The sequence below is a fragment of the Trichomycterus rosablanca genome, chromosome 6 (genome assembly GCF_030014385.1).
Source record: "Trichomycterus rosablanca isolate fTriRos1 chromosome 6, fTriRos1.hap1, whole genome shotgun sequence".
NCBI lineage: Eukaryota > Metazoa > Chordata > Actinopteri > Siluriformes > Trichomycteridae > Trichomycterus > Trichomycterus rosablanca.
The window spans coordinates 30728955-30801043 of record NC_085993.1 but is presented as its reverse complement, the minus strand read 5'-3'; the positions used below and the strand labels follow the sequence as shown (position 1 = coordinate 30801043).

The 72089-nt window shown below is 38.8% G+C and overlaps 1 protein-coding gene across 1 annotated transcript; it reads right to left on the bottom strand.

Annotated features, from left to right (window-relative positions):
• Positions 1-16110: 16110 nt before the first annotated feature.
• Positions 16111-70742, bottom strand: cacnb4b (calcium channel, voltage-dependent, beta 4b subunit). The gene is given in 12 exon segments (XM_062997667.1): positions 16111-18058; positions 22927-23112; positions 26082-26177; positions 26342-26493; positions 28363-28472; positions 31094-31152; positions 35920-36000; positions 37075-37094; positions 43148-43283; positions 56768-56890; positions 58425-58556; positions 70675-70742. Coding segments are annotated over 12 exon segments (1413 nt in total). The 5' UTR covers positions 70720-70742; the 3' UTR covers positions 16111-17785.
• Positions 70743-72089: the final 1347 nt, after the last annotated feature.

Here is a 72089-nt window from a genome sequence, read left to right as displayed (position 1 = left end):
CCCTTTACCTTACTTGTTACATTCATGACAGGAACAGTAGTTACTCATTACACAAGGTTCATCGGTTCACAAGGTTATATCAAACACAGCCTTGGACAATTTTGTATCTCCAATTCACCTCACTTGCACGTCTTTGGACTGTGGGAGGAAACTGGAGCACCCGGAGGAAACCCACACAGACACGGGGAGAACATGCAAACTCCACACAGAAAGGACCCGGTCCGCCCCACCTGGGGATCGAACCCAGGGCCATTCTTACTGTGAGGCAACAGTGCTACCCACTTAACCACCGTGCCGCCCTTACCTTAATTGCTTAGCTACAACTGCCTGTATTAATCACAAAGGTGCTGGATGAGGTTGAGGTGTTCTGTCCAGGTCTGCAAACCATTTTTAAGGACCTTGTTTTGTGCACAAGGACATTATTAAGCTAAAACATAATAGGACCCTCCCTAAACTGGTTTAACAAACCTTTTACTAGACTGTAACTGTGTGTTGAACCATGACAAAGCCCAAAACATGTAACATTAGCCCCAGACTCCTAATCTACCTATTGGAATCTTTTTAGCTGGCACTATGCATTCGAGCGGGGAGTGCCAGATGTTAAATAACTTTTTAATGCTCCAAAAACCCAAGTTCCCACTGGATGGCCTTAAATCTGTTTTTGAAAGTCCAAGAAGTCACAGAAATTGAAGAATATATTAATTTAAATTTTAGGTTTGCAAGTTTGTTAAGGAAAACAGTTGACATGCTTCCACCTTTGTAGACAGTGAAGTGATATGGAGAGATTTCTAACAGATTAAAAAAAAAATCAATACTGTGACTGTATTGAATGCTAGGTACAACACACTGGTCGCCCTCGGCTTGCTCAACAGGGGGTTTGATCTGTTGGTCCTGGATTCTGTAAAGACAATGTCTGCTGTAAAAGTGCTATATAAATAAAGTTGACTTCACTTGGTTTGTCACTGGTTGGAAGTGGTTGGGATCTGGAGGGGAAAGTAGCATTTTAGCAAATGCTTGGTGATTTTAGACTTGTTTCCATCAACATGTTAGATCTTAGTTACACATATGTCCATATACTTATGGTATTAACAATGACCATGTAAGCCGCTCAGGTGGCGCAGCAGTAAAGTACGCTAGCTCACCAGAGTTGGGGTTTCAAATACATTGTATCGAACCTCAGCTCTGCCTCTCCGACTAGGCTGGGCGGCAGTATGAACAACGATCGACTGTTGTTCAGGGTTAGGGGTAAGAAAGTCGGATCATAGGTCCTCATAACTGGTGCGACTGCGGCCCCTACTGGCTGACTTATGGCGCCTGCACAGGGCTGAGGAATAATGCTGATGGGGGTGTGGCCCTCCGTACACAGTGTCTGTCAAGTATATGAACTCGACTCGTGCAGGTGAAAAATGCAGTCTGTACTGATTGTGCATACCGGAGGGGGCGCATGTCAGTTGAGAGGCATCCTCAGTCAGCGGTGAAGGGTCAGATCAGTATAGAGGACGCATTCAGGGTAATTGGACACGACTACACTGGGGGATAAAAATTGGGGGAAAAAGAGGGGAAAAAAAACAAAACAAACCAAAAAAACAATGACCATAGTGACATTTATTCCAAATGCATTTTGAAAAGCAGTGATTGTTAGACAAGAAGGCCTGGCTCACAGTCTCCGCTCTAATTCATCCCAAAGGTGTTCTATCGGGTTGAGGTCAGGCCAGTTCTTCCACACCAAACTCGCTCATCCATATCTTTATGGACCTTGCTTTGTGCACTGGTGCGCAGTCATGTTGGAACAGGAAGGAGCCATCCCCAAACTGTTCCCACAAAGTTGGGAGCATGAAATTGTCCAAAATCTCTTGGTATGCTGAAGCATTAAGAGTTCCTTTCACTGGAACTAACGGGCTGAGCCCAACTCCTGAAAAACAACCCCACACCATAATCCCCCCTCCACCAAACTTTACACTTGGCACAATGCAGTCAGTACCGTTCTCCTGGCAACCGCCAAACCCAGACTCGTCCATCGGATTGCCAGACGGAGAAGCATGATTTGTCACTCCAGAGAACACGTCAAGGTCAATAATAACATGCTTATTTTTGTTTATTTTCAAGTAAAATTATTTTATCTGCACATGAATACAGACACAGTGAATTCTACGCATTTTTGCATCCTCAATTTCAAATATATGTATAAAAAATACGTTTATTCCAATTATAATTAAACATTTGTCAATAAATTTAGAATTTTAAACAAAGAAACTTTATTTTGGTGTTATCTCAATGTTTGTTTTTAATATACTTTTTTATTAGTTTTTCTGTATTTACCCAATCTAATCATAATAAATTCTTAATTGTAGTTGTATTTACTTAAATTTTCATTTCCTTTTCGATTGCAGACTCCTCATGCAGGGCTCCTTTATCAGCCTGCAGTGGCCGCTCATACAGAAGCAATGAGAAACCCAGTCAACTATTCCCTCACTCAGGCATAGCTGCTGTGCTCCCCAGAGCACCTTTGTGTATTTTTCCAAAATGATAACATTTCAAGACATGCTCAGGCTGGTGGTTTGTTATATTTACAATTTCATCTCTTATTAACCCAAGAAAACAATAATAAAAAAACAACAACATATCACAATATTATTGACACCCATACATTTAGTACATTGTGTAACCTCTCTTTAGAACAGACTAAACGTTTCTTCTTGGGGGACAGATGGAGTAAAATATATGCAACCCCGCACCACAGACTTTTATAATAAAACAAATAAAAATATAATAGACCTACTTGATTACTAACAATTATACTTCCTTTTTATTTAAGTGACTAATGATCTATCTTTGACAGTGTTGTGAAAACTAAGATTTTGGCAATTTACTCACCAGTTTATAATCATAATAGGAAGATCATTAAACCTCGTAAAATTAATCGTACACACTTCTCTCTGAACTCGGTGAAAAAATATACATTTTCTCAGCGCACCTGAAATCTTCTGCATTTGCTATCTAGTTTTCGCTTTTTTGGAGCCGCCTTGTTTATACAAAAACTCTGCAATATAAATGTAGGTGTAACGTTAATGTTTTGAACTAGGAGAAAGAAGATGGGGAGTGTTTTAGATTTGTTTTATGCGATATCGACACCCAGAGTTCAAACATTTTAAGCAGTTAAAAAAAAAAAAAAAAAAAACCTGCTTAATACCGGGCCAAGTTTCATTTTATTTCTTTGCAAGCTGTTTCAAAAATGGTATGGGCCACAAGTGGCCCATGGGTCGTAGTTTGGACATCCCTGCTTTAGAAACATAACAGCACTAGTCTAGCACAAGACTAAAGAGAATAAAGAGCACTTATTACAGAATCATAGGTTTATAGGGGTTAGGTTAGTGGACTGAGATAACCATAGCAAAGGTTTGGTTTTGAGATGATGGAACCATTTGGATGTGTTTTGATGTTTGTCTTGCATAAAGATAAACACTGACCATCTAGCTTCTTGGCAATGACAGTCAGATTTTCATTTAAAAATCTCCTGGTACTTTATGGAGTTGATAATCCCTTGTATCCTTGAGAATGTTCACAGTGCAGTAAGAAAAAAGTGTTTTAAGGTTTGTTATCTGTATAACTGTTTTCTTTCCTTTTATGCCAAACGCTCTACTGTTTGTCTTCAGAAAACTCTGTTTTTGGGTGCATATGACCATAGAACCTGGTTCTATTTAACATTCCACCTAGCAAGCTTAAGCTTTAAATGCTAAGATTTGTGGCTAGATAAAATAAAAGGTTATATTCCATATGCTTTACAGACTTTTCTGTTGGCATGGAGGTGGAGAAACACAAATAAGGTCATCTGACATGCTGATTTTTTTAACAAACTGCAGTGACACTGACATAGTGGTTGTGTTTTATACATATAGTATATATATATATATATATATATATATATATATACAGTGTATCACAAAAGTGAGTACACCCCTCACATTTCTGCAGATATTTAAGTATATCTTTTCATGGGACAACACTGACAAAATGACACTTTGACACAATGAAAAGAAGTCTGTGTGCAGCTTATATAACAGTGTAAATTTATTCTTCCCTCAAAATAACTCAATATACAGCCATTAATGTCTAAACCACCAGCAACAAAAGTGAGTACACCCCTTAGTGAAAGTTCCTGAAGTGTCAATATTTTGTGTGGCCACCATTATTTCCCAGAACTGCCTTAACTCTCCTGGGCATGGAGTTTACCAGAGCTTCACAGGTTGCCACTGGAATGCTTTTCCACTCCTCCATGACGACATCACGGAGCTGGCGGATATTCGAGACTTTGCGCTCCTCCACCTTCCGCTTGAGGATGCCCCAAAGATGTTCTATTGGGTTTAGGTCTGGAGACATGCTTGGCCAGTCCATCACCTTTACCCTCAGCCTCTTCAATAAAGCAGTGGTCGTCTTAGAGGTGTGTTTGGGGTCATTATCATGCTGGAACACTGCCCTCCGACCCAGTTTCCGGAGGGAGGGGATCATGCTCTGCTTCAGTATTTCACAGTACATATTGGAGTTCATGTGTCCCTCAATGAAATGTAACTCCCCAACACCTGCTGCACTCATGCAGCCCCAGACCATGGCATTCCCACCACCATGCTTGACTGTAGGCATGACACACTTATCTTTGTACTCCTCACCTGATTGCCGCCACACATGCTTGAGACCATCTGAACCAAACAAATTAATCTTGGTCTCATCAGACCATAGGACATGGTTCCAGTAATCCATGTCCTTTGTTGACATGTCTTCAGCAAACTGTTTGCGGGCTTTCTTGTGTAGAGACTTCAGAAGAGACTTCCTTCTGGGGTGACAGCCATGCAGACCAATTTGATGTAGTGTGCGGCGTATGGTCTGAGCACTGACAGGCTGACCCCCCACCTTTTCAATCTCTGCAGCAAAGCTGACAGCACTCCTGCGCCTATCTTTTAAAGACAGCAGTTGGATGTGACGCTGAGCACGTGCACTCAGCTTCTTTGGACGACCAACGCGAGGTCTGTTCTGAGTGGACACTGCTCTTTTAAAACGCTGGATGATCTTGGCCACTGTGCTGCAGCTCAGTTTCAGGGTGTTGGCAATCTTCTTGTAGCCTTGGCCATCTTCATGTAGTGCAACAATTCGTCTTTTAAGATCCTCAGAGAGTTCTTTGCCATGAAGTGCCATGTTGGAACTTTCAGTGACCAGTATGAGAGAGTGTGAGAGCTGTACTACTAAATTGAACACACCTGCTCCCTATGCACACCTGAGACCTAGTAACACTAACAAATCACATGACATTTTGGAGGGAAAATGACAAGCAGTGCTCAATTTGGACATTTAGGGGTGTAGTCTCTTAGGGGTGTACTCACTTTTGTTGCCAGTGGTTTAGACATTAATGGCTGTATATTGAGTTATTTTGAGGGAAGAATAAATTTACACTGTTATATAAGCTGCACACAGACTTCTTTTCATTGTGTCAAAGTGTCATTTTGTCAGTGTTGTCCCATGAAAAGATATACTTAAATATCTGCAGAAATGTGAGGGGTGTACTCACTTTTGTGATACACTGTATATGCCCTTACTCATTGCTAAGATCTGGGTTCAAATCTCAGTGGTACTATAGGCTGACTGGGCATCTACACAGACATGACTGATTGTATCTGAAGGAAAGATGGCCAAAGCCCTGCATAGATTGCTGCCTTATATTCCTACATCGTGCCAAGTTTTTGCCAGTGGCACCCGCTGTGACCCTGATCACAAAAGAAGAATGTCTTTATTTGTCATATACACAGATACACGTGTACAGTACTATGAAATTATTATTTTTTTTGCACATCCCTGCTTGTTTGGAGGCTGTGGTCAGACTGCAGGGTCAGCCATTGTACAGTGCCCCTGGAGCAGACAGGGTTTAGGGCCCAACAGTGGCTGCATAGTAGAGCCTGGATTTGAACCGACAGTCTTTTGACTGATAGCCCAAAGCTCTACTCACTAGGCTACCACTGTTCCAAGACTATCACTGACCCACTCAATAGAATGGTTGATAAAAAATGAAATGAAAATATGCACGTGTTTACATTACTGCTGTGGGAAAATAAGGATGTTCTGTGCAGGGCTGTAAAAACGTTGTTAAAATAGTGACCACTGGGCAAAAAAAGGTAAAGCTCAGTGCCACAATTAAAAGACACTACTACATACATCATTTTTACTAAATGATCAAAGGAAACTAACTGAGAGTGAGATAGAAAAAAAGTGTATTAGAGAAAGAGCAAGGTCACTGAAGAGGAGAAACAGTATGTTTCATTGTGGCAGAGTGTGCCAGGTTGTTGGCTAGGTTGAATAGGCATGGCATTGCTCAGTCTGCTGTTTTTTTTCCTTTCTCCCCCATGATGCAATGGCAGGAGTCACTGAGTGCACCCTGACGTGCAACCATCTGTCTTTTTGCTAGCGTAATTCCAATTCACATTAGTTTATGTACACATACTGCAGCCGGTTTTAATTTATTATTTAACAGCCGTGGTGTTATATTCTTAACTTATTAAAGCAGGTAGAACCTGTCCTCCCCCAACATATTTAGTCACATTTGCATGTGAGATGTGTGACCCAGGATCTCTAATTTGTCTGCCTTTAGCAAGCTTTAGAACATATTAAAATTAAGGTTGTGCTCAAAACAAGCACGTACATGCTGATAATAACGTTAACAATAAGGTTAAGTCTAGACAAACACTCTGACTGTTGGACCAAGATGATTCCATGTTTGCTCTCAAAACGTCCAACTTCTTTTTAAAGACCAAAAGGCTGGGATTTAAATTCATGAAGTTAAATCTCTCTCTCTCTCTGTCTGTCTGTCTCTCTCTTTCTCTCTCTCTTTGTCTCTCTATACATCTACCTATCAATCACACCTAATTTAATTCATTATAAAGCTTTTAGATATTAGGTCAAATTTGACATTTAAGTATTTGTACACTAACAGAGAGACAGTCATTTCTTTTAAAAGCAAATAGGTTGTTTTCTTGGCTAAATAAATTGGATGGATGAATAGATAGACAGACTCATGGATGAATGCTCAGATGGATGGATGCATAAATGAATGAATAAATGGATGGATGAAAAGGACAGGGGGATGGCTAGACATCAAGTAACACCAGTAGTCTGTAAAACCCTGATCATAACCCCACCAAACACTTCTGAGATGAACTGGAATGTGCTTTGCTTTTTTAACTAAATGGAGAAAAAACCAACAACATACTCAGAATTTTGAGGAAATTCCTACCTGTGAGTAAAGGCTGTTGGTGCGACCATGTTAATGCGCATGGTTTTGGAATGGGATGTCGATCAAACTGAAGATCAGGTGTCAACATACTTTTGATCATTTAGACTATATAGATAGACAGACAGACAGACAGGCAGGCAGACAGACAGATAGATAGATTTACCATTTGTAAATATGAACATGGAACAGTGTTTTTTTGCCACGGTCGAGAAAAAAGTCATCTTAAGAGACAAAATTACAGATGAACAGATTCAATGCAAGAACCAAAAAAGAGATCTGTCATGAATTAAAAGCTTCTGGAACAATGATTACAGCCAATTGTCAATTAATTACTAAGGGGTTATAGGCTACCTTGCTGCCTAGCTTGTCTGTACTTTGTTGCAGATCACATGGACAAATAAAGCAGGAAGATCTTACTTTTTTGCATTGCAGCCCCTAAATCCAAAGTGATATAAAGCTTGTAGTGGGTCTGGTGCTTGAAGGAAACACTTAAAGCATAATGGGAATACACACCAGACATGTGGTCAATCCATCACATAGAGCAATTGCAGAGAAACAATGCACACCCATTTATTCACTCGCTCACACTAGAGCTACTAAAAACTTTTGGAAGGTTTTTGGAAACCCAGGCAAGCACAGGGACACCATGGTAAACTCCCCACACACACTGACCAGAGGTGAAGATCTCTGACCAGAGGCAAAGAACTTGCTATTAGTTGCATTTTAGTAATCAAAAAACCATAACAACAATAAAAAAGGATGGCTGGATAGACAAATAAACACGTGTAGTGCTTGTATGTACGTATGAACAAAAAGTATTAGGACAAAAGTATTAGAACACCTGACCATACTTGTTGGACATCCCATATCGTTTAAATTGTTCCCTCTTTCCATTGTAGCTTTAATATCATTTACTCTTCTGGGAAGCCTCTGGAGCCTTACAAGACTTTGGAGTGTGTCTGTAGGAATTTGTGCCCATTCAGCCAATAGAGTCAGATTGGTCAGGTGCTGAAGTTAAAAGATAAGGCCTGGCTTGCAATCCAAGTTGAACTCATTCCACAAGTGTTTAGTTGGGTTAGGACTCCTTTGCACACAACTTTTTCACATTAGGAGGGGTGTACACAGACCTTTGGTTAAATGTTGCTTCATTCATGCACCAAAACTCTCCTTAAATAAGATTTTTGTACATGTTCAAATGAGTTCACAAGGTGCCAATTTGGAAGCAGAACTTTTGCTTTCAGGACAGCTTATAAGCTATGGAGATATTAAGCTCAACTGAATGTGCACATTGACTCCTGTGTTCCAGCAGCTTCTGAATCACTTCTAATGAGGCATTATAAGGCTATACGACATGCCACATTAAATGCCATTATAGACCATTTTACTCAATCAAATGAATCATTCTAAATAGCTGTATGTGTATTATTGACTTCAAATGTAACTATTCTGCATAGCTGAACCTGGATTCAAAACAATAGCTTTGTCTTCTAATTGATAGCCTAAAGCTTTACCCACTTAAAAATAAATCTGTGTTTTTGGGTCATTGTTTTGTGAATTAATTGAACCTTAAATAGAATTTAACCTCAATACTGAAATTATCATATCATAATTTTATACTGTAAAATTATTGATAAAATTTTGCATTGCATTTTCTCTCTTTTTCTCCCGATTTTTAGCGTGTCTAATTTTTACCTGATTGCGTTATGCTTTCTCTCTACTGGTACTGACCGCCGCCTTGATTGAGGAGAGCGAACTGACACACGCACCCTCCGACACGTGAGCAGTAGCCGACTGCATCGCTTCACCTGCACAAGGCGAGTTCATATGCTGATCAGCATTGTGCACGGAGAGCCACACCCTGATCAGCAATATTCATCTACTCATCTACTCATGTAGATGTGCAGATGCAATCAATCAGCCAGCAGAGATCGTAATTGCATCAGTTATGAGGTCCCTATCCGGCTCCCTACCTGGATGTACAACAGCCAATCATTGTTCATGTGGCCGCCCAGCCCAGATGGATGGCAGAGCTGAGATTTGATACGATGTATTCGAAATCCCAGCTCTGGTGTGCTAGCGTATTTTACCGTTGTGCCACCTGAGCGGCTTGATACCATTTTCAATGCAATAAAGAAACATAGCACAAATCATACCTGAACCTTCACTTCTCAGTTAAGTTGAGGTTTTGGATTTAAACTGACAATCTTCTGATTGATAGCTCAAAGCTCTATGCACTAGGTTACCACTGTCCCTCATTTACCATGCTTTACTGGAGGGATGATGGTTTCTTATAGGTGTAGAGTGACATCGTTCCTCAAAAAACAAAGTATTGTGTATTTATGCCAGATTTTCTCTAATCTATTATGTATGATCAATTTCCACAGTCAGTTCCAGAATAATTGAAATATCATTGGTAAAAAATGATGGGGGTGTATGGTCTATTGTTAATTACACAATACAGTACAATCTGACAGTACAAAATCTAATATTTTAGTAATTATTCCAGACATCCACATAACTCCAAAGGGGTTTAAAAAAAACTTTTACCTACAGGGTTGGGTGCTCAGCTTTCCAAAGATCAGGATATTGACTTTGATGAATATTTGATGGCAGCGAAGCTGTGACACCTGTGGGGCCAGATAAGATGTGATATCAGTGATTAAAGGTTAAACACCACAGATGGAAAACAATGACTCATTATTTTCTACATAGTGATTTTATAATCAGATATATGAATTAAAACTTTAAACCACTAATGGTTTGTTAGCTACAAATATAATGAGTACACAGAAGAAGGAATCAACACAAGGTTTGGTGATTCATGTTTTCCATCTCAGATACAGAACACAGGGAACTGAAAAAGCTTCACCTACTATAAAGTTCCTTTAATCTAGGAGTAAGAGTAGAGAGGCAATGTTGAAGAGGGTGAAGCAGAGATGAAGGGGATGGGGAATACACTTTTTTTTTTTTAGAAAAAAACCCAGTTCCTCTTGAGAAGCTATGGATGTAGAAGATTACTGCCCTCTGCTGGATGTAAGGGTAGTCATACTACCTTGAACCTGATGGAGAAACGACAACCAGTTAAATATGAGTGAGTGAGGGAGTGAGCTACAATCAAGGTCAATGGGTCTATTAAAAATAATAATACAATAATAGTGAAAACCGATACATTTTGCGTTCAAACAGCTTCTTGTAAGGTCCTAAATGGCTTGCAGTGGGATGGAAATGCAGAATGTTCCTCACAGGTCCTTTCATCTTCTTTTAAACTGAAAAGTAAGTTTACACTATTGGGTATGCTGCATATTTGTTGGCTGTTACACAACCTTCACAAACACTAGTAAATAAATTGTAGATCATATGCATCATTTTGCTTCATGTAAACATAAATGCATTTAGAAAAACACTAGAAAAACCTGTTTCCATAAAAGTTGGGACATTGTGTAAGAAGCAATAAAGAAAAAAGTGTGATTTTTTTCTCCTGAACCTTTATGAACCTGGTAAAAGTACAAAGAAAATAATTTTAATGTTTTTAATGCCAAACTTGATTGTATTTTTACAACTTGATGCCTGTAGTAGGCAAAAATGAGGCAAAATGAGTGAAAGTTTTATAGAATTTTGAAACACTTCACACTGAGCAGATGAAATGGTAACAGACAATAGGATCATGTCTTTGCAAGCAAAAATCGATAGTGACTTACATCTTTGTGCCAAACTTTTAATTTCTTAATTCACATAGCAAATAATTGGGTTCCTTTACCATCTACTGTACATAATATTGTAGAATAATTCAGGGAATCTGGAAAAATCACATTCCATGTAGACTAAGGGCAGAAAGTGTGCAAATGTGCAAGACCTTTGAACTCTCACTGCATGAGAAACTGTCAAGCAACTGTGATAAATATACCCACATGGGCTTGGGAGTATTTTGGAAAACCGTTGTTACTTAATACAATGCACCGCTGCATAAAGAAATGCAACCAGAAACTTCTATGCAAAGAGAAAGCTAGTCATCAATTCTTTGTAAAACCACTGCCAGATCCTTTCAGTCCAAGCTCATCACCTCAGATTGACCAAAAGATAGTGGAAACGTGTAGTTGTGGTCAGATGAGTCCAAATAAACAGATATTGAGTTCTTGGTGCCAAAGACAAAAGAGTCCTATTAGGAAAAGGTGCAAAAGCTAAACTCTCTCATGGTATAGGGTGCATCAGTGTCTATGGCATGGGTGACTTGCACATGTGTGAATGTACCATTGAGGTAGAAGAACATATTAGGATTTTAGAAAAACACTGCTACCAAGACGGCGTCTTATTCTGGGAAGTTCATGGTTATTTCAGCAGGATAAAGCCAGGCAGGCAATACAACAGTGTGGCTTTGTAGACACAAAGTGCGTGTGCTTAACTGGCCTGTCTGCAGTTCAGATCCATCTCCTTTTGGAAATGTATGGAACATCATGAAAAGAAGAATCTGACAACTGTGACCATGGATGATTGAGCAGGTCAAGTCTTGTATCAAGCAAGAATGGCCAAAGACTCCACTTGCAAAACTGCAACAATTAGTGTTTTTAGTTCCCAAATGATCAAAAAGTGTAAATAATTGGAAATATGATGAAACAGTAGTGAACATGTCCCTATCCTAACTTTTTTGTCTTGCAGGCAACAAATTCTTCATGTGTTTATATCTACAAAATGCACTGAAGTTGGTCCATGAAAACACTGAATTTTTGTCAGTTAAATAAAAGTTCAATGAATTAACAAATCACAGACTTTTAGTATAAAAAGGATTATATTCTGAATATGTGTGTGTGTCATGCCACTCAGGTGGCCCAGTGGTAAATTCTGCTGATTGTGTTTGAATCCCCAGCAGTGTTGACTTGTCTGGTGTCTTCCTATAGACCTGACTGGCTGTGTTTAGGGGTCCCTAACAACAGATTTAAGGTGAATTTTAAAACATAAAATATATATATATATATATATATTTATTTTACTTGTAAAATATCTAGAGATGTCAGTAATTGTGCCACACAGATTAACAATGTTTTTAATTCTTACAATTATTGCACCTTTTATAAAGGGTGGATTATTATTAATGTTTAATTTAAAATACAATACAAATGCTGTGCAATAAGTTATGGGTTTTGTTCTTTACAGACTTTTTTGTGTTTGTAGGGTGACAATATTTATGCAGAGCACTGTACTACATATAGCCAGATGTATGTGGATGCCTGACTATAAGCTTGTTAGACATCATATTTCAAAACTGTTGGCATTAATATGGAGCATTAATATATTAATAAAGGGCAAGCTGTAGCCTAGTGGTTAAGGTACTGGACTAGTAATCAGAAGATTGCTGGTTCAAGCCCCACCACTGCCAGGTTGCTGCTGTTGGGCCCTTGAGCAAGGCTCTTAACCCTCAATTGCTCAGACTGTATACTGTAATGTAAGTCGCTGTGGATAAAGGCGTCTGCTAAATGCCAAAAATGTAAATGTAAATGAGTTGGCCTCTCCTTTGTGGCTATAACAGCCTCTATTCTTCTGGGAACGTTTACTGCAAGATTTTAGACTGTGTCTGTTTAAAATTCCTTGCTCTGTCAACAACTGATGTTGGCTGGAATAAAAAATTTTAAAATTTTCCCAATTTCCCTACACAATTTTCCCAATTACACTTCCTCTATACTGATGTATACTTCTGACTGAGGAAAGCGAGGCGAGACACGCCCCCTCCAACACGTATGCAGTAGCCGACAGCATATTTTTACCTGCACAAGGTGAGTTCATATGCAGATCAGCTTTGTGTACTGAGAGCCACACCCTGATAAATGCATTATTCCTTATGAGGTCCAGCTTCCCACCCTGTATGAAAAGCAGCCAGTTGTTGTTCATGTAGCCACCCAGCCCAACTGGATGGTAGAGTTTCGAACAGACAAGAAAAATGTCAGGTGTGCTAACATGTTTTACCGCTGCGCCACCCGAACGGTGGCTGGAATACATTTATTGAAGTCATGTTCAGTGGTATTGGGGTAAGGGCTCTGTAAAGGCCACTGAGGTTCCTCAACATCTGTTTTTACCTTTCTTTGTGCACAGGGGCACAATCCTGCTGGGACAGAAAAGGGCCTCGCCCAAACTGTTGCCATAAGTTATTTCTTTTTTTTTAATTATATTATTATCAACTTAACCTCTTTTTTACACTCTATATGCTTCCACTAGGTGAAATTATTCATAAACATGGCATAAACTTTCACTGCTATGCAGATGACACACAGCTGTATATATCAGCCAAACCAAATGATACTGACACAATCAGTAAGATAGAAGATTGTGTAAACGACATAAAAAACTGGATGTCATGTAATTTTCTTTTACTTAATTCAGATAAAACTGAGGTTTTACTTGTTGGCTCTAAAGCTGCAAGAGACAAGTTGTCTAACCTGGTGCTAAACTTAAACACGTTCTCTGTTACTCCCAGCCCAGATGTAAAAAACTTAGGTGTCACAATAGATTCAGATCTCTCATTTGATACACATGTTAATAATATTACTAGAGTTGCTTTCTATCATTTGCGTAACATTTCTAAAATAAGAAATATACTATCTGTTAATGACGCCGAAAAACTGATCCATGCGTTTATAACTTCTCGGTTAGATTATTGTAATGCTCTTCTAACTGGATGCTCTGGTAGATCCTTAAACAAACTCCAATTAGTTCAAAATGCAGCAGCTCGAGTGCTAACTAGAACTAAAAAATTTGACCATATTACTCCTGTTCTATCGTCTCTACACTGGCTGCCAGTTAAATTTCGCATTGATTACAAAATACTTTTACTAACTTATAAAGCGCTACATGGTCTGGCTCCACAGTATCTGAGTGAGTTTATTAATTACTACAACCCAGCGCGTCCACTTCGTTCACAAGATGCAGGGTTACTTATAGTTCCTAAAATTAAAAAGATCACGGCTGGTGGAAGAGCGTTTTCTTACAAAGCTCCACAACTCTGGAATAATCTTCCTGCCTCTATTCGGGATTCGGACACAGTCTCAATGTTTAAGTCTAGACTGAAAACATATTTATTTTCTCAGGCTTTTGATTAGTATAGACAAAGGCGCAGAGCTCGGGGGTTCTTGGTCATAGAAACTTGTGGTGATCAGGGATGTTGAGTTGCTGTCGTTCTGCCTCTCTTGTCCGATCACTCAGGTTTGATGACGGTGGGGAGATGGGCGCTGATGTCCTATGAAAGCCTTCATGACCTTGTTACCTGCTCGCTCTCCCTTTTAGTTATGCTGTAATAATTAGGGCTGCCGGAGTCTAAAACTCTCTGTAAAACTGTTTGTCAACTAGCATTGTACATTATTAACTACATTCTCTGTTGTTTTACCCCGAGGGCATTCTGATGGAAACCTGTTTACCCGCCGAGGTTAAGGATTAAAGTCGAGACTGCCGGGACAACGATGCTGCTCCTGTCAGATGTGACGGGTCTGGAGTAATTGCAACGACAAGAAATCACTACAGACTTTATTGAAGACTAGAGCGGATAACAACTCTATTATTATTTAATTGTTTATTTATCTATTTATTACCAGTTATGACTTTTAGATCATTTAATTCTGTGTTTGTATGATTTGTGTAAATCGTGTATTTATTTAAAGTATCCTCCAGGCCACCCAAGAAGGATGGGCCCTGCTGAGTCTGGTTCCTCTCAAGGTTTCTTCCTGTAATTTTCAGGGAGTTTTTCCTTGCCACAGTCGCCCTCGGCTTGCTCAACAGGGGTTTTTGTATCTGTTGGTCCTGGATTTTGTAAAGTTGCTTTGAGACAATGTCTATTGTAAAAAGCGCTATATAAATAAAGTTGACTAGACTTGACTTAACCTGAGCTGAATAATTAGAAGGGGTGTTCACATACACTGATCAGCCATAACATTAAAACCACGTCCTTGTTTCTACACTCACTGTCCATTTTATCAGCTCCACTTACCATATAGAAGCACTTTGTAGTTCTACAATAACTGACTGTAGTCCATCTGTTTCTCTTACTTTTTTAACCTGCTTTTACCCTGTTCTTCAATGGTCAGGACCCCCACAGGACCACCACAGAGCAGGTATTATTTAGGTGGTGGATCATTCTCAGCACTGCAGTGACACTGACATGGTGGTGGTGTGTTAGTGTGTGTTGTGCTGGTATGAGTGGATCAGGCACAACAGCGCCACTCACTGTCCACTCTATTAGACACTCCTATCTAGTTGGTTCACCTTGTAGAAGTAAAGTCAGAAACGATCGCTCATCTATTGCTGCTGGTTAAGTTGGTCATCTTCTAGACCTTCATCAGTGGTCACAGGACGCTGCCTATGGGGCGCTGTTGGCTGGATATTTTTGGTTGGCGGACTGTTCTCAGTCCAGCAGTGACAGTGAGGTGTTTAAAAACTCCATCAGCACTGCTGTGTCTTATCCACTCATACCAGCACAACACACACTAACACACCACCACCATGTCAGTGTTACTGCATTGCTGAGAATGACCCACCACCCAAATAATACCTGCTCTGTAGTGGTCCTGGGAGAGTCCTGACCTGAGTGAAAGGGAAACAGATGGACTACAGCCCATTATGGTAAGTGGAGCTGATAAAATGGACAGTGAATGTAGAAACAAGAAGGTGGTTTTAATGTTATGGCTGATTGTGTACATTCTGACTTATAGAGTACTGATTAACAATATACATTTCCCTGGCTTGCTTACCTTGGAAAGAGCTTCATATTGACAAAAGTAAAGCATGTAAATGAGTGTTATATCTAAAATATGTCTGTGGGAAAAACAATCTATGTATAGACCCCAATAAACAATGACACATTTTCATTTGCAAAAAATTGCCATTTATTTTCATCCCCTCTTCCTTTTTTTTTTTTTGTAAAAGAAAACTTAAATTCTGCTAGAATCGTCTTTTACACATTTTCTTTAAAACATTTTTTAAATCTGTCTTTAAAAATTGAAATCATATATTGTGCATGCAGTTTGCATTTCCCTCCTTATTTTCGACTTTCACAAAAAATCAAAACGAAATCAAAACAAACCGAAAATGGACACTTTTTTTCCCCTTTTTTTGAGTCAGAGCTGGAAGGAAGAAGAGAGAGCAGGATGTCGGGAAGAAACGAGGAAGTTTCCGAATGAACAGAGGAATCCGTGTGATTGTCTCAAGCTTCAAACCCAAAGATGATGCGTCAGTTCGGTTATGGGTAAATGATTCGTTGACTCTCAATCCGTTTGGTTCATTCATCCTCAGTTATAGTAGTAACAGAGAAGCATGCTCATAGACAACTGCATACAGAATGTACATGTTCCATTACGCCTTGACTTTTTTTTTGTTTTATTTTTCTTCTTCTTCTTCTTTTAAAAATGCACAAACTAGCATAAATTAATGAATCATTCAATGGTTATGCAGGAGAAAATCCAGGCTCTTGACTTTAGTTCCATTTTCATGCATGCTTGTATCCGTAATTTGGATCTGCCTTTTCTCTACGGGGAGTTTTCTTGGGTAAGTCTTGGGACATCATGTGATCCTGAAAAGCATGTGACTTAAAGCCTATGAAACCAATATAGCGCTCAATTTATCTTTTTATACATGATTTTTTTAATGTGACATCCAGCACCTATGATGAGAGAATTCCCTGATGAGGTCGGTTCGTGCTGATTATCTAAAAAAATGAAAACTAATTTCATCTAGATGTTCTGTAAACTAGTTTAGAGCAACTCTGCAGCTAATATGATGTGCATCTCTTGGTTAAGCAGTTGTTCTAAGTAAGCAAACTAGCAGAATGGTCTACGACGAAAGGGCCGAGGTCTGCGTCAAGTCCTCAGAAGCTATGAGGCAGCATTTTTTTTCTTTTCTTTTTTTTTACCGATCTACCCTCTTTATTCTGAATTAAAACTCATAAAACATGCAGAACTGCACCAGTTAGTAGTTCGACATGTCTGATTCGCTGAGCAGCAGCACAAACGCTGAACGAATCTTTCAGTTGACTCAGCTGTGTAAAAAAATTCCCTCATATCACTATATCCAGAGGCCTGAGAAGACTATCAGATCTGGTTTCTACAGTTTATCCACACGTCATTAATATAACAAAATACACTGGCAGTGGGTTGGTATTGTCAATATTAGCCTGACTGTACTGTCTGAGGTGCCTGTACGTTACAGTACCATCCAGCATTGAAGGAAGCATGCTTAAGCTACCGTGCCAGTAGCAATGTTGGCACACAGAATGATCTGTTGATCTTTCGATCTGTTCTGCCGGGTGCGTGTTTACTTTCCAGAAAGGAACTTTTGAACACAACAGAAACACAGATACAAACAGAGAAATAAGCAAGAAAGTGAGAATGGTGGAGTCAGGATGGCCCCTGTTTTCCTCACATGATGGTACGTTTATGTGCGATTGAAGACGGAATCCGCAGAAGAATCCAAGACCGGAAAGAAACGAGATGGGAAATGACAACAGACACCATCCTGGGTCAGGCTGAGGATGAAACTGGCTCATAGTCGATGGTGTGAGTCCTGGCTATAGCCTCCTGGTGAGCTGCGGTTGCGGTGTGGTTTGTAGCTGTCTTGATAAGGGTCCTGCTGCTCGTCCATGTACTGGTGGTGCTCTCGGCCCTGCTGCGAGCCTGTCGAGGCGCGGTTGCTTCGCGGCTTGTGAGCACGCTCGTTGTGGTAGTTCTCGTCCGGGGTCATCAGGTTACGCCGCTCGTTGGCTGTGGAGTGGTCGCCTGTGTGGTTGGCGTGCCGCGTTTTTTGGCCTTGCTGATTCTAGAAGAGAGAATTAACACATGACCGATAAACACTACAGTCTTCAAAAATCACTGGGGCTGCACCATGGCAGTAATGCGAGTTGACATTTACAGTGCCTTGAAGGGTAATTTATCCCCTGAACTATTTTCGTTTTTCATTGTCTCAGATGGCATCCAATCTACCAGCTGCTACACTATGCTGCCCTAGCAACAAAGACATTGTTTTCTATTTTAAAACTGTAATCCATTATGTAATTTATATTGTTTTTCCAATTTTCCAATTTTTTTTTTATCATACCCTTGCTATATAACCCCTATCATCGGGCTTTTCTATCAGTGGTTCTTCAGCTTTACAGACCAAGTCAGATTTAAGCTCCGACTAGAATTTACTCACCCATACAGGCCTGTGTGCAGTGTGCAGCGGTGAGCCGGTTTAGAAGTACAGTGGTACCTTGAGTTTCAAGGTATTTTTTCCCATTAGGATGTATGGGAAACCTGTTAATGTGTTTCTTGGTCCCGTGGAACTGCATATATTTTAGGCTAATGTAAAATAATGGGGTTGTTTTTGACACTTAAGGTATCACAAATATAATATAAAACACTGAAACACAATTGAAAAACAGTTAAATACAATAAAACCGGCTCTTTACTTCTTTATTGTTTCCTTATGCTTCTTAATCAGCGAGATGCTTGATCTTGGAATACCGTATTCCATTTAGTAAAGGCGTATTCACATGAGAAGTGACAAAAACGCTTTTGTGCTGGCTGTGATGTTATTTCTTGTGGAGTGTGCCAGTGCACAAAGCTTAGTGTGACTTATTGTACAAAAACAACGAGCAAGGAATTGCATTAGTGGAGAGAACTAATGAGCAGTAATAATTACGAGAGGTTTAGTGTTTCTGTGTCGTTCTTTTAATACAGTAAGTCACATCAGGCTTTTTTTAACGATAAGAGTTTTAGACTCGGAAAAGCTGATTCTCACAATTACTCAGTACCTCAAGCCAAGTTTAAAAGTGAAACAGGAGAAAAATACGGCTAAACACAGATACATGTGGATGCGTTTAGAGTGGATTTGATGATTATTCCACACAAATGCAGGTTCGTCTCATATGCACACTTTGATAATGTTTTATCACACTGCTCCAGCCGAGCACTGAACAAAGTGATTATTTTGAAATGTAATAAATAAATTAAAAAAAAGAAAAAAACAGTTTAGGGGTACAAACTTCTCCATGAAGGGCATCGTGTTTCAAAGATTTAAGTTAACTGGAGGCCATTGCTTATGAGGAATTGGCTAATATTCCTTAAAAACACTGCCAAAAGCTGGTGTCTGGCTGTGTATAATGTTTGCAGCAGGTCATTACAGCAAAAGGGTGCTCTAGTAAGTACTATAGATGCTTGTCATGAATAATTTTGAGAATGCAGTAGTCATTAAAAGAGGCTTTTTTTCAGTTGAAATTAGAGAACCACTAGTTATATTCATTAAGCTATTTAAATTGTCCCTAGTGGTTTATTTTAATAATAAACCTGATTTGCAAAGGGGTTAAATAAAAATTTTGATTGCAACTGTATATATGAGGTGACACAGTTGTCATGCCATCAGAAACACCTAATGAAGCTTCAAGAACACCAGTGGTACTAGTGCGATTAAAAACCATTTAAAACCGCTGTTAAGTCACATCAAGCTTTTTTTAACGATAAGAGACTCAGAAAAGCTGAATCTCACAATTTCTTAGCTTCCTGAGCTATAACACAAGTTTAAAAGTGAAACAGGAGAAAAATCCAGCTAAACACAGATACACGTGGACGCTTTCAGAGTGAATCTGATGGTTATTCCACACAAATGCAGGTTCGTCTCATATGCACACTTTGATGATGTTTTATCGCACCGCTCAAGGCGGGCACTGAACAAAGCAGCTGTTCACTGTTAATTTATTATATATTTTAATATTTAATATTTAATATTAAATATATTTTTAAAAAGCTGAACGTTGAGTTTAAGAGAAATGGCGAGCTTTAGGGTACACATTTCAAAGATTACAAGTTTAGGGGATGTCAAGTGACAAGGTACCACTGTAGGTTCTTGGTTCTTACTCTATGCCCTTTAAAGTGAATCCCAGTCTTAGATAAATTGACTAGAACCATCATGATGCCATTTTTTATAAATTTGCTAAAACTACATTAGATCAACTTTAAATGTTGTGGGGCTTGCCATTTTATAGTATGTTAAGACCTGACTGTTGGGTTCCTGAATGTCTCATTCCAAAATCATGTGCAATAATATACAGGCCTATCTAAATTTTTCACCTTGTACCCATTTAGTTAAAATGTGTGGAGTTAGGCACTGATGCTGTACAGAATATCCCAACAGACTTTCCAATTCATCCTAAAGGTGTTCAGTGTGGTTGAAGCCAGGGCTTCGTGAAGGCCACCGAAGTTCCTCTACACTAAAACCCTTAAACTATGACGTGTTGAACCATGACGTGTTTGTGCACAGTAACACAGACATGCTGAAACAGGATAGGATCCTTTCTAAAACACAGAGTTAAAAGCAAGTAATTGTTTTTATAGAATTGATTTTATTAGCAATGGGTGTGCCTGAGATGCCCCAAAGCCTGGCTTTTACAATGGCTTTAAAGTCAGGGCTCACTGTAGTCTACCTGAATTGGACTTGTCAAAGCATGTCTTTATGGAACTCACTTCGTACGCAGGGGCACAGGCATGACATTACAGGAGTAAGTTAAGTTTATTGCCAAAACAGTTGTCACAAAGTTAAAAGCATATCATTGATTTAATATCAATTATGTACCTACAGCCATTTGCAATTATTAACACCTGTAGTAAAGATTCACTCGAATCACAACATATTCGGTGGGATTTGAAGAAGGCAGGTGCAGCACACAAACTTAAAAATATTAGTTAACTGGAGGCCATTGCTCATGAGAAGTAGGCTAAGATTCCTCAGGAAAACCTCCATAAGCAAGTGTCTGGCTATGCATCACGTTTGCAGCAGGTCATAACAGCAAAAGGATGCTATACGAAGGAGCTGAATAATTCTGAGACTGCAGAAGTCAGTTTTGGAGGAAACCACTAATTATATTACATAATCTATTTAAATTGTTCTTAGTGGTTTATTGCAAACAGCTGAAAGGTGGGTAATTTTGCTAATAAACCTACTTTGCAAAAGATGTTGAATAATTTTGATTGCAGTTATACAACCCCAATCAGAAAAAGTTGGGACAACATGGAAAATGCAAATAATAAAAAAACAACAACACAGAGTTTCTTATATTTACTCTGACTTTTCATTTCATTTATAAATAAACATCCATTTCTGCATTTCAGGCCTGCAACACATTCCAAAAAAAGTTGGGAAGGTAAAGCATTTACCACTTTGTAATGTTACCATTCCTTTTCACCACACTTAAAAGATGTTTTGGCACAGAGGAGACCAAGTGATTTAGTGTTTCAGCTTTCATTTTGTCTCATTCTTCCTGCAAACACGCCTTAAGATGTGCAACAGTATGGGGTCGTCGTTGTTGCATTTTCCTTTCAAAATTCTCTATTAGGGACAGGTCAGGACTGCAGGCAGGCCAGTCCAGTACCCGTACCCTCTTCTTCCACAGCCATGCCTTTGTAATGTGTGCAGCATGTGGTTTTGCATTGTCTTGTTGAAAAATGCATGGACGTACTTGAAAAAGTCTCAATGTACTTTTCTGCATTAATGCTGCCATCACAGAAGTGTAAATGACCTTTGCCAAGGGCACTGACACAGCCCCATACCATGACAGACGCTGGCTTTTGGACTTGTTGCTGATAACAGTCTGGATGATCCTTTTCGTCTTTGGTCCAGAGCACACAGCGTCCATTTTTCCAAAAAAGACCTGGCCAAAGTAATCCCTTGCCCATGTGGTTATATCAGCTATTGTTGAGTGGCAGTTTTTGATGCAGTGCCATCTGAGGGTTCGAAGATCACGGGCATTCAGCTTAAGCTTGCGTCTTTGGCCTTTACACACTGAAATTCCTCCTGAGTTCTTGAATGGTTTAATGATATTATGCAATGTAGAGGGATAAATATGCAAATCCCTTCCAATCTTTCTTTGAGGTTCATTGTTTGTAAAATTATTTTCTCACACATTTGTTGACAAACTGGAGATCCTCTGGTCGTCTTTGCTCATTAAAGTCTCAGCCTTTCCTGGATGCTGCTTTGTACAAAACCATGATTACAATCACCTGTTGACATCACCTGTTTGGAATCGAATCATTAATTAGTTTTTTCACCTCATTACTAGCTCTAAATTGCCCCCATCCTAACTTTTTTGGAATGTGTTGCAGGTCTGAAATGCAGGAATGGATGTTTATTAACAATTGAAATGAAGTTGAGCAGATGAAACATGAAATATCTCAGGTTCATCCTGTCTGCAATCAAATATTGATTTGGTGTTGTATGTATGAGGTGACAAAGAGGTCACATGTCATCACCTTCTGATGAAGCTTCAAGAACACCAGTAGTACTTGTGCGATCAAAATCCATTTAAAACCACTGTTATATTGTATAAAACTTTAGAATTTCCCTCTTTTTCCTTCAATCTAGTCATTTTAATTTCCTATTGCAATTCCACTGCTTGCCCTACCCCAATGTGGCCCTAAAGTGCAGCAGAAAAGCACCAGCCTTCTTTAAACTATGTGCAGTCAACCAGTGTGCTGCTTTTTTGGAGGTCGCATTTGCAGTAACAATCAAAATAAACTATGTTCGACCCTCCCACTCTCAAATACAAGCAACTGTGTCTGCTGGATGCCCGGCCAGGTCGATGGCATTGCTGAAATTTAAACAGTGCTAAATACAATATTCCTGATGTGACGTCGGAATGGAATATTGACACTAACCTGCAGGCCGGAGATGGTGGATGGGTACGGGGCGAGGGCAGATGGGCCGAGGTTTCGGCCTAGCAGCGGGTTAAGCGGAGTGCTGCTGGAGGTGTGCGTGGCTTTCCAGTATGCCTCCAGATATTCAGCCAAGTGCTCACATGCATCCTCCAACTGATTCTCATCTAAGATGATGTCAAACATCTCCTGCAATTAAAACATTTAACAAAAAACAAACACACACACATTGTGATTGAATAAGTGTACAATATCTGCTTAGATTACATGCATTTTCTTGTTAGTCTCTGCTACTTCCAGAACCAGTGACTTAATTTCAAACCTTGTACATTTCCGTAGGTAAGACTAGTGTAACAGAGATCAAGCCTTAACTTGCACACGTACAATAATTGCTATTTACTTCATGTCAGTCACTCATACACCTACCGACCACTTTATGAGGCTAATCTACACCGATCAACCATACCATTAAAACCCCCTCCTTGTTTCTACACTCACTGTCCATTTTATCAGCACCACTTACCATATAGGAGCACTTTGTAGTTCTACAATTACTGACTGTAGTCCATCTGTTTCTCCCAGGACCACTACAGAGATGGCATAATTTAGGTGGTGGATCATTCTCAGCACTGAAGTGACACTGACATGGTGGTGGTGTGTTAGTGTGTGTTGTCCTGACCATTGAAGAACAGCATGAAAGGGGGGTAACAAAGCATGCAGAGAAACATATGGACTACAGTCAGTAATTGTAGGAACTACAAAGTGCTTCTATATGGTAAGTGCAGCTGATAAAAAAGACAGTGATTGTAGAAACAAGGAGGTGGTTTTAATGTTATGGCTGATCGGTGTATATTGTAATTGGCTATTTTATGAGCTACACCAACTTTGCATATTATTTGTATGCAGTCACTGACTGCAGTCCAGCTGTTGCTCAGTACATATTATCACCCTCTCTTACCCTGTTTACCAATAAAAATGAGCCTCAGCTGGAACCCACTAACCAGTTTTATTTGGATGGTGGACCATTTTTAGTACTGCATGGCAATAACGTGACAAAGTGTGTTGTACTGGTACAAGTGTAGTGTTGAGATCCCAGCGCTGGTGTGCTAGTGGAATATCCCGTGGTGTCACCTGGGCATAGTGTTGAGATTTTTTTTTTTTTTATTATCTATTTTTTCCCCACTTTTTCCCCCCAACTTTTATCCCCATTCTAATCGTGTCCAATTACCCTGATTGTGTCCTCTATACTGATTCAACCCTTTTGCTGCTGACTGAGGATGCCACTCAACTGACTTGGGCCCCCTCTGGCACACAGTCAGTACAGCCTGCATTTTTCACCTGCACGAGCCGAGTTCGTACACCGAGAGACACTGCGCACGGAGGGTCACACCCCCCTCAATGTTATTCCTCAGCCCTGTGCAGGCGCCATCAGTCAACCAGCAGGGGCCGCATGAGGACCTATGCTCTGACTCTACCCCTAAGCCCCTGAACAACAGCCAAAGGTTGTTCATACTGCCGCCCAACCCAGTGGGAAAGATAGAGCTGAGTTTCGATACGATGCATCTAGAAACCCAACTTTTACTTTACCACTGCGCCACCTGAGCGGCGGATAGTGTTGAGATTTTTAAACACCTCCAAGCAAAACTATAAGGCCAAAAATGTCCTGTGCTAAAGAGGCCGGTCAGTGTAGACACTATTTAAAACCCTTAGATTTGCGGCTGCACTAGAACAACACACACTACCATGATAGGGTCATTGCCATGCTGGGAATCCACCACCCAAATATGATCTAGTCATTGGGGATAAAGGAGGGGGGTGACTAAACAACAGATGGACTATTTGTTCCCATTCCCAATATCAATACACACATTTCCTAGACATGACACATATGCTGTTTTGGCACCATAGTATGATACCAGTTTAATACAAAAATGAGGCGGCACGGTGGCTCAGTGGGTAGCACTGTCACCTCACAGCAAGAAGGGCCTGGGTTTGATTCCCAGGTGGAGTGGGCCGGGTCCTTTCTGGGTGGAGTTTGCATGTTCTCCCCGTGTCTGTGTGAGTTTCCTCCGGGAGCTCCAGTTTCCTCCCACAGTCCAAAAACATGCAAGTGAGGTGAATTGGTGATACAAAAGTGTCCATGGCTGTGTTTGACATTAACGACTTGAACTGATGAATCTTGTGTAACCAGTAACTACCTGTCCTGTCGTGAATATAACCAAAGTGTGTAAAACATGACGTTAAAATCCTAATAAATAAATACAAAAATCTACCAAAACAATACCAAAAACACTCACTTTCTTAATTGCTTATCCAATCAGGGTCATGGGGGGTGCTGGAGCCTATCCCAGCTTTTCAATGGGTGCAAGGCACACAATAACACCCTGGACGGGGCGCCAGTCCATCGCAGGGCAGACACACAGACACACCATTCACCTATAGGGCAATTCAGTGTCTTCAATTAACCTGACTGCATGTTTTTAGACTGTGGGAGGAAACCGGAGCACCCGGAGGAAACCCACGCAGACACGGGGAGAACATGCAAACTCTGCACAGAAAGGACCCGGACCTTCTTTCTGTGAGGCAACAGTGCTACCCACCGAGCCACTGTGCTGCCCATACCAAAAACACTAGAAATTAGAATGCACAATTTGTTAGAACACAACTGACTCTTACTAATTATATTGATATTATTTCTCAGTTTGTCATTGTGATGTGAAGAGCAGCTTTACACACCATGGTGGTGCCACAATAAATAGAGGCCACATTCTAAAGGTCACCCAGGTTTGGGTTTGGCATCAACTAGGAAAAAAATATTGGTAAGTATTGAAATGCTGTTAAAGCACAAAGGGACACAGGCCTGATTTTTAATGCCTCAAATTCATAATGCTGCCAAATCGCAAGGTTCTAACAGCTTTGTGGTTTGAATCACATCATGTATCACAACCCACTAGCACTTGTTTTGTTGCCAACACCATCAGTGGCACCAGACGTGACACAATGTTGGTAAAAAAAAGTCGTATGTGATATCTGCACCATGCAAAATCATCTTGCTAAATAACCTTTTACATTCTTTGCTTCACTAGATGCTTAGTGAATTTGCTTTTCCTCTGTAGCCCTGTGCACCTGTTTATAAGCATGTCATTAAAATGACATACCGGTGGACACTGTGCCAGTTTATCAGCTGCTACCAGCTGCACGTTCAGATGTTTACTCTGAGATTTTCCTCTGGATTTGATCAGCCTCTGGAGGACCTGCAGGGTGCACAGACGATATAAGACTCATAAGGTGACGAAACTCGACCAATACGACTGCACCTCAAACTGTAGTGATTTAATATTTGACTATACAATAAACATTATTTAAAAATATGTTTATACTAAGCACAAGTGTGTGTGTAGGAGGGAACTGGGAGTACCTTTGGTGAAGACACTTTGACGAGAACAATGATAGGAGCTAGTGAGGTCTTCATCAGCTGAGCCGGGTGGTTGATGGTATCTGCATCCAGCACTACCAGCTGTAAGGATCGGGCTAATTCGAAGATACGCTCGATCTCACTCTGCACTTCAGCTGAAAGTGAAAACCCACACTTAGCTTTTAACATGCAGAGCTGACACACATTAAATTATTCAACAATGAATCATAAATCAGAATAATAGAATAATAAATCAGAATAATAATATTAGCTCTTGTCAGAGAATTACACAGCAACAATTACTAAGGAATTGATGTTTTAAAATATTTTCATAGACGTTTCAACAATGCAACAATGCAACAGAATTCAAAATACATTTTTCACAGCGCTCGGTGGTGCTAGCCTACCACTGCGTTCAAATCTCCAAAATTTGGGTTCAAATCCTAGCAGTGCTATAAGCCAGCAGGGTGTCTGCAAGTTATTAGCTATATCTTGAGGGTGGTCGAGGCCCTGCAATGGATTAGTGCCCTGTCCAAGTATTCCTGCCTTGCGGCTAGTGTACCAATCTAGCTACACACCTACCTGCCTGTCTGTCCATATGTCTGTCTGTCTGTCTGTCTGTCTGTCTGTCTGTCTGTCTGTCTATCTATCTATCTATCTATCTATCTATCTATCTATCTATCTATCTATCTATCTATCTATATACGTATCTACGTATATATCGGCCTTTATATGTCTATCTATCTGTCTATCTGTCTATCTATCTATCTATCTATCTATCTATACATCTGTCTGTCTATCTATCTATCTATCTATCTATCTATCTATCTATCTATCTATCTATCTATCTATCTATCTATCTATCTATCTATCTATCTATCTATCGGCCTTTCTATCGGCCTTTCTATCTGTCTATCTATGTATATATCTGTCTTTCTATCTGTCTATCTATGTATATATCTGTCTTTCTATCTGTCTAACTGTCTGTCTGTCAGTCTATATATCTGTATGTTTATCTGTCTGTCTATCTATCTGTCTATATGTCTATCTGTCTGTCTATATATCTGTATGTTTATCTGTCTGTCTATATATCTGTATGTTTATCTGTCTGTCTATATATCTGTATGTTTATCTATCTATCTATCTGTCTGTCTGTCTGTCTGTCTGTCTATGTATATATCTGTCTGTCTATCTGTCTGTCCATATATCTATGTCTGTCTATGAATATATCTTTTTATATGTCTATCTGTCAGTCTATATATCTGTCTGTCTATCTATCTGTCTATATGTCTATCTGTCAGTCTATATATCTATCTATCTGTCCATATATCTATCTGTCTGTCTATGTATCTATCTATCTGTCTGTCTGTCTGTCTGTCCGTCTGTTGATCTATCTATCTGTCTTGAGAAGTCAACATTGTATTGCAACATTCTATTGTAACAGTAATTAGTATTAATACCTTGCTCTGGTCTCTGCCTGTTTTTTTGTTTTCCACCAGTTTACAGATGGTTCTCTCCACCTGTTCTTTTCAGTTCTCCCCGTTATGTTAATGAGTTTTACCTGTGTCTTCTTTCCGTTCATGTCCTTGCTTGTTAACACAGACCAGTGCAAGGTATCTATGTTATCCACAGCCTGTACTAAGCATTTCTTCGACCCCTGTTTTGTATTTTGAACTCTTCATTTTGTGTTATGTCCACCACAGTCTGTAGATTGACTGACCTTGTTTGTGAGTTTTGAATTGTATTTTTGGACTGTTTTCCTAACGTCTCTAATAAGCCTGTATTTGCATTCAACCCATTTGCAAGCCTTGTTACAATTAGGTGAGAGGGAAAATTGAAAAAATGTATATAAGAATAATATAAATGAATATAAATGAATATAAATGAATAAGAATATAGATGAGTAAATACTGGCACATCTAATAAACATGATTAAATATGACAGCTTTCTGCAAAGATTACTAAATTATGTGCAGAAGTCTGTTCCCTGAAGAGAATGTACTGATTTATTTAACTTTTCTTACCAAGACTGGATCTGGTGTTGGAACGCTCAATGATGGCTCTCTTACTTGGGTTGTTTAGCACAGATCTCTTAGCCAAAGAAATGTCTGCAGTTACTCGGGTAATGGATATCCTAAAAAAAAAAAAGTTAATAAAATAAATATAAATAACAAAAATTGAGAAATTGAGTGTGTTCGAAAACCTAGTGAGCTTTCTACATAGACAGCATTTTATGTCATTCCATACACGCTCCTCAGAAGTAGGCTGTTCGAAATCCTTGATGATTTAAAATGCTCCCTAGTAAGGTACATTAAGTCTTAATGGTATTTTGACTGAATAACAAGGGAGCATCCGATGCTTCCTTAGCGGTGAAAGCAATCCCAGCATTCAGTGTGGCACAACTTTTCTCACAAAAAAATAACAAATATGGTGGACGATGGGGAACATACCATGTTTCCCCAAAAATAAGACAGTGTCTTATATTAATTTTTGCTCCAAAAGATGCGCTAGGTCTTATTTTCAGGGGATGTCTTATTTTTCCATGAAGAAGAATTCACATTTATTGTTGAACAAAAAAAATTAACATTTATTATATACTGTATATATATACGTATATGGGGTGGAGGAAAACGTTTCCTGACTCGCTTCTCCAAAACACCCCAAAGTGGCTCAATAATATTTAGATCTGGTGACTGTGCAGGCCATGAAAGATGTTCAACTTCACTTTCATGTTCATCAAACCAATCTTTCACCAGTCTTGCTGTGTGTATTGGTGCATTGTCATCCTGATACACGGCACCGCCTTCAGGATACAATGTTTGAACCATTGGATGCACATGGTCCTCCAGAATGGTTCGGTAGTCCTTGGCAGTGACGCGCCCATCTAGCACAAGTATTGGGTCAAGGGAATGCCATGATATGGCAGCCCAAACCATCACTGATCCACCCCCATGCTTCACTCTGGGCATGCAACAGTCTGGGTGGTACGCTTCTTTGGGGCTTCTCCACACCGTAACTCTCCCGGATGTGGGGAAAACAGTAAAGGTGGACTCATCAGAGAACAATACATGTTTCACATTGTCCACAGCCCAAGATTTGCGCTCCTTGCACCATTGAAACCGACGTTTGGCATTGGCACGAGTGACCAAAGGTTTGGCTATAGCAGCCCGGCCATGTATATTGACCCTGTGGAGCTCCCGACGGACAGTTCTGGTGGAAACAGGAGAGTTGAGGTGCACATTTAATTCTGCCGTGATTTGGGCAGCCGTGGTTTTATGTTTTTTGGATACAATCCGGGTTAGCACCCGAACATCCCTTTCAGACAGCTTCCTCTTGCGTCCACAGTTAATCCTGTTGGATGTGGTTTGTCCTTCTTGGTGGTATGCTGACATTACCCTGGATACCGTGGCTCTTGATACATCACAAAGACTTGCTGTCTTGGTCACAGATGCGCCAGCAAGACGTGCACCAACAATTTGTCCTCTTTTGAACTCTGGTATGTCACCCATAATGTTGTGTGCATTGCAATATTTTGAGCAAAACTGTGCTCTTACCCTGCTAATTGAACCTTCACACTCTGCTCTTACTGGTGCAATGTGCAATTAATGAAGATTGGCCACCAGACTGGTCCAATTTAGCCATGAAACCTCCCACACTAAAATGACAGGTGTTTCAGTTTCATTGTCCAACCCCTGTATATATATATATACTGAGCCACTTGTACAGCAGGGACGGTATTGCAGCTTCCGGCCACCAGGGGGAGCTCACCACAGCACAGCAGGGACAGCGTACGGTCCAATTAAAAACTTTGCTAGGTCTTACTTTCGGGGGAGGCCTTATATTTAGCAATTCAGCACAACCTCTACTAGGTCTTATTTTCAGGGGATGTCTTATTTTCGGGGAAACACGGTAGAACGGAGTTCTTTTTAAAAGTAAATAAATTATCATTGATTTTTGATTGTATTAACGTGTACGGCTTGTCAGTGACAATTTAACCGTTTTCCATACACGGAGGAAGATGTTAGTCGACATGCTAGCGCATTGTGCCACCTCATCCCATTGGTTTGAATGGCATGATGCTAACTATGTTAGCTTAGTAAGCGAAAACCAGTGTAATAGCTGTCTTAAGTAGTGCATTCGAATAGCGTGACTTGTAAGTCAATGTTTTATTAGAATCCTCTCTACTGAGGCAGCTGCCTATGTAGGCAGTAAGACAGCAAGGCAGCTTACTAGGTTCTAGGTTCGAACAGACCCACTGTCTCACATTAGCTCATAAAGTCTCTAGTCTTATATACTGTATAATTATAAAATGACTAAAAAGTGCACAAACTTTTATTTTCTTACACAGTGCACACACTTTTATTTATTTATTTATTCGATTATTTATTTACTAATTTTATGTCTTGTTGATTCCATATAGCCAAACCTAGCGTAACAGAGGAGGTAACTTCTAGGAATTTTTTACATAGTCATATTAATTAAAACATGTTACACAAGCAGCCCAAGCATAACAGGTAAGTTCTTAATAACAATAAATAACAATAACAATAAGAGTTTTTACCTACCTAAGTAATTCAGACAACTTAGTATGTGCAAACAAATATTTTCTCAAATATACATATTATTTTATCATGCTTGTGCTGCCATTTGCACAATCTCTACAACATCCACAAACTATTACTATTAACATTTATGTCATTAGGGTTCTACATATATCAGTGTTATGAACTGAATATTTATGATGACTTTATTTACCTGCCATCAAATCTGTGCTTCAGGAAGTCAAACAGAGCCTTCTGCATCATATCGGTCACCTAAACAAAACAAATACACTTGAAATACATAAAAGATGTGTAAAGTTTAAAAAAATCCACATGAATGTGAATGATCCTGTCCCGTAGTAAGTTCTATAACGTCATACAAATTTTGGGCCATTTGATCTTAGTGATTTATGATTTACCAAAGCAGGTAACATCTTTGTGCCCACATAAATCGAGCAAGTTTGACTGCTCGTTTGAAAGCTTGACTATACAAACTTTATACAGACCTCAGAAAGGAGATCATAGAGTCAGAATGTAACTTAAAACCATTTCTAAGCCACCAAAGGTGCCAATATTATGTACACACAACTGTGCCAAAGTATTAAGGACATGGAAAGGTGGTATTTTTAACTAGGTCTTTGTCTCTAGAGTTAAATTCAAGAACCACAAAAACAGTTCTACATTTACATTTTCAGCAGATGCTTTTATCCAAAGCGATTTACATTACAGTTACAGTATAGAGTCTGAGCAATTGAGGGTTAAGGGCCTTGCTCAAGGGCCCAACAGCAGCAACCTGGCAGTGGTGGGGCTTGAACCGGCGACCTTCTGGTTACTAGTCCAGTACCTTAACCACAGTGGTGTATAGTAACGAAGTAATAATACTTCATTACAGTACTTAAGTAGTTTTTTAGAGTATCTGTACTTTACTGGAGTATAAAAACTTTCACTTTTACTCCACTACATTTCCTAAAGAAATTGTGTACTTTTACTCTGATACATTTGCTGTATGCGAATTCGTTACTCGTTACTACAAAATAAAACGACAGGAATTTTTTAGCTAAATAATGTGAGATGTGTGACAACCTGCAGCAGGTTTGGCGAATCTGTGCTTGTAAATTACATCAGCGGTTAAACACATTAATGCAAACAAAGATGCAAACATGTTTTGTAAAAGCGCATCGTTCACTCAAAGATACGGAATAATCGGCATTTCAGAATCTCCCCGTCTAACACACTGATGTAAGTTAGGAATGATTAACAAAGTTAAGCCACAGCACCATTGTTTTTATTATTATTATTATTATTAGCATTAACATTGTTCAGACATCTAGATTACATTCGAACCACAAATAAAACGTTTCACTACATTTGTTTGTAATTAATTCAGTGCAGACATGATGTGTCCCATCATTTTTAAAAACTCATTTACAGACAAATATTTCCTCAGATGACTTCTGTATTACACTGACAGAGGAAAGATTCATGGTGCTGAGGAACATGCAGCATGTCTTTAACCCTTTAATGGTCTCAACAAGAACTCAAATTTCAAAATGTTATGGATGATTTTTCAGCTGCTGCTTCAGGTTGACACATAAGTTAGAAATGGTGTTTTCTTAAAGTAAGAATACCAATATTTTTTAAGTTTAACACATGCCAATCAGGGAGTAGATACAGCCCAAAAAGATCATTTAAATACAGCTTATTTTACCCAGCTATTTAGATTAAACTAATGGTTGAGCAGATCATTAAAGGGTTAAAAGTGCCACACGTTTAGTTAAACTTGCTTGAGTTTTGCTTTTAAATTAATTCTGCCAAAATTCAGTTGTTTTAGGTTATTGGGATATATACAGTATCTATAACTTGAATGTACTACCCAAATCAAAAAAATGGAACAGTATAGAAAATGCAAATAAAATAGATGCAGTGTTTTTTACATTTACATCGACTCTTATTCCATCTTTTATGAACCCAAAATATTTCATGTTTTGTCTGGTCAACTTCATTCTTAACATACACATACATGCATTTTAAGCTATAACACATTCTAAAAAAAGTTGGAACAGGACAATTTAATCCTCATAATAAGGTTAAAAAACAACTAAATAATGACAGATTTCAAATAGGTGATGTGAACAGCTGATTATAATCACAAATTGGCACAGATCATGTTCAGATGGAAGGAAGAAAAAAGCTTGTTAAGGTGGTTTACAGGCTTAAAAGAACAATCTTATATTTTTCTTAATGACCGCTTCAGTTTATACTAACAGCACTTACTTTTACTTCTACTTTTAATACTTAAGTACATTTAATATCAAATTACTTTTAATACTTAAGTACATTAAACATCAGATACTTTTAGACTTTTACTCAAGTAATATTTTAAAAGGTGACTTTTACTTCTATCTAAGTAAATTTCTGGTAAGATACTTGTACTTTTACTCAAGTATGGCCTTCAGGTACTTTATACACCACTGCTTAACCACTAGGTTACGTCTCACAATACTCATAATAAACTTATGAAGGGATACGTTTGTAAAAGCTGTTTTGGACAAAAAGTTCCAATTATTTACTCACAGAAAAGGAACCGTTGCATAAATCATGCTAGCTTATTAATTCACATTTTCTTTGTTTCTTTGTTCTTTCATCTAGTTCTAAAAGTTTTATTATTATTATTATTATTATTATTATTATATTTTTACTTTTGTCCTTATTTTTTCCTTCCTTTCTGTCTCTGACTCTACCCCTCGCTTTCTAATTTCAAACCTTGCTCTATTTTTCAACCAGTGACATCTCTTGGACCCTGGAAGGTTGTTGCTATGGCAACTGTGCAGCAAAAGAAAGAGGAGGGTTTTTTGTTTAGTCCACATAGATAGATGGAAAGAAGAAAACTGATTTTGTGTTCTCTGCATTTTACAAAACACAGAAATGCATACTCAGATTTATATAAGCACAAACCTACCAAAGTCCAGGGAGTCGACACAAAAAATACATTTTCAATTCAGGCTGTGCTGCATCTGTATATTCAGATGAAGTTTGTTTTTTTGTGCACTTTTACTGGAAATAAAAGAGAAAGGGCCAGGAAAATGTATGTGTTCTTACTCTAGTAAGCAGCCAAAAGACTGCATAAACTTATTGAATGTTGTGTCACTTTTACTAGTAAAATTTAAACTGGATTTAATTGCAAGCTTACATGTGGTGTCATAGGAGGTCATAGAAAGTCGGGTTTGTACTTTAAAACAGTGGTCCCCAACCACCGGACCGCACAGAAAGATGAATAATTACAGATCACCACAAGAGCAATTAAATTTCCAATACTCTTTGGGTGTTATTGTCTCTTATCACCACTAGGTGGGGGCAGCGTCTCATTGCAGCGAAAAAAGCTCAGGATTCACACTGATTTTCCATTCTATAGTTATTCTATTTTAAATCCTCCTGCCCCTGCCGGTCCATGAAATTATATCTTACATGAAACCGGTTAGAGGAATTATATTTTATATGAAACCAGTCTGCGAGGCAAAAAAGGTTGGGGACCGCTGCTTTAAAAGTTCTAAAAGTGTAAAAAATACTAGAAAAAACCCACCACATCTAAGTAGCCATTGGCAGAATTGTTTTACCTTGCCATAGATTCTACAAGTGCCTGGAACTGTCCTGGTGGGATAAAACACCCTTTTTCTAAAAAAAAAAAAATCCTTAATTTGTGTTTTATGAGTGCAGTAAAACATGCCAAATAAAACTCAGATTGCTGTTAGCATTGCTTTAAGAGTTGTAGTTGCTAAGCCTGAGACGGCAAGACATTGGCTGGAAATGGTTTGCTATTGTGGTTTATGACTGGTGATGACTTTTGGCATTTTCAGTGATTGGTCACTGCTGAGACATATAATTTACATTATTTTTATACTAATTATCAAAGAGACAACTTGCATCAGAATAGAAATGTGTCATCAATATATTGATCCCATGATCAGTCCAAATAAATTACTTTTGTGGTGGATTGAGTAGCTCGCATTGTGGTTTTAAGTTCCAATTCTTTCTTGTTTTAATCCCTTCTTGGTTTTCCTCTTTTATCTATTCCTTCTTGTGTTTCCCTGGGGACTTGTGTTCCCCAGAGCAAGCATGTAGAATGTGATCTCTACTCCATTAAACATGCTCACCTACATATTCTGTTTTCTCTCCACTACAGGCTGTGGATTTTGATTTGGCTCTCTTTTTTATTTACTTATTTTTATTTGACCACTTACTACTTTACTTATTATTATAAACTACTCTTTGGTGGCCATTTCTCCACAGTGTTGTTCAACCTTGTTTAAGTATCCTGCAATTGGGTTCATTCAATCATTCATTGTCTGTTTTGCTTTATCCTATTCCGGGTACATGTCTTTGACTTGTGGGAGGAATCCGGAGAACAGACTCGGACAGCTCCACCTGGTAACCAAACCAAGATCCTTCTTGCTGTGAGGCAACAGTGCTAACCCAATTGGATTAATTTTCATAATATTACAGGGGCGGGCCTTCACCTGGTACCTCCGTGGTAAGAAAAGCTGCCCTGTTACAGTCATTAAATTAGTACCTATTAAAACACTAGTCCAGCAGTCTTTGTGCTTAAAAATTTGAATTTGAAATAATAAATCCTCTTTAGTCCTACTCTTATACTCCAATGAGCCAAAACAATTGGGCCTCCTGTCCAATATGCTGTAAAAACAGCTCTGATTTGTCGACATACAGACTCCACAAGACTGAAGAAGTCCTGTGGTATCTGGTATCAGTGCATTACCTGGTCAATATCTGCTGCATTCAACACATGTACTATGAGTAACTACCATGAGGTTTATTAGATCCTGACCGAGACATGCACAATTGTTCGAAAAAATTGGGTGATCCTAATGTTTTGGCTAATTGGTGTATGTTGTATAATGGGGAAAGTTAGCATTTGGGGAAACAGCAATACATAAACTGGCAGTAAAATCTCTTAAAAACTTAAGCATAACATCAATTATATATATATAATTATATATATAACAATTTAAGATGCACAATTCTTACCTCATATCCTTTTAAAGATGGGCCAACAAGCACCACAGGCCTCATGGAGGGCACGACATCATAAGGAGGCACATGCTCAGTCTGGAAAAGAGTAATTACACACAATCAGTACTCTCAGTTCAGTCGATACATGTGCAGCTACAAAAAAATCAATATATGGCTAATAATTTGCAACTTTCCAATCACCGGCAACTTTTTTTAAATGCATTTTCTCTCTTTTTCTCCCGATTTTTAGCGCATCCAATTCCGTTATGCTTCCCCTCTACTGGTGCTGACCCCCGCCCCTGATTGAGGAGAGTAAACTGACACACGCTCCCTCCGACAGTAGCCGACTGCATTTTTTCAACCGCACGAGTTGAGTTCAAATGCCATCAGCCTTGTGTACGGAAAGCCTCACTTTGATCAGCATCTACTCTGTGCAGACAGCATCAATCAGCCAGCAGAGGTCGTAATTGCATCAGTTATGAGTTCCCTATCCGGTTCCACACCCTGAATGAACAACAGCCAAGTGTTGTTCATATAGCCGCCCAGCCCAGCCGGATGGCAGAGCTGAGATTCGATACGATGCATTGGAAATCCCAGCTCTGGTGTGCTAACGTGTTTTACCGCTGTGCCACCTAAGCGTCAACTCTTAAATACAACTAACATTTTACTAATACACTATATAGCCAAAAGACACGGCCATTTGTGTCTGTAAAGCACCCCCACCAGGTCAGTGGCACCACTGAGTGTGACTCTAATTCTCACACTTATTAGTGGTAGACTAGTGCATTAGACAGCTATGCAACCCAACCACACCCAAATATTTTTTATTTGTGTTTTTTTTTTTTAATTGATACAATTCTGATACTCAAGATGCATAAAATGAATTTTGGTTTAGTCTTGAGTGTTTTATTGAGTCTTTTTGACTATGTTATACCATTACTATATATTTTTTATTAGTAGCTTAAACTAATGATAGGCATAGGTAATAGTATTTTTTTTTACTTTTACTGGTCTAGTGTATCTAAGCAATTTTAAAAAGTTTTTTTAAATTTTTACTAGCTACATAGTCAGCTAAATAAATCTGGACAGGGCAGCTTAATGTCAGCTCCCAGATGTACACCTCAGGATTGTGCATTAGTTAAAATGACCATGTTCACTGCTCACACTTACCACTTTTTGTTTCTGCTTGCCTGTGAAGAAAAAAAGAAACAGAGGAAGTCAGACTAATTGTTGCTTCAGCACATGCAGAAAATGAAAACAAACCATCAAACCATGAAACATCAAAAATCAATATGCACTGCCCTATGCTTACAAGAAGCTGTTTGTTCATGCTTTAGCCTTACGCAGGACAGTGAGGAAGTAACATCCCCCAAGATGAAAAGCCTACGATTCCATTTTTGGTGTTGAATCCAGTGACCCCCGCCACCCCTACCCAGCTCCCCCATCCCTGCCCCCCAGACCATAGGCTCACCTGATGTCATCACATCCCCCAAGCTGGAAGTGGAGCTTCCACTGGACTTACTAAAGAGACGAGCGAACAAACAGAAAAACAAAAAGCACAGTATTAGTGTGCTCCTTCATACACAATAGATTACTACTCTATAATCTATCTTAAGCCTTATATTATAACTTATTCATAGTAATGCTACAATTATTTACTTCTATGACTTAAAGTACCCCTGAACTTGTGCTTTTAAGCCAATACATATAATATAAACTATAAGGCCAAAGGCATGTGGACACCCCTGGTGTTTCTGTAGTTTCACACCATTTGCTAACACTATTTTTTTTTAAATGCATTTTCTTCCTGTTTTAGCGCACTCAATTTGTCTTCCGCCACTGAGGGATACCCAACTGCATCCAAGGAGAGTACGTCGCTGTACACGCCTCTTCTGACATGTGCACAGCCCTCCTGTCTGTCTGTCTGTCTGTCCGTCCGTCCGTCCGTCCGTCCGTCCGTCCGTCCGTCCGTCCGTCCGTCCATCAATAGGAAGAAATATATATTTTTCATTTGTTGACCGATGGGTCTGAAATTTGTCCTCCTGACTAAGTACCAGCTCTTTTTTTTGGCGGCCGCCTTGCTTTCGTGCTACCAGTTTTACAGATCTTACACAGCAATATTTTAATCCTCTGTTGTTGTAGTTTCTACTCTGAAAATTCACCTTAACCTCATACAGTTTATTTATACTGTATATATACAGTAAATGCACACACATTTTGATTGACTGGGCAGAAACTCCAATAGTTTTGAAAAAAAAAATAATTCCCAAAAGGGGGGAAATTCCAAATGAATTCCCATGGTATTGGAATGGGATATATAACTAGCTCAAGGTCAAATCTCCACATACTTCTGGCCATATAGTATATTTAAAATAATACATATTTGTTTAATATTCAATTCCTATAAAGGTATTAAAAATATCATAGGTTTAAAGTAAAAAAAATATTACACACGGCTCTTTTTGACTGAATAATTATAACATACTTCTCTGTCTAAAAACATAAAAATGCCTTATTTATTCATAATTTTGGTGTAGGTTTTCTTTTAATCTGCTGGGTCAAAAGTATATAAATACATTGACTTAGATTATTAATGTTGCGGTGTAAAACGTTTAAACTTGATCACCTTTGGGCACGGCTGTGCAAAAAAAAAGCTGAGTAAATGCTTCAGTCAAGCATTAGTCAAGCCTTTGCACCTCTGGTCACCTTTTAACCTTGATTAACAAAAAACTGTTGCATGTACTTTTTAATGCATCATAGAATTATATGGAACCAATAAATAGGTTGCTGAATGTATATTTCGACGTATAACATAAAAAAACAATACACTTTGGGACACATTGGGAGTTGTTTAACACAAATGTTTAAATTAACTTTAAAACAACCAATTAGAGTCTTTATTGCAATATTATGCATCTAAGATCATGGTGATGCAACAAATGTATTTAGTTATATACTGTATAGTTATACTTTTCCGCCTTTTTCTCTCCTTGGGAAAGAGACAACTATTCCATTCAAAGGTTATAGTCAAACTAGCCCTTTGGTTATGGGCACAGAGAAGTCACCAGCTATAGTCAATCATAAGCACTAACGTGGAATTAGGAAGTCATGCGACAAATTTAAATGACAACATAGAAGTTTCTTTACCACAAAATTAATACTCTAAATTGTTAATTGTTTATTTTGACCCAGCATTGTAGACAATCCAAACAACAACTTAGTTTGACACCATATAAGCACCTTCACCTTCTTTTTTACAAACCAGTCTTGGTTTGGTTTGCTGAAGCAGTTTAACAGCTGACTCATGTTAGGAGTCATATCCTTCTGCTTTGCCACGTTTGGCCAGTAGTGGGGCACAAAGGCACAGATGAATTATGTGTTAATTAGTCTTGATTGACAATCACCTGAAATTTGTAGGTGTTAATTTACTTCAGGTAGAAGTTTTTTTATGTATCACACTTGCCCACTTTGTTGGCACACTTGCATTTCTCCAAAGCAGTGATGCTAGGCTGCTTGGTCTGGTCCTACTTTGGCCACCTTTTTTTGTAAGTGATTGCCCCCCTTTTTTCGTTATTCACCTTGTCATTCAATAGCAAGATTCGTCCTGCTCCATTACAGAATGGAAAAGATAGTACTTGAACAAGTAATATCACTATTTAAACTGAAACGTCACAACCTGAACTATTTAATTAGTTGGGAAATCTGGGTTTTGCCCTGGGGTAGCATATCAGTCTAATCAGACAATTAAGATGATCTAATCAGGTTTTTTTAGTTCAGGGGTACTTTTACTACTACTGAAAGAAAATACTGTCCTACATACACTATAAGGACAAAAGTATGTTGACACCTTGGCTAGATCTGGTGTTTTAGCCACACCTGAATTTTACCTGAATAACAGGTGAATGATCTTTTCTGATGTAGTGTTAATGTGGAGCATTTCACAAAGCATGGTCCACAAAAACAAAGGGATTGATGAAGAGGAACTCCAGTGGTCTGCACAGAGCGCTGGCCTCAGCTTCATGAAACACATTCAGGATTCATTGTATACAAATTGCAAGCCAGGACTTCTCATCCAGCATCAGTGCCTGACCTCACAAATGCTATTTTGACTGAATGAGTACAAATGTTCTTAAACACACTTTTTTCCCTTGAGGAGTGGAGGCTGTTATAGCCACAAAGGAGAGGACCAATGCCTTTTGCCTTGTCCACATACTTTTGGCCATATAAGGTTTACCATATATAGTGTACCTCAGTAAATGAAGAATACAATATAATATATTTATAAAGAGTGAATTTAATTCCAATGTATTCCAAGTTGTAATCTTGTGTAATTGTATTGTGTTTAACAAAGCTATTGTTTTGTTAAACTGTTGGAATAACTGAAGAATAATTAGGTGCTTTGTATCAGGTTTATAATATACGTAAGCTAGAAAAAAGATTCTGAAAAATAAGGATTCTGTAAAGATTAAAACATTATTATGAAATGCAACAACAGTTAATCTGAGACAAAACAAGTCATCTTGATCTAATGTAAATATGGGATTAACAATTTGACACAAAGCACATATGGAATTTTCACAAATCCCCTGCAGTTTAATTTAATGTTGATTAGCTAAATGTGGTTAGAAATGCTCTGTGTCCATACCGTGATGTTAATAATGCAAAATGTAATTGCAATATGTTTAAAATACATAATTACAATAACACTCCAGTTTAACTTATTCTACTGTATATTAACACCCACAAAGGCTGCATTTCACATATATTAATGTTGATGGGCCAGCTGTAATCTCTTAAACAGATTAAGGGATACATGTCTGGAGAACCATGTGAGAAAATATGTCTTAAAGATATGTAAAAAAGAAAATGAACTTTATGAAGCTGGAGCTGAGGGTTAAGGCTGTGATTGAAATGTGCCGCATCCCAAACTCCATACCACAGTAACCCGATGTTACTACATCTTAAGACAGATGTTACTATCTCTGTTTATCTGCACACCCATCACAAGAATCTCTTGATACTAAATCAGGTATCTATAATGCTATTAATTTCATGGCTATCCCCGAGTATTTTCACAAGATATGAAGATTGAACATAATTTTAAGTCCACATCATTGCTGTATTAGATTTAATAAAAACTCTTACATTTAGTTTATTTATTTAGCAATTAAACCGCTATATTATCATTTCTAGTTTAGTTACTGGTCAAGTTTTGGTATTTCATTGCACTTAGTTGTCTGGCCTAATCCACACCCCCAAACATGCATAGACACAGAGCTAATGAACAGAAAGAAAAAAAATATATATACATTTATGAGAAAAGCATCAAAGCAATAATATAAAATGTGTTTATTTATTTATTTAAAATGTATTTGAACACAAAGTAATTTTAATTTTAGATTTTTAAAAATTATTTTACAATGACTTTATTCATTGTAAATACTACTACTAATACTACTACTACAAACGTTTTAATCAATAAAATGTAGAATTTTTTGAAATGAGGTCAAGAAGGCAGGGCCTAAACATGTACATGGTTACTGATGATCAAAAATGTGCTCTAAAATATTAAAAATTATAGTACAGTGGTACCTTGTAACTCAACGTCCCCTAAACTCAAAATCTTTGAAACTGAACACCCTTCATCAAGTAATTTGTACCCTTAAACTCAAAGTTTTCCTTAAACTCAACGTGTGTGCGACTGCTGCTTTGTTCAGCGCGCGGCTTGAGCAGCGTTGTAAAACGTCATCAAAGTGTGAATACAAGAAAAACCAGCATTTGTGTGGAGTAACCATCAAATCCAGTCTGAAAGCTCCACATGTATCTGTGTTTAGCTGGATTTTCCTCCTGTTTCACTTTTAAACTTGTGTTATAGCTCGAGGTTTTCCGAGAGTCTAAAACGCTTATTTTAAAAAAAGCTTAACATTACGCAATGTATTAAAAGAACGGCATAAAAACATCAAAACTCTCTTAATTATTACTGCTCATAAGATCTCTCCACTAATTAAGGAGCATAAAGAAACAATAAAAAAGTTAAGGTAAAGAGCATTGTATTTTATTGTATTTATTTATTATATTTTTTATTGATTTTTAACTGTTTTTAATTGTATTGCAGTGTTTTTATAATATATTTGTGTTATTTTCAGTGTATAAGTGTCAAAAACAACCTCACTATTTTAGCCTAAAATATATGCAGTTCCACGGGACCATGGAATGCATTAACAGGTTTTCATACCTTAAGAAATATGTATATATTTTATATACACTGTATATATAATAGATTTCTGTGTTACATTAATTTAATATTTTGTCATTACTAAACCATTGTCATAATTTTTAACATTTTTGGTTCTAATAATCGGCCTAAATAATAGAAGTTTGGGCAGCCTCTCAAGGTCAACCCATTTGCAAGCCACAGGTTAAGAAACTCTGCTATAGACCTTTGTGTAAAATTATAGACTTTTGATTTTACATGCAATGCTCCATGAATTCTAAGACACACAGGGAAATATTAATAATACACATTTTTGTACACATATTATGTTAGTAATGGCATATAAAATATGATATCCAGGTAGCTTAGAATGTTTAAACTAGATTTTGTTGGGCTTTAAAATTAGAAAAGAGGCCTAGAAATAAATGTAGGAAAATAGCTTAAAATATACTGGACTGGCTAAACTGGTCTGTTAAAGTTTAAGTTGTTTTGGGTGTGATGATTACATTCCTCTAGATGTTTAACGTACACAAATTACAGCAACGGGTTCACAAGAGAAAGCCTATGGACGGAGTATGTACTTGGTTCTTCACTTTTGGAAGATGTTCTCTAGATGTGTACTCTTGTTGTGAGATTATGTCTGGCCCTTCACGATTACATGCACTTACACTATTAACTTTTATATGCAGAAATTCTAAATTACTCATTCTACACATTTCTATATATAGATTATAGATCTATCGGTTCTATATATCTAAGTAGAGCACTTGATTTTCTGGGAACAAATTTAAGAATGAAATTACAGAAATAACAGTAATTAGAAACAAACATGAACGATTCTGTAAAAACCTAAAATCATGGGAATGTTTTGTTATGCTACCTGATGACATTAAATAGAAAACATTGTAGAATAATTCCACAAAATCTGTAACAATGTCATTATTTCACCATGACATTGCTTCTGCAAAAATCTCCCCAGTCCTGTTGAAAACCAAATGCTCTATAGGGTAATACTTTGTCGCCCGACACGTGCTTACCCTTGAACTCGGCTCTTCTTCTGCTCCAGCTGAGCTCGGATGTTTTCCAACTTCAGAGGGCTGGGAATAAAGCCGATCTCACAGCCCTCCTTCACCAGCCGCCCGATCCACCAGTCATTGTTGAACTTCTGCATTAGAATGGGGCATAGAAAACAAAGAAACAACATGTTGAGGCAGACGTCTCCATTCTTCTCACTGTGACTACACTTAATACACCTGTCATTATTCAAGCTCATGGGAAACTCACAAAGACTGGTGGGAAAATACCATGGGTGGGTTCACACTTTTTTGTAGGATTAATCTTAATACACCAGTCATTATTAACCTTCCGCTCATAAATAGCAAATGGGACTAAAGAATGAGCATGCAGGAAAAACAGATTGTTTATTTGTCCATATTTAATATGTAAATTATCATTCACAAAAAGGACAAAAGTCTTTACATGTGGACAACATGTTAACATGTGAGTTCACATGTTTCAGCCACAATTATTGCTAACAGGTGTACAAAATTAATTACATATATTCTGTTTCTGTTTTTGTGTCATCTTATGCACCAAGAAAAACCATAAAGAAAAGAATTCCAGTGGTCTGAACAATGCCTTAATCTAAACCCAGATTGGTGTAAATTGAAACCCAACGTCATTGAGTCCAAATATGAGACGAATCAGCATTTGTGTAAAATAACTGTCAAATTCTTTTTGAAAGTGTCCACATACATCTGTCTTTAGTTTGATTTTTTCTCCTGTTTCACTTTTAAACTTGTGTTTTAGCTCGGGGTGCTGAAAAATTGTAAGAATCAGCTTTTTCAAGAGAGTCTAAACGTTTATCGTTAAAAGAATGACATAGAAACACTAAACCTCAATTAATTATTACTGCTCATAAGTTCTCTTCACTAAGAAAATTTCTCGCTTGTTTTAGTACAATAAGTCACGTTACGCTTTGTGCACAGGCACACTCTATAGGAAATAATGGCACAGTCAGCGCAAAATAAGTTTTGTCGCTTCCCAAGTGAATGCACCTTTACTGAACGGAATACGGTATTCCAAGATCAAGCATAAGGAAACAATAAAGAAGTAAAGCTAAAGTTTCATTTTTTGTTGAATTTTAATTGTTTTCAATTGTATTTCAGTGTTTTATATATTATATTTGTGTTATTTCAGTGTATAAGTGTCAAAAACAACCCCATTATTTTACATTAGCCTAAAATATATGCAGTTCTACGGGACGATGGAACACATTAACAGATTTCCCATATATCCTTATGGAAAAAAATTCAACACCTTTTAAACTCAACGCCACTTCCAGAACCAATTGACGCTGAGTTTCAAGGTACCACTGTACATATTATACACCGATCAGCCATAACATTAAAACCACCTCCTTGTTTTTACACTCACTGTCCATTTTATCAGCTCCACTTACCATATAAAAGCACTTTGAAGTTCTACAATTACTGACTGTAGTCCATCTATTTCTCTACATATGTTTTTAAAGTCCAGCTCTGCTGGAGTTAAATACCGTGTCCACTTACTGTCCACTCTATTAGACACTCCTACCTAGTTGGTCCACCTTGAAGCTGTAAAGTCAGAGACGATTACTCATCTATTGCTGCGGTTTGAGTTGGTCATCTTCTAGACCTTCATCAGTGGTCACAGGATGCTGCCCACAGGGTGCTGTTGGCTGGATATATTTTTGGTAGCAGTGACAGTGAGGTGTTTAAAAACTCCATCAGCATTGATGTGTCTGATCCACTCATACCAGCACAACACACACTAACAAACCACCACCATGTCAGTGTCACTGCAGCAGTGGTGTATAAAGTACCTGAAGGCCATACTTGAGTAAAAGTACAAGTATCTTACCAGAAATTTACTTTGATAGAAGTAAAAGTCACCTTTTAGAATATTACTTGAGTAAAAGTCTAAAAGTATCTGATGTTTAATGTACTTAAGTATCAAAAGTAATTTGATATTAAATGTACTTAAGTATTAAAAGTAGAAGTAAAAGTAAATGCTGTTAGTATAAATGGAAGCGGTCATTTTAAATATAAAGATTGTTCTTTTAAGCCTGTAAACCACCTTAACAATTAACCTGTTTATTTCCTTTCATCTGAACATGATTTGTGCCAATTCATGATCATAATCAACTGTTGACATCACCTGTTTGAAATCATGACATTATTTATTTTTTTTTTTTTTAACTTATTACTAGCCCTAAATGTTCCTGTTCCAACGTTTTTAGAATGTGAGTCGATGTAAATGTAAGAAACACTGCATCTATTTTATTTGCATTTTCTATACTGTCCCTTTTTTTTTTTTATTTGGGTAGTATATTTCAATAACAAAAAAAAATAATTTTGGCATAATTAATTTAAAGCAAACCTCAGGAGAGTTTAACATTATCAACCATTATTTTAAATCAAAATATTTGAGTAAAATAAGCTGTATTTAAATAATCTTTTTTGGGCTGTATCTACTCACTGAATGCCATGTGTTAAACTAAAAAAATATTGGTATTCTTACTTTAAGAAAACACCATTTCTAACTTGAAGCCAACAGCTGAAAAATCATTAATAATAAGTTGGATAAGTTGAGTTCATGTTGAGATGATTAAAGGGTTAAAGATGTGCTGCATGTTCCTCAGCACCATCAATCTCTCCTCTGCCGGTCTAATACAGAAGTTACAGAAGAATATTTGTCCGTAGGTGAGTTTTTAAAAATAATGGACGTGTCTTCATGAGTTTTGCAGTCAATGAATTCCAAACAAATTTAATGATTTATGAAACGTTTTATTTGTGGTTCGAATGTAATCGGTAAAAATGGTAGGTAGATATCTGAACAATGTTAATGCTAATAATATTAAAAAAACGCTGATGCTGCAGCTTTACTTTGTTAATCATTGTTAACTTACATCAGTGTGTTGGACGGGGAGCTTCTGAAATGTCCATATTTGCGTGTCTTTGGGTGAACGACGCACTTTTAGAAAACTCCGATAGCGTTTAGAGAACGTTTGCACATGCGCATTAATGTGTTTAACCACCGTCTAACTCACAAGCGCAGATTCACCAAACCAGCGTGCAGTCCGTCACACATCTCACATAATTTAACTTTCATTCTGTAGTAACGAGTAACGAATTTACATACAGCGAATGTAACGGAGTAAAAGTACACAATTTCTTTAGAAAATGTAGTGGAGTAAAAGTTTAAGTTAACGAAAATTTTTATACTCCAGTAAAGTACAAGTACTTCAAAAAACTACTTAAGTACTGTAACGAAGTATTATTACTTCGTTACTATACACCACTGCACTGCAGTGCTAAGAATGACCCACCACCCAAATAATACCTGCTCTGTAGTGGTCCTGGGACAGTCCTGACCATTGAAGAACAGCATGAAAAGAGGCTAACAAAGCATGCAGAGAAATAGATGGACTAAAGTCAGTAATTGTAGAACTACAAAGTGCTTCTATATGGTAAATGGAGCTGATAATGTTATGGCTGATCTGTGTAAATGTCCAACATTAGTGCTTCTTTTGAATGACTGGACAACTCTCCCAGATACCTGCTAAAATTATGCAGACAGTATTCTAAGCATAAAAACCTGATATTAATGTCCATGGCTTTAGAATATGATGTCCAGTATGCATACTTTTAGCAATATAGTGTATATAGTCACCACTCTATATACTGAATGTGTCAGGTGTCCACAAACTTTGTGCCATATAGTTTATCTTATTTATTTATATCTTGCGTCTATTGCAGTATGTTTTTTCTTAGATTATGCTGGCATTTACAAGTGAATAAAAAAGCTGATCTTTATAAAACTGTGACATTTACTTGCAAGGCAGATCATTTTAATGCATGAATATATTGCAGTCGGTAAGTAATAAGGTTTTTTACTACAACTGACACAATATATGTCTTGAAACCTGGTTTTCTTTGACATATGACTCAATATACAGTATAATGTGGGGTATACAAAGATCTGTAGCATATTAGGTGTTTGGCCTGATGTCTAGTCTTATATTAAGCACATTTTTCATCATTTTGTACTTGTCCAATGTGTTTTTATTTTGTTTGGCATGGTTGTATTATGTTAAAGTTATTATGTTTTTCTAATGGTACAGCACCAACTTTAAAAATTTCACTCAGTGCCGCTCAGGTGGCGCAGCGGTAAAAACACACGCTGGAACCAGAGCTGGGATCTCGAATACATCGTATCGAATCTCAGCTCTGCCTACCGGCTAAGACTGAGAGGCCACATGAACAACAATTGGCCTGTTGTTCAGATTTGGGCGGGACTAAGCCGGATGGTGCAATTACGACCTCTGCTGGCTGATTGTTGGCGCCTGCACAGAGATGAGAAAAGAGTGCTCTCAGGGTGTGTCCTCTCCGCTGAGCTGCACTGCACTTGTCAAAGTGCAGGGGATAAAATGCATACGGCATGCTGCCCACGTGTCGGAGGAGGCGAGGGTTAGCTTCGTTCTCCTCATTCAGAGCAGGGATCGGCATTGGTGGAGAGGAAGCATGACTCAATCGGGCAATTGGACGTGCTAAAAAGGGAGAAAAAGGGGAGAAAATGCATAAATAAAACATATATATATATATATATATATATATATATAGCAAATATTTAGCAAATATTTTATTATATCTTTTCATGGGACAACCCTATAGAAATAAAACTTGGATATAACTTAGAGTAGTCAGTGTACAACTTGTATAGCAGTGTAGATTTACTGTCTTCTGAAAATAACTCAACACACAGCCATTAATGTCTAAATAGCTGGCAACATAAGTGAGTACACCCCACAGTGAACATGTCCAAATTGTGCCCAAAGTGTCAATATTTTGTGTGACCACCATTATTATCCAGCACCGCCTTAACCCTCCTGGGCATGGAATTCACCAGAGCTGCACAGGTTGCTACTGGAATCCTCTTCCACTCCTCCATGATGACATCACGGAGCTGGTGGATGTTAGACACCTTGAACTCCTCCACCTTCCACTTGAGGATGCGCCACAGGTGCTCAATTGGGTTTAGTCCATCACCTTTACCTTCAGCTTCCTCAGCAAGGCAGTTGTCATCTTGGAGGTTGTGTTTGGGGTCGTTATCCTGCTGGAAAACTGCCATGAGGCCCAGTTTTCGAAGGGAGGGGATCATGCTCTGTTTCAGAATGTCACAGTACATGTTGGAATTCATGTTTCCCTCAATGAACTGCAGCTCCCCAGTGCCAGCAACACTCATGCAGCCCAAGACCATGATGCTACCACCACCATGCTTGACTGTAGGCAAGATACAGTTGTCTTGGTACTTCTCACCAGGGCGCCGCCACACATGCTGGACACCATCTGAGCCAAACAAGTTTATCTTGGTCTCGTCAGACCACAGGGCATTCCAGTAATGTTCTTGGACTGCTTGTCTTCAGCAAACTGTTTGCTGGCTTTCTTGTGCGTCAGCTTCCTTCTGGGATGACGACCATGCAGACCGAGTTGATGCAGTGTGCGGCGTATGGTCTGAGCACTGACAGGCTGACCTCCCACGTCTTCAACCTCTGCAGCAATGCTGGCAGCACTCATGTGTCTATTTTTTAAAGCCAACCTCTGGATATGACGCCGAACACGTGGACTCAACTTCTTTGGTCGACCCTGGCGAAGCCTGTTCCGAGTGGAACCTGTCCTGGAAAACCGCTGTATGACCTTGGCCACCATGCTGTAGCTCAGTTTCAGGGTGTTAGCAATCTTCTTATAGCCCAGGCCATCTTTGTGGAGAGCAACAATTCTATTTCTCACATCCTCAGAGAGTTCTTTGCCATGAGGTGCCATGTTGAATATCCAGTGGCCAGTATGAGAGAATTGTACCCAAAACACCAAATTTAACAGCCCTGCTCCCCATTTACACCTGGGACCTTGACACATGACACCAGGGAGGGACAACGACACATTTGGGCACAATTTGGACATGTTCACTGTGGGGTGTACTCACTTATGTTGCCAGCTATTTAGACATTAATGGCTGTGTGTTGAGTTATTTTCAGAAGACAGTAAATCTACACTGCTATACAAGCTGTACACTGACTACTCTAAGTTATATCCAAGTTTCATGTCTATAGTGTTGTCCCATGAAAAGATATAATGAAATATTTGCAGAAATGTGATGGGTGTACTCACTTTTGTGATACACTGTATATATATATATATATATATATTCACTCAGTTATTGATTGTATTATATCTAACCATGGAGGTTAGCCCTCAGAAAACTGTCAGTGGTGTTTTCTAGACATACTGATTTGACCCTTTTAAAAATCACTCAAGTTTAATGTCTGATCGTATCTTCAGCGTTCAACATGTGTTTTATGAGTAATGACCATCAGCCAAAAATTTTATAGATCCCTGATCATCACATGCACAATTGTTATGAAATAGACTTTGCTATGAACATTTGGTGGGGGTGGTGCAGAGCACCGGTGGTGACATTGTATATAAATAAAATGTATGCCTGGTCACAACTTAGTATGACATGGGAACAAGATCCTAATGCATAGCCACAACCTAATAAGGCTTGCATAACGCATACAGTATCATATATTTGCTCTCTCAGGATTCATGTACATGTCTGTCAAGGAAACGTAAGCTCGGCTTTATATAAGCGAATGCTCCAAGATTTAAACCAAATTCAGATATATCATCTTTGGATATCTAATTCCCATACCTCACTAAGTCATGGCCACATTAGGATCTCATTTCCACAGGTTAATACAGCGTGGCCATGACACACTGCTGTGTCTTATCCACTCATACCAGCACAACACACACTAACACACCACCACCATGTCAGTGTCACTGCAGTGCTGAGAAGGACCCACCACCCAAATAATACCTGCTCTGTAGTGGTCCTGGTAGAGTCCTGCCTATTGAACAACAGCATAAAAGAGGGCTAACAAAGCATGCAGAGAAACAGATGGACTACAGTCAGTCATTGTAGAACTACAAAGTGCCTCTACAGTGGGGCCAAAAAGTATTTAGTCAGCCACTGATTGTGCAAGTTCTCCTACTTAGAAAGATGAGAGAGGTCTGTAATTTTCATCATAGGTACACTTCAACTATGAGAGACAAAATGAGAAAAAAAAATCCAGGAAATCACATTGTAGTATTTTTTAAGAATGTATTTGTAAATTATGGTGGAAAATAAGTATTTGGTCAATAACAAAAGTTCAACTCAATACTTTGTAACATAACCCTTGTTGGCAATGACAGAGGTGAAACGTTTCCTGTAAGTCTTCACCAGGTTTGCACACACTGTAGCTGGTATTTTGGCCCATTCCTCCATGCAAATCTCCTCTAGAGCAGTGATGTTTTGGGGCTGTCGCTGGGCAACACGGACTTTCAACTCCCTCCACAAATTTTCTATGGGGTTGAGGTCTGGAGACTGGCTGGGCCACTCCAGGACCTTGAAATGCTTTTTACGGAGCCACTCCTTCGTTGCCCGAGCGGTGTGTTTGGGATCATTGTCATGCTGGAAGACCCAGCCACGTTCCATCTTCAATGCTCTCACTGATGGAAGGAGGTTTTGGCTTAAAATCTCACGATACATGGCCCCGTTCATTCTTCCCTTAACACGGATCAGTCGTCCTGTCCCCTTTGCAGAAAAACAGCCCCAAAGCATGATGTTTCCACCCCCATGCTTCACAGTAGGTATGGTGTACTTGGGATGCAACTCAGCATTCTTCTTCCTCCAAACACGACGAGTTGAGTTTTTACCAAAAAGTTCCATTTTGGTTTCATCTGACCACATGATATTCTCCCAATCCTCTTCTGGATCATCCATATGCTCTCTGGCAAACTTCAGACGGGCCTGGACATGTACTGGCTGAAGCAGGGGGACACGCCTGGCACTGCAGGATTTGAGTCCCTCTCGGCGTAGTGTGTTACTGATGGTAGCCTTTGTTACTTTGGTCCCAGCTCTCTCCAGGTCATTCATCAGGTCCCTCCGTGTAGTTCTGGGATTTTTGCTCACCGTTCTCATGATCATTTTGACCCCACGGGATGAGATCTTGCGTGGGGCCCCAGATCGAGGGAGATTATCAATGGTCTTGTATGTCTTCCATTTTCTTACAATTGCTCCCACAGTTGATTTATTCACACCAACCTGCTTGCCTATTGTAGATTCACTCTTCCCAGCCTGGTGCAGGTCTACAATTTTCTTCCTGGTGTCCGTCGACAGCTCTTTGGTCTTGGCCATGGTTGAGTTTGGAGTCTGACTGTTTGAGGCTGTGGACAGGTGTCTTTTATACAGATAACGAGGTCAAACAGGTGCCATTAATACAGGTAACGAGTGGAGGACAGAAGAGCTTCTTAAAGAAGAAGTTACAGGTCTGTGAGAGCCAGAAATCTTGCTTGTTTGTGGGTGACCAAATACTTATTTTCCACCATAATTTGCAAATAAATTCTTTAAAAATCCTACAATGTGATTTCCTGGATTTGTTTTTCTCATTTTGTCTCTCATAGTTGAAGTGTACCTATGATGAAAATTACAGACCTCTCTCATCTTTCTAAGTAGGAGAATTTGCACAATCAGTGGCTGACTAAACACTTTTTGGCCCCACTGTATATGGTAAGTGGAGCTGATAAAATGGACAGTGTGTGGAAACAAGGAGGTGGTTTTAATGTTATGGCTGATCGGTGTACATTAGTGCTTGACCTCAAAATTTTTTTCTTTTGATTCTTTTGATACCTGCCAAAATTATGCAGACAGTATTCTAAGCATAATAACTTGATATTAATGCCCATGGCTTTAGAATATGATGTCCAGTATGCATACTTTTAGCAATATAGTGTATATAGTCACCACTCTATCTACTGAATGTGTCAGGTGTCCACAAACTTTTTTTTTTTTGCATTTTCCACAATTTTCCTCCCAATCTAGTCGTATCCAAATACCCGATTACGTTGTGCTTCCTTTCTACTGATGTTGATCTCCACCTTGGTTGAGGAGAGCCGAGACTGACACACGCCCCCTCCGACGCGTGTGCAGTAGCCGACTGCATCTTTTCACCTGCATGAGGCGAGTTCATATGTGGATCAGCTTTGTGTACGGAGAGCCACACCCTGATCAACACATTATCCCACATCAATCAGCCAGCAGAAGTCGTAATTGCATCAGTTATGAGGTCCTGTCCAGCACCCCCCTAGAACAACAGCCAATCATTGTTCATGTAGGCGCCCTGCCTGCCAGATAGTAGAGCTGAGATTTGAACCGACGAGTTCAAAACGTCAGCTCTGGTGCACTAGTGTGTTTCACCGCTGTGCCACCTGAGCGCCCTGACATGCATTATTTTTATTTAAACATGATGTGAAAAATTGGGGTTCCGTGGGGTGGTCCTAAGGGTTTTGGCTTAACAATGTATTTTATATAAGTGATTTTATTAACCCGCATTAGATGACTGTGACTGAAACACTTAAACTAATAAAGAGAAGTGAAAATATTCTTTTTAAGTGTTCATTGTCATACACTAAATGGCCAAAAGTATTAGGACACCTGACCACAGAGATGTTCACAAGTCACAAAATACGAGTCCGAGTCGAGTCACGAGTCTTTAGGCTAGAGTCCAAGTCAAGTCACGAGTCAATATAATATACACAAAACATATATTGGAAATTTAGTGTAGAAATAAACAAATAATATGTAAGTTCAGATAAAAACAACAACAGATTAGCAACTGTATTTTGCCGTTTTACTTCGTGCCTTTCCTAGATACCAGTTAACAGCTTAAACTGACGTTTTGTTTTCATTGCAAAACAAAAGCGGGATAAATCACGGCACAGCGGCCAAAATCCCAAACACAGCAAAAAATCCATAATACTGCTTACCTTACCTTATGTTGTTCCAGATGCTATTAAATTTATAACCATGTGTCCCCATTAGGAATATAATCCGTTATTTTGTAAATGTGCTTATAATTACAAACCTCCAAACTTTTCCTGGTTGTGAAGTAAAACACGAACTCATTAGAAAGCCAATCAAGCGTTTCATTGACAATCATCTGTGTGACGCTGCAAACTAAATACATGCAAATAACAGCATTTCTTACTATATTGGTTCTGATTGGTTCAGAAAGCGGTTCTTAAAATCATTAGCGCCAATTCTGTAGGAGCGTTCCATTCACATTATCTGTTACTGTGAAGTGCACTACGTAGGGTATTCCACCATTTTAAGTATGGAGCCGGAAGCTGGCTGGAAAATTTACCCATTGTGTGCGTTGCGGGTTAAAAGGGCCGGAGTGTTATTAGAGAGCAGAAAATGACATGATCAGAATGATGTCGGATCATATATATATATATATATATATATATACTGTACTGTATATATATATATATATATACAGTGTATCACAAAAGTGAGTACACCCCTCACATTTCGGCAGATATTTAAGTATATCTTTTCATGGGACAACACTGACAAAATGACACAATGAAAAGTAGTCTGTGTGCAGCTTATATAACAGTGTACATTTATTCTTCCCTCAAAATAACTCAATATACAGCCATTAATGTCTAAACCACCGGCAACAAAAGTGAGTACACCCCTTAGTGAAAGTTCCTGAAGTGTCAATATTTTGTGTGGCCACCATTATTTCCCAGAACTGCCTTAACTCTCCTGGGCATGGAGTTTATCAGAGCTTCACAGGTTGCCACTGGAATGCTTTTCCACTCCTCCATGATGACATCACGGAGCTGGCGGATATTCGAGACTTTGCGCTCCTCCACCTTCCGCTTGAGGATGCCCCAACGATGTTCTATTGGGTTTAGGTCTGGAGACATGCTTGGCCAGTCCATCACCTTTACCCTCAGCCTCTTCAATAAAGCAGTGGTCGTCTTAGAGGTGTGTTTGGGGTCATTATCATGCTGGAACACTGCCCTGCGACCCAGTTTCCGGAGGGAGGGGATCATGCTCTGCTTCAGTATTTCACAGTACATATTGGAGTTCATGTGTCCCTCAATGAAATGTAACTCCCCAACACCTGCTGCACTCATGCAGCCCCAGACCATGGCATTCCCACCACCATGCTTGACTGTAGGCATGACACACTTATCTTTGTACTCCTCACCTGATTGCCGCCACACATGCTTGAGACCATCTGAACCAAACAAATTAATCTTGGTCTCATCAGACCATAGGACATGGTTCCAGTAATCCATGTCCTTTGTTGACATGTCTTCAGCAAACTGTTTGCGGGCTTTCTTGTGTAGAGACTTCAGAAGAGGCTTCCTTCTGGGGTGACAGCCATGCAGACCAATTTGATGTAGTGTGCGGCGTATGGTCTGAGCACTGACAGGCTGACCCCCCACCTTTTCAATCTCTGCAGCAATGCTGACAGCACTCCTGCGCCTATCTTTCAAAGACAGCAGTTGGATGTGACGCTGAGCATGTGCACTCAGCTTCTTTGGACGACCAACGCGAGGTCTGTTCTGAGTGGACCCTGCTCTTTTAAAACGCTGGATGATCTTGGCCACTGTGCTGTAGCTCAGTTTTAGGGTGTTGGCAATCTTCTTGTAGCCTTGGCCATCTTCATGTAGCGCAACAATTCGTCTTTTAAGATCCTCAGAGAGTTCTTTGCCATGAGGTGCCATGTTGGAACTTTCAGTGACCAGTATGAGAGAGTGTGAGAGCTGTACTACTAAATTGAACACACCTGCTCCCTATGCACACCCGAGACCTAGTAACACTAGCGAGTCACATGACATTTTGGAGGGAAAATTACGAGCAGTGCTCAATTTGGACATTTAGGGGTGTAGTCTCTTAGGGGTGTACTCACTTTTGTTGCCGGTGGTTTAGACATTAATGGCTGTATATTGAGTTATTTTGAGGGAAGAATAAATGTACACTGTTATATAAGCTGCACACAGACTACTTTTCATTGTGTCAAAGTGTCATTTTGTCAGTGTTGTCCCATGAAAAGATATACTTAAATATCTGCAGAAATGTGAGGGGTGTACTCACTTTTGTGATACACTGTATATATATATATATATATATATATATACTGTATATATATATATATATATATATATATATAATTGTCACACGTAACTAATGTTGCTGACTTTTGTTGTCCACAAATCAATTTTCGTGAGTCACGAGTCGAGTCCAAGTCATTTGAAACGAGTCCGAGGTGAGTCTGAAGTCGCTGTGCGTGCGACTTACGTGCGACATCTCTGCCTGACCATAGGCTTGTTGGACATTCCATTAAAAAAACAAATGTTATTAAAACAGAGTGACCTCTATGTGATCTTTTCAGCTATAACAACAGCCACTCCGTCTGTGGGAATTTTCAAAAGAACATTTGTATGGCTGGGCACTGATGATGGTCAAGAAAGCCTCAATGCACGTTCCAGTTCATTCCGAAGCTGTTTAGTATGGCTGAGGTCACTGAAGTTTCTTTAAACCAAGTTTTTCTTCATGTCTTTATAGACCTTGCTTTGTGCACAAGAGCAAAGTAATACTAAAACAGGAAAAGTCCATCCCTAAACCGTTGCTGCAATGTTGGAAGCATATACACTGTAAGCATATAGGGACAGTGGTAGCCTAGTGGGTAGAGCTTTGGGCATAAAAGGTTGAGAGTTCGAATCCCAGCTCTGCTATGCAGCCACTGTTGGGCCCTTGAGCAAGGCCCTTAACCCTCTATGCTCCAGGGGGGGCGTACGATGGCCGACCCTGCGCTCTGACCCCAGCTTACAAACAAGTTGGGATATGCGAAGAAATAATTTTGTTGTATTGTACATCTGTATATGTATATATGACAAATAAAGGCATTTTATTCTATATAACTTCCCTTATATAACTGATTTATTTCAGCTGTTAGCAACTGTTATGGCTGTAGCCTGTTGGATTGGACCTGTTTGTCCAGCTCAACCCACAGAGTCCTGATTGTATTAAAATACGGGACTTTGTGGCCAGCAATATGAGTCAACACCTTGACATCTTTGTCATGTTACTCAAACCCAATGTAAAAATGTTTTGCAGTGTGGCAGGGTGCATTATGCTAAAGAGGCTGACATTAGGTAATATCGTTGCTGTAAAGTGTTGTACTTGTTTGGCAACAGTGTTTAGAAAAGTGGTGCATGTAAAAGTACCACCCACATAAATGCCAGAACACAAGGTTCCCCAGGGGAACATTGCCCAGGGCATCACACTGCCTCTGTTGGATGAAATCAAGCCTGGCTTTGTTTAATTAGCCTAACTGGCCTACAGATTAAATTACAAATTGGTGAACTGGCTGATTAAGAAGTGAAGAGGGCAGTGGTGGGTGTTGAGTAACTTACTTTCCTGAATAAATTAAATCATGCTTTTTGAAATGTGTTGTTTTTATCTCAAGTTTCTTTGTCTAATATGTTTTGTTTAATGATCTGCAATTATTCGGCTAACAATTATGCCATAATAGAGGCAATCAGAAAAAGGCAATTCAATTACATTTCCCACCAGTGTGTATGTGCAGTGTTGCAGCATGCTCACAATACACGTTTGCTTACGTACTGCTTTGTGAGTTCTGAGTCATCAATGGATCTGGAGGAGGATTTATAATTGTGACCACAATGTGAAACATTGTACCTCTTTGATGTGCAGGAAGTCCTTAGCATCAAATGAGATGGCTGTTCCTGGCACGGGCACATCCTCGTCCAGTGCTCCACAGTAACAGACGTTAGTCTTTACGGCGAAGGCCACCGCTTTGGCCTGCAACAAAAAAAGCCATTAAGGCCACTGGTTAGATAACAGATAAAACAGATATTTCAGAAATGAGCAAACATAAACAACCATTATCACAAATGTTTATATGTGACCAGGCATTGGTAGTATGAGATTGGTTGGACCTGACTCACATCCAATGTTCCAGTTTATTCCAACAGTGTCATGGGTTCATGGTCAAGGCTCTGTGCATATATACATATATACACCGACCAGGCATAACATTATGACCACTGACAGGTGAAGTGAACAACACTGATTGTCCATCATCACGACACCTGTTAGTGGGTGGGATATATTAAGCAGCAAGTGAACATTTTATCCTCAAAGTTGATGTGTTAGAAGCAGGAAAAATGGGCCAAACTATGATGGCTTGATGACTGGGTCAGAGCATCCCCAAAACTGCAGCTCTTGTGGGGTGTTCCCGGTCTGCAGGGGTCAGTATCTATTAAAAGTGGCCCAAAGAAGGAACAGTGGTAAACCAGCAGCAGGGTCATGGGTGGCCAAGGCTCATTGATACACGTCGCTTACCTGGGGAACACATGGCACCAGGATGCACTATGGGAAGAAGGCAAGCTGGCGGAGGCAGTGTGATGCTTTGGGCAATGTTCTGCTGGGAAACCTTGGGTCCTGCCATCCATGTGGATGTTACTTTGACACGTACCACCTACCTAGGCACTGTTGCAGACCATGTACACCCTTTCATGGAAACGGTATTCCCTGATGGGTGTGGCCTCTTTCAGCAGGATAATGCGCCCTGCCACAAAGCAAAAATGCTTCAGGAATGGTTTGAGGAGCACAACAACCAGTTTGAGGTGTTGACTTGGCCTCCAATTTCCCCAGATCTCAATCCAATAAAGCATCTGTGGGATGTGCTGGACAAACAAGTCTGATCCATGGAGGCTCCACCTCACAACTTACAGGAGTTAAAGGATCTGCTGCTAACATCTTGGTGCCAGATACCACAGCACGCCTTCAGGGGTCTAGTGGAGTCCATACCTCGACAGGTCAGGGCTGTTCTGGCAGCAAATTGGGGACCAACACAATATTAGAAAGGTGGTCATAATGTTATGCCTTATTGGTGTATATATATATATATATATATATATATATATATATATATATATCTCATACAACCAATGCCAGGTCTCGTAAATACTTTTTGGACTGATTGGCCACAGATTTCCACAGACACACTTCAATATGTTTTGGAACACCTTGTCAGAAAGGTAAATGTATTATGTCACAGGATGGGCAACTCCATATTAATGCCAATGGGTGGGACAAAGATGTTAAAGTTGGTCATGAGCAGGTGTCTACATACTTTTGGCCATATAGTGCACCTGTTAGCAATAGATTTGACAAAAATTTTAAATCCAATAATAAGTGTTGACAATTTTGGCCTTGCAGAGTCTTATACAGGTTACCATAATGCTAAATGTTCACATCCCAGGTTCATGTTAAGTTAACAATCAAGTTAACTGTGTGTAAGTGTACTGAGCTTATATTATATTAGAGTAACCTTTGCCCTCTCCAGCTGCACAGCGGCCTGCTGCTCTCGTTCTTGCCGGCCCTGGCTTCCCACATCCTGCCTCTCCTCCTCCAACGACACATCCGAGTCGGACGGCCTGCTAGTGTAGGAATCAGCTGAGCCCTGGAAGAACAGATAACATTCTCATTACCTGCACTTACAAGCAAAATGTAGAAGTAGATTTAAGAAGGTGTTGGGATGGTGTAAGTTTATTGTGCAAGATTGCCACTGCAAAGACCCTTCACCAAACTGTGGCCACAAAGTTGAAAGTGTATCTTCATTTTATATAAGAGATTTTATACACGTATTAGCAACTGAAACACATGAAGTCAATAATTAAGAGTTGTCCTCATACTTTTGGCTATATTGAATTAAATACAATATAATATTTATTATTGGTATAAAATAATATTAAATAAATTCTATGTTATTTCATTTCATTTTGGGACGCGGCAGTTCCGGAGAAACAGTGGGCGCAAAACAGGAATACACTGTACAGGGCGCCAATCCATTGTGAGGTCTCACCATCCCCTCCCCTCAGACATAACCAATCATGGCTGGTTAATAGCACCGTGGGTGGGCTATTCTTGTTCCTCAGCCTTTGTCCCGATTACGGGGTCGGCATTTCCGACTTCTTCCCGTTAGGGGTCGCCGGCGGGATTTGGCAGTTTACAGTACAATGCACTGGTTTGTGCATCTAGCGGCTAGGTATCTATAGGACAATTCAGTGTTTCCAATTAGCTTGGTGGCATGTTTTTGGACTGTGGGAGGAAACCGGAGCACCCGGAAGAAACCCACGCGGACACGGGGAGAACATGCAAACTCCGCACAGAAAGGACCCGGACCGCCCCACCTGGGGATCAAACCCAGGACCTTCTTGCTGTGAGGTAACAGTGCTACCCACTAAGCCATTGTGTGGGCTATTATGTTTAAATATATATTTTATTTATATATATTTATTTATTTAAGTTTCACCATCCGATAATAATATTACATACAAATCATTAATACGTCCAAAAAATATTGAACCTAATAATTTTAAAATTACTTAAGAATAAAATAGAATGCCTTTATTTTTCATTTACACATATACACATGTACAGTACAACGAAATTCTTTCTTCACGTATCTCAACTTGTTTGGAAGCTGGGGTCAGAGCACAAGGTCAGCCATTGTATGGCGTCCCTGGAGCTGAGAGGGTTAAGGGCCTTGCTCAAGGGCCCAACAGTGGCTGCATGGCAGAGCTGTGATTCGAACTCTCAATTTTTCAGTTGATAGCCCAAAGCTCTACCCACTAGGCTACCACTGTCCTGGTATTTAAAGTATTTAAAGCAAAATACTTCTAAAGTGAGTTCAAAATTAATAATCAACTGCAAGTCCAAGATTTTAATAAATCTCTCTACATCAATTGAATGACACATTCAAATTTCACAATCAAAAAAGGGAACAGAATGTAAACAAACAAGAAGGAGAAGTAGAAGAAGAAAAAGGAAAATCCCTAATTATTTTGGGCACTTGGGTGGCATGTAGGTAAATTGTGCTAGACCACTACCTCAGACATCCCAAGTTGCAAAAACTCATTTCAGGGAGGTACCCCGGACCCGGACACCGAAATCCCACATCCCGAAAAATAAAATAAAAAAAAAAGCTAAAAAACCTCTCGCACACACCAAAGGATATGGGTGATAACAGAACTTTTAGGAGCTACTAACTGAGCTACTAAGCTAACTGTTCGCGTCACAGACACATTAATGTGTACTACATAGTGCACTAGATAGTGTGCAAGATAATAGATTTATGTTCCCTACATAGTGCACTAGATTGTATATTAGAAAAGAATTTATGTTCCTTACTTAGTGCACTAGATAGTGTACTAGATAATAGACTTATGTTTCTTACATAATGCTTTAGTTAGCGTATTAGTTAACGGATTTAGGTTCCCTACATAGTGCACTAAATTGTATATCAGATAACGGATTTATGTTCCCTACATAGTACACTAAATAGTATTTTAGATATGAATTTATGTTCCCTACATAGTGCACTAGATAGTGAATTAGACAATTGGTTCATGTTCCCTACACAGTGCACTAGATTGTATATCGGATCTGGATTTATGTTCCCTACATAGTGCACTAGATAGTGTATTAGATAATGCATTCATGTTCACTACATAGTGCACTAGAAAGTATAACTAGATAATAATTAATTAATAATTAATTAATTACATTAATTACGTAATTAATTATGTTCCCTACATAGTGCACTAGATTGTATATTCGATCATAGATTTATGTTCCCTACTTAGTGCACTAGACAGTATAGTAGACAATTAATTTATGTTCCCTACACAGTGCGCTAGATTGTATATCAGATAACGGAGTTAATACACGATCGGGGAAAAAAGTCTGTGTCGCCTGCGTGCGCGCGTGTGTGCGCTCTCGGCCGCTCGTTCTAGATTCCGGGAGATTTTATCTGACTTGCGGGCATCAGGGAGCCGCTATGTATATGCAGGAGACTCCCGGAACTTCCGGGAGACTTGGGATGTCTGCTACCTACACTACTGGCTTGTTGGGCATCTAGATACATAAATTTTTTTTTTATCATGACAGTAGCTTGAATGACACAATTTAAAACACTTTAAAAACAAATTAATTCCTAATATCAACACTATTGAGAATCTGTTTAAAATAGGTCCAATGTGGAAAACCAACCACTGTACTTAAACTTAATCGAATAGACTGGTCAAACATTCAACTACAGCTGTGCAAGAAGCTTAATGATGGATTTTAAAAGTGGCTTATCAAGGTATAAAACCCACAATAAACTAAAGATCAAATTAATTAAATATTCCGTTGGGGCATAAAATCTATTTTTGGAGTCCAACCTGATCTTTTCAAGGTGAACACTATCCTCTACACAACCACGCTACAGACAGAGGAAACAGCTTACATGCCTCAGCATTCCCACACATACATTTGCTGCATTTAGCAGACGCTTTCATTCAACCATTACCACTCACCATTATGACTAAATACAATTTAAACAACTGAGGGTTAAGGGCCTTGCTCTGTGACTCAACAGTGGCAACTTGGCGGTGGTGGGGCAACCCTGAACCGACAACCATCTGATTGCTAGCCAAGTGCCAGTAGCTGAGCAACCATCACCTTTCAAGTGTGTGTGCTAATCATTCAGTCCCAATACGGTTTGCAAATTATTTAAATCTCAATGATCCTTTTAAGTGAATGTAAAAGTTTTACCCCAATTATGTATAATAATCACAATTCTAAATCAAAGACATGTCAGTCAAAACAAGAAAACCTCCAGACATTCTTCCGCTGACAATGGTCCTATAATCACATCACAACGTAAAAACAAGCAAGAAAATGCATGAACTATTCATGAGCAATGTCTTCAGCTCTATCAGGTACATTACTTTTCTCTATTTTTAAGCAACTATTAGATTTAATGAGCCTTTCTTTTTATCTACATATCTCAAGAGCATGCAGGTCTTAAAATCCTAAACATTAAACATTAAAGACATTGTACTATGAAAATATCTACATTGTACATGAAATATCTAAATCTTTTCTAAGCCAAGACAAGCAATACCTTTACAGGACCATGAAAGACCTCACAATACAAAATCTGAACATTTTCACTGGAAAGGCTCATCAAATCTTCAGTAAGCTCCATCATTAAGATCCGAAAGGCATAGAATCAGGTATAGCCAAGCAAACTTCAAAAATAAATTCCAGACATTGGATGTCAACCTCTCGATCTCACCACGTTACTGAAGACATCATGAGCGGTTGCACAACTCCTCAATTAAAGTAAACTCCCAGTGAAGTACAGTAAATGAGTTTGGCTCAGAAACGGACATTTGCTTAAGTCAGTCAAAGAAGTGATTGGGTCAATATCGCATTAGTGTGGAGGGAAAAAGCGTTGCAGTCTGCTAAAAAAAACCACATACTTCGGCACGTCACCCATGTCAAAGCACTTTTTCCCCATTGCAGCAGCAGCAGCTGCTCAACTCAGGCTTGATTCAGCAGGGTCCCAATCACGAAACGCCTGATTCGAGAAACAAGAACTGCACATACATGCTTATCTTTCACTCCCAGAAGTGATGATTCTGGGGAAAAACTGGTATTCAAATGAATGTCTTTCATCTTTGATCTTGACAAGAAATAGTTTTTTGCTGAAAAATGACTTCTTGAGGTGAGTGTATTCCTCCTGAATTCATTGAATTTTTATTAATTACTATGATGTACATCTGAGGTTTCACTTTTAGATGTTACATTTAAGTTCTATCCCAGTTTATTTATTACCAATTCCCAACTACAGTTCAAGCTGAGTCACAGAAAACGATATTCCGAAACACAACAGGAGAGCCACCACCTTTCTCAAACTGCTGGCTTATGTAGCATCATGACATCAACAGCTGAACATGCATGTGGGGAGCGATAACTGCATTTTTCTGTACACATATGATTGAAGTGAATATGCAAGTCTAGAGTAATTTGTAATTTGTAATTAGAGGATTTGTTCCACTAGCACAATTACACTAACAGTGTTCATGCTTATATTTACATGTATTATATTTCTCTATAGCGACTTACAAATAGAAAACCATCTACACACAATTGCCAATAATTACAAGTGAAAACAGGGTTTAGAAAATATGCCATTTTTATTTTACTGACAAAAATTGTTTATTTAGGGGTTACATATATGTACACACCCTTAGCCTAATACTTAATGATGCACCGTTGGCAGCAATTACAGCTTCAAGGCGTCTTGGGAAAGAAGCTACGAGCTTGGCACACTTGTTTCTGGACATTTCTGCCCATTTCTCTTGGCATATCCTTGCAAGCTCCGTCAGCTTGGATGGGGAGCGTCGATACACGGCCATTTTCAGCTCCTTCCACAGATGTTTGATTGGATTCAGGTCTGGGCTCTGGCTGGGCCACTCAAGGACATTCACAGACTTTCTCAGAAGCCACTCCTTTGTTCTCTTGGCTGTGCTTCAGGTCATTGTCATGTTGCAAAGTAAACCTTCGCCCCAGTCTGAGGTCAAGAGCACTCTGGAGCAGGTTTTCTTCAAGGATCTCGGTGTACTTAGCTGCATTCATTTTTCCCCTCTATCAGGACTAGTCGCCCCTGTCCCGCTGCTGAAAAACATCCACACATCATGATGCTGCCATGCTTCACTGCAGGGATGGCATTAGCCAGGTGATGAGCGGTGCCTGGTCTCATCCAGATGTGACGCTTGTTATTCAGGCCAAAAAGTTTAATTTTGGTTTCATCAGACCAGAGACCTTGACCTTGTTTCTAATGGTTTGAGAGTCCTTTAGGCAGGCCGTCATGTGCCTGTGTCCGTCTGGCCACTCTACCACAAAGGTGGGATTTGTGGAGTGCTGCCTGGATGGTTGTTCTCAAATCTCCACAAGGATACGCTGGACCTCTGTCAGAGTGACCCTCGGGTTGCTGCTCAACTCCCTGGCCAAGGCCCGTCTTCCCCGATCGCTGAGTTTGGCCGGGCGGTCAGGTCTAGGAAGATTTTTGGTGGTTCCAAACTTCTTCCATTTACTAATGATGGTGGCCACTGTGCTCTTTGGGACCTGTGAATCTGCAGCAATTTTTCTGTACCCTTCTCCACATCTATGCCTTGACACAATCCTGTTTCTAAGGTCTGAGATAATTCTTTTGACCCCATGGCTTGGAGTTTGCTCTGATATGCACTGTCAACTGTGGGACCTTATATAGGCAGGTGTTGGCAATCCCCAATCATGTCCAATCAATCGAATTTACCACAGGTGGACTCCAATTAAATTGTAGAATCATACAAGCAGTAAAACAAAATGCACCTCAGCTCACTTTTGGGTGTCATATTGAAGGGTGTGCACACTTGTGTACATATGATATGCATTACCAATTTGCACAAATGTCTAAAAACCTGCTTTCACCTAGTCATTATATATATATATATATACACACACACACACACACACACACACAATGGTTCTTCAAAAAGTTTCTGCACTTTAAATAAATCCTCTCTTAATTCTCCTGGCACCTCACACTTCTCTTGTCAGTGACAAGTTGACACTTTTTTCTAAGAGGAATCTTGATCATGGGGGATAGGGACAATGAGGGGGGAGAGGGGGGTGGACTCACCTACCAATCTAATGGGTATATTAAGGGATCAAGGGTTCAAGGGGGATGGTCAACAACAAATTGCCATGGTAACTTGACCCAGTCAGGCAGCCACAGTGGCACTAAAACAAAGTCAATAAATTACCATGGGGAAGGGTTCTGATACTCCTTAAGTGGTACAGTCCTAAAGTAGCCTGTAAGCATTCACATTTTAATAATATTATAACTATATTTTGTTGTTGTTTTGCTTACAAGAAAATATGCTGCATTACTAATCTATACCTCAACTACTGATAATAATAATAATAGCATGTTCATAAAATCAGCCACAAAACTAACACCAGTGTGTTTAACCGCTTGTTTATTGGAATATTTAACTTATTACTTTATTAACTTATTACTTAGATTGGAGTGAAATCGTGAAATCAATTTGAGTGAAACATGTTCAGCCAAATCACAGTCCGCGGTGTTTCCATTGAGTCTGCTCACTCACCTTGTGTACTTAGCAGCAGCCAGTCAGAGGACTCATAGGATCCGGGTTAATTGAGACCTCGGACTCTTGATTCCTGATTTAGTACGAAGATTCGAATCATTAACCCGGGTGATTCAGGAACCGTCCAGCTCTAATTTACGGTCTCTGGAAACTGGTCCTGGTGCACTCTACACCCTAGCCTCCTTAAAGTAACCTCCAGACAACCTTAATTTTTAGGCCAACCAGAGACGAATACCTGGGATCCCACACCTGAGCTTGATATGTATCAAACTCTGAGTATAAACAAGCATCATTTTATGGGATTTCCCTTAGTTGTTTTATAAACTTGATTTCCCATCAAAATGTTCAATCATTTGAGCACAGATACACTTCAAAAGAGTGGAAGCCATAATACCAGCAAATATCATGGTTTTGGCACTGCATGTCCAAATAGCCTATATGATCAGTTGTCCACAAACTTTTTGATGACTTTATTATTTATTATTAATTAAAAAGACAAAAATATGTCTATAAAATATATCTTTTGACAGGGGGTGCTGTATGGTACATATAATGTAAAATGTGTAGATTTGGACAAAATAATGCTTTTACTGACACTACAGTGTAGCCATAATCCTAAAATATCCTGTTATTAAATTCCCACAATTCCTTTAACTATACATGACTCATAAATCCGAACCACATTTGGCAGTCCAAGACAGTAAAACTGTCCCAGTTCTTGTCTCTCCTGTTTATAAAGCAACATTACACAATTATGGATATATGTGAGCATTCATATACAAAAATAGTGTATTTAATCGTCTATATTTATCCACATTGCATAAAAACAAGTGCAAATCTGAGCGCTCAGGATGATAGCCTTAATTCATACAAGTGTACCGACTTATTCAGAAGGGAAAAAGGAGAACAGAAAAAATAAGTTAAATCCAGGAGAACTTTAAGCAGAGTATAAAGCTTTTTGATAGTCCAAAAAGTGGCATTAAATTAGAAATGTCACACAATATCAAAAGTGATCCTGGATTTGATTCTCAGATGGAGTTTGCATGTTCTCCCCGTGTCCATGTGGGTTTCCATTTATAAGCAAACTTGGCTAATTAAAAATAGCTTGGCTTAATTCCATCCAGCCCTGTAAAATATAAATTTCCCTCATCTTAAACCTCAACCAAATGTCAAGCTGAATGTAATCTTTAGGTTTCTACAGAAACATTATACCACAATCTAATAAAATAATCAAGAAAAGCTAAGAAAAAAGCAACTAAGATAAATCAGTCTGGGGTTAAAAGCTTTAGAACTCCACCGAACCACAATAAGGAGCTTTTTCTCCAAATGATGGAAACTTAAAACCTGCCTAATTATTATTTAAAAGGGGTCAACAAATGTTTATTCAGGAAGTCACAAAAAATGTGTTGGATTAATGTTAGACATATGTTTTTACAGCAGGTATATTAGCTCACTCTAATTTACAGTGAAGAGAAGAATGTAGCCCTTCTGATTTAAAAGGCAGGCCAATAATGCTCTCTTAAAGTCCCGGGAAATGATGTTATGGTATTGTTGGGTTTCAAGTGAATATAATCCAAGCAATTTAGGGCTTGGTGCCTTGCTCAAGTGGTGGTGGTGGGGCTTGAACAAGTGACCATCTGATCTCTAGTCACTTACCTTAATTGGTGAGCTCCCACTGCCCATCACAATTGTAAGTCACTTTGAATAAAAGTGTCTGCAAAGTGCCACCCATATAAATATGTAAATTAGGAAGAAACCCCATCCAGCATTTTTTCCCTCAAACACATCCAGCTGTGTCTGTTGGACTCCTGGTCAGGTCAATAGCACAGATGAGATTAAAACTGTAGTGAGTTAGTGTCTAAATAGTTGTCTATGCACCCAAATTTTAAAAGGTACCATTACAGTATTAAATCCCCACCACTTCTCTATACACCCAAATTTTAAAAGATACCATTACAGTATTAAATCCCCACCACTTGTCTATACACCCAAATTTTAAAAGATACCATTACAGTATTAAATCCCCACCACTTGTCTATACACCCAAATTTTAAAAGGTACCATTACAGTATTAAATCCCCACCACTTCTCTATACACCCAAATTTTAAAAGATACCATTACAGTATTAAATCCCCACCACTTGTCTATACACCCAAATTTTAAAAGGTACCATTACAGTATTAAATCCCCACTACTTGTCTATGCACCCAAATTTTAAAAGGTACCATTACAGTATTAAATCCCCACCACTTCTCTATACACCCAAATTTTAAAAGATACCATTACAGTATTAAATCCCCACCACTTGTCTATACACCCAAATTTTAAAAGGTACCATTACAGTATTAAATCCCCACTACTTGTCTATGCACCCAAATTTTAAAAGATACCATTACAGTATTAAATCCCCACCACTTCTCTATACACCCAAATTTTAAAAGGTACCATTACAGTATTAAATCCCCACTACTTGTCTATGCACCCAAATTTTAAAAGGTACCATTACAGTATTAAATCCCCACCACTTCTCTATACACCCAAATTTTAAAAGGTACCATTACAGTATTAAATCCCCACCACTTGTCTATACACCCAAATTTTAAAAGATACCATTACAGTATTAAATCCCCACCACTTCTCTATACACCCAAATTTTAAAGGATACCATTACAGTATTAAATCCCCACCACTTGTCTATACACCCAAATTTTAAAAGATACCATTACAATATTAAATCCCCACCACTTCTCTATACACCCAAATTTTAAAAGATACCATTACAGTATTAAATCCCCACCACTTCTCTATACACCCAAATTTTAAAGGATACCATTACAGTATTAAATCCCCACCACTTCTCTATACACCCAAATTTTAAAAGATACCATTACAGTATTAAATCCCCACCACTTCTCTATACACCCAAATTTTAAAGGATGGTATTACAGTATTAAATCCCCACCACTTGTCTATACACCCAAATTTTAAAGGATGCTATTACAGTATTAAATCCCCACCACTTCTCTATACACCCAAATTTTAAAAGGTACAATTACAGTATTAAATCCCCACCACTTGTCTATACACCCAAATTTTAAAGGATGCTATTACAGTATTAAATCCCCACCACTTCTCTATACACCCAAATTTTAAAGGATACCATTACAGTATTAAATCCTCACCACCTGTCTATACACCCCCATTTTAAAGGATGGTATTACAGTATTAAATCCCCACCACTTGTCTATACACCCAAATTTTAAAAGGTACAATTACAGTATTAAATCCCCACCACTTGTTTTTACATTCAAATTTTAAAAGATACCATTACAGTATTAAATCCCCACCACTTGTCTATACACCCAAATTTTAAAGGATACCATTACAGTATTAAATCCCCACCACTTGTTTTTACATTTAAATTTAAAAAGATACCATTACAGTATTAAATCCCCACCACTTGTCTATACACCCAAATTTTAAAGGATACCATTACAGTATTAAATCCCCACCACTTGTTCTTACATTTAAATTTTAAAAGATACCATTACAGTGTTAAATCCCCACCACTCGTCTATACACCCAAATTTTAAAGGGTACCATATTAAATCCTGACTACTTGTCTATACACCCAAATTTTAAAGGGTACCATTACGGTATTAAATCCCCACCACTCGTCTATACACCCAAATTTTAAAAGATAAAATTAATAATACAGTATTATTAATTATTAATGTATAAATTAATTATACAGTATTAAATCCCCACCACTCGTCTATACACACACATTTTAAAGGATACCATTACAGTATTAAATCCCCACCACTTGTATATACACCCAAATTTTAAAAGATTCCATTACAGTATTAAATCCCAACCCAAATTTTAAAGGATACCATTACAGTATTAAATCCCCACCATGCTCACCTGCACTCCCACCCTGCTCACCTGAACACTCAGTACCTACTCAGGCAAACACACCTACTGTTGTGCACCTGTATTTTAGCCTACTTATAAAATATGAATTAGAATTAAGTAAAACACTTAAGTATACATGTTTCCCTTGTATAAACAATGTAAAAATCAGTCTTGGCTAGTGTACTGTATAAAGGGGATTATGTATGTAGCTCCAGGTATAAAATACACCTTTCCAGAATTATCTGTCACATGAGTTTCCCCTACGGTCACGACTCTTGCTTGTATCCAGACCAACACAAGCACATTGTTCATTCAGTTAGTGTTTTAAATCAAAATACAGAAAGTTTATTCAGTATTCAGATTAGAGCTTTGGACAGTATTATTATAGCATAATAGCTTTTGCTGCTCTTATGAACAGAACGCCTTTATTTGTCATATATACATTTATAGGTGTACAGTAGAACAAAATTCTTTCTTTGCATATCCCAGCTTGTTTGGAAGTCAGAGCGCAGGGTCAGCCACTGTATGGCGCCCCTGGAGCAGAGAGGGTTAAGGGCACAACAGTGGCTGCATGGCAGAACTAAGATTCAAACTCGAAGCCCTACCCATTAGGCTACCACTATCCCACGAATGTACTTAAAGTTATCAGCCAATGTATACTTAAGTATACCTTGCATGCAGCAAAAGGCCTCCTCCATGTGGCAGTGTGTTTGAACCCAGACCAACACAAGCAGTGTCCTTGAAACTTTGAAGATTTTCGTTCATCTAAGTTTATTTTCACTTAATGTTTCACCATGCCCCACAAATATTGATTGTTTTAAGAGTTAATTTAGCATTTAGCCTAGTGCTTCAGTAGCAGCATCTACAGCATCGTCTGCTCCCATGAATGAAGCAAACATCATCAACCCCAAATTAGCAGAAACACTTCTTAAAGCTTTAATTCCTGGAGCCATGTAGTGCTCAGATTTTGAAATATCATTCTTACCTAATGCTAGTGATAATAAAATAACCCTAGTTTCCACATCAGGCATTATCTTAACACTAAACACGAGTGAATTCACCAATAAGTGGAGACCAGAAAGCTCTTAGGTGTTCTATAATTACATCTTGAATCTCGAATTTTAAAGACACCAAGTGATGCTCGAGCTGGAATTCACACGCCGACACATATACTGGCTTTTTTAGTCCTATTGCTCGATAGCAGGCATACAACTGGGCCAGCGATACCATGTGACTCATTCTATTCCACACATCATCACCTGGCCAGCCGAGCCAGAAACAGGATGCTAGCCCTTTAAAACAGCCAGTGTAAATGCAGCGTTTTGCCATTAGAGGAAATGCTATGGTATAAAGGGCAAGATTTGGTGTGAAATCACTATAAAATCACTATTAAAAAGTATTATTTTCAGAACTGGTTTGATGCAGATTGTACGGCTATAAAAATACATTGTCTGATCTTTTTAAATGATGTGTGGTACCTATGTGTGGTATCAATGTATGATGCAGTCCACCAATGATTGTCTGGCTGCATCTCTGAACATCGTGTTACCCCAACCCACACACACACACACACACACATACACACACACACACTGGCAGCAGCATCAGCAATAGTAAAAAGACACATCCACATACAGTCAGCCAGAAACATATACAATTAACAAAACACTCACCGCCTCCGAGTCTTCAAATCCATGCAGGTACAAATTGTCATACATGGAGGTTTGCTATTCCAGTGAGTTCCTTTTCAAGAACAGAAGGAAAAAAAAACACAAGAGAAGGGAGGAGGTGGAGATGAAAAGGTGGGGGAGGAGAAGGGAGCCACCACCACCACCACACAAAAAAAGGATCGATGGAGGAGGATAACAATTCTCTCGCTCACTAAAGGATGGAGAAAAAAAAGCAGGATGCCTGTAAAAAGGCAGGAATGGTGGAGGACAGAGAAGGATGGAAGACAGGCCCGTGGTGAAGGCTCGGAGCAGATCCCTCGTTCAGCCTCCTATCCTCTCACATCCTCAGGCTGGGAAAAGCTCCCCAGAGGCACCTCGACACTCGCATTTCATCATCCCTCAACACACACACGCGCGCACACACGGCTAGGTGCACCGGAGAGACACGCATAGGCAGAGACAGAGGGACAGATAGAGGAAGAGAGGAACGAAGGAATGAAAGAGAGAACCCTTCCTCAATCTGAGACTGATGACACACTTGGTTGGCTCAATGCTGATTGGACTAGCATCTGATGACGCTCGTTCTTCTCGGCCGTGGAGCGTTAGATATTCTCTGATGGGGTTTCAATGTACAGTAATAAGACTTATTTTCACCATGGAATTGAATCTTACTCATTACACCATACTCATTCAAACCTCAGATTAAATCCATCAGCACAATTTGAGCTATCATTCATTAATACTACCTATTGTTCTATAATTAGATTCGCCAAAAATAACAAATGTTGTCACTAGATGTCCTGCAAGTGCCCAGAATATTTTACCACAATATTTTTATTTCTTTATTGTATACGCTTGTTCAAAAATGAAAGAATCAATATCAATAAAAAATAATCTATATAAATATTTGTAAAAAAAAAAAGTAAAACATATAAAGAAATATAGAAATATAAAAACAATATAATAAAAAACAATATAATATAAATAAAATATGAAAACAATGTGAAATAAATAATTAAACGAAAAACAATTAAAAGATATTACTATAATTAAGTATTATTATTGTAATTAATATTATTTTATTATTGATACTATTGCTACTACTACTGATATTGTTACTAATATTGTATATAATTGTATATAATAATTGTATATAATTCTGTACTATATATATATATATATATATATATATATATACAGTATATACATACATATATATATATACATACATAAATATATATGTATATAAATACATATATACAACATATTACATTTTGCTGTAGTTGTTTATTATGATTACTATCATTAGTAGTAGTAGTACATATATATTTGTATATATAACATCATGACCACCTTTCTAATATTGTGTTGGTCCCACTTTTGCTGCCAAAACAGCCCTGACCCGTTGAGGCATGGAA